General features: G+C 37.8%; 1 protein-coding gene across 1 annotated transcript; it reads right to left on the bottom strand.

Moving 5' to 3' along the window:
• Positions 1-47,543: 47,543 nt before the first annotated feature.
• MS4A13 (membrane spanning 4-domains A13) lies at positions 47,544-65,133 on the bottom strand. Its single transcript, XM_030331055.1, has 6 exons — positions 65,080-65,133; positions 62,243-62,383; positions 58,946-59,002; positions 57,888-58,007; positions 53,360-53,455; positions 47,544-47,603 (listed from the first exon to the last, which is right to left on the bottom strand). The coding sequence occupies exons 1-6, from the start codon at positions 65,131-65,133 to the stop codon at positions 47,544-47,546; spliced, it is 528 nt and encodes a 175-aa protein (XP_030186915.1).
• Between the last annotated feature and the right edge of the window lie 6,956 nt (positions 65,134-72,089).

Here is a 72,089-nt window from a genome sequence, read left to right as displayed (position 1 = left end):
GCCTTTGACTGTTGGAGTGATGATCGTAGAGACCAGATCTTTGTGATGCCAGCCACGAAAAAGAAATGATAATTATGTGATAGGATAGAGGCACCAACCATCGCTCCCATGGCAATCATATTCCAGTATATAAATGTATTAAGCCAACATGTTGTACATCTAAATTTACAAAATGTTGTATGTCAAGTATATTTCTATTAAAAAAAATAAAAAAGGGCACCATCACCCATCACTTGATTTCTCTGGCCAGGTTGCTGAAAGCTGCTTTCAAATTGAAATGACTGGAGAATCCTTTTGATGCAACATGCTAAACATTTTTCAATTCTGTCTTCCTTTGAGACGTTTTCTTTTATATCAGGTTATTTTCATATGAATCGCTCACACCCCAGAAGCCTGGATGGGGTTTGGTAAATGGTGAGAACCTGGGTTTACGCCTTCTGTTCCAACTGCCCATACGCACCTCCGACCTGAGTTTCCCTGAACTTCTCTCATTTCCTCACCTGATTTTGGCTTTTATTTCTATGCCTTCTCTCCTATCAAAGGTTGACACACTTTCAGTTAGTTGTGAATGAGTTTGAATGTCAAAGTATGCTTGGAGTGGAGAAATAAAGAATTGAAGTATTACTGGTTTCTTCCAGGACTGGTGGTATTTTTTTTAAGTTTTTTATGTTTGTTTATTTATTTTTATAATTTAACTTTATTTTTTATTTTTTAAAATTTACATTCAAATTAGTTAGTATATAGTGAAGCAATGATTTCAGGAGTAGATCCCTTAATGCCCCCTACCCATTTAGCCCATCCCCCCTCCCACAACCCCTCCAGCAACCCTCAGTTTGTTCTCCATATTTATGAGTCTCTTTGGTTTTGTCCCCCTCTCTGTTTTCATATTATTTTTGTTTCCCTTCCCTTATGTTCATCTGTTTTGTCTCTTAAAGTCCTCATATGAGTGAAGTCATATGATTTTTCTCTTTCTCTGACTGACTAATTTCACTTAGCATAATACCCTCCAGTTCCATCCACATAGTTGCAAATGGCAAGATTTCATTCTTTTTGATTGCCGAGTAATACTCCATTGTATAGATATACCACATCTTTATCCATTCATCCATAGATGGACATTTGGGCTCTTTCCATACTTTGGCTATTGTTGATAGTGCTGCTATAAACATGGGGGTGCTTGTGTCCCTTCAAAACAGCACACCTGTATCCCTTGGATAAATGCCTAGTAGTGCAATTGCTGGGTTATAGGGCAGTTTTATTTTTAGTTTTTTGAAGCACCTCCATACTGCTTTCCAGAGTGGCTGCACCAGTTTGCATTCCCACCAGCAATGCAAAAGAGATCCTCTTTCTCCACATCCTCGCCAACATCTGTTGTTGTTTGAGTTGTTAATGTTAGCCATTCTGACAGGTGTGAGGTGGTATCTCATTGTGGTTTTGATTTGTATTTCCCTGATGATGAGTGATGTTGAGCATTTTTTCATGTGTCAGTTGGCCATCTGGATGTCTTCTGTGGAGAAGTGTCTATTCGTGTCTTTTGCCCATTTCTTCACAGGATTATTTGTTTTTTGGGTGTTGAGTTTGATAAGTTCTTTGTAGATTTTGGATACTAACCCTTTATCTGATATGTCATTTGCAAATATCTTCTCCCATTCTGTCGGTTGCCTTTTAGTTTTGCTGATTGTTTCCTTCGCTGTGCAGAAGCTTTTTATTTTGATGAGGTCCCAGTAGTTCATTTCTGCTTTTGTTTCTCTTGCCTCTGGAGACATGTTGAGTAAGAAATTGCTGCAGGCAAGATCAAAGAGGTTTTTGCCTGCTTTCTTCTCAAGGATTTTGTTGGCTTCCTGTCTTACATTGAGGTCTTTCATCCACTTTGAGTTTATTTTTGTGTATGGTGTAAGAAAGTGTTCCAGGTTCATTCTTCTGCATGTAGCTGTCCAGTTTTCCCAGCACCACTTGCTGAAGAGACTGTCTTTATTCCATTGGATATTCTTTCCTGCTTTGTCAAATATTAGTTGCCCATATGTTTGTGGGTCCATTTCTGGGTTCTCTATTCTATTCCACTGATCTGAGTGTCTGTTCTTGTGCCAGTACCATACTGTCTTGATGATTACAGGTTTGTAGTATAGCTTGAAGTCTGGGATTGTGATGTCTCCTGCTTTGGTTTTCTTTTTCAAGATTGCTTTGGCTATTTGGGGTCTTTTCTGGTTCCATACAAATTTTAGGATTATTTGTTCTAGCTCTGTGAAGAATGCTGGTGTTACTTTGATAGGGATTGCATTGAATATATAGATTGCTTTGGGTAGTATTGACATTTTAACAATATTTGTTCTTCCTATCCAGGCGCATGGAATCTTTTTCCGTTTTTTTGTGTCTTCTTCAATTTCTTTCATAAGCTTTCAATAGTTTTCAGTATATAGATTTTTCACCTTTTTGGTTATATTTATTCCTATGTATTTTATGGTTTTTGGTGCAACTGTACGTGGGATTGATTCCTTGATTTCTCTTTCTGTCGCTTCATTGTTGGTGTATAGGAATGCAACCTATTTCTGTGTGTTGATTTTATATCCTGCAACTTTGCTGAATTCACAAATCAGTTCTAGCAGTTTTTTGGTGGAATCTTTGGTTTTCCATATAGAGTATCATGTCATCTGTAAAGAGTAAAAGTTTGACCTCCTCCTGGCTGATTTGGATGCCTTTATTTCTTTGTGTTGTCTGATTGCAGAGGTTAAGACTTCCAATACTATGTTGAATAACAGTGGCGAGAGTGGACATCCCTGTCTCATTCCTGACCTTAGGGAGAAAGCTCTCAGTTTTTCCTCATTGAGGATGATATTAGTGTTGGGTCGCTTGTATATGGCTTTTATCAGCTTCAGGTATGCTCCTTCTATCCCTACTTTCTTGAGGGTTTTTTATCAAGAAAGGATGCTGTATTTTGTCAGATGCTTTCTCTGCATCTATTGAGAGGATCACGTGGTTCTTGTCCTTTCTTTTACTGATGTGATGAACCATGTTAATTGCTTTGTGGATATTGAACCAGCCCTGCATCCCAGGTATAAATCCCACTTGGTCATGGTGAATAATTTTTTTAGTGTATTGTTGGATCCAGTTGGCTAATATCTTGTTGAGGATTTTTGCCTCCATGTTCATCAGGGAAATTGGTCTATAGTTCTCCTTTTTAGTGGGGTCTCTGTCTGGTTTTGGAATCAGGGTAATGCTGGCTTCATAGAAAGAGTTTGGAAGTTTTCCTTCCATTTCTATTTTTTGGAACAGTTTCAAGAGAATAGGTGTTAACTCTTCCTTAAATGTTTGGTAGAATTCCCCTGGAAAGCCATCTGGCCCTGGACTCTTGTTTTTGATTGCTAATTCGATTTCCTTACTGGTTGTGGGTCTGTTCAAATTTTCTATTTCTTCCTGTTTCAGTTTTGGTAGTGTATATGTTTCTAGGAATGTGTCCATTTCTTCCAGATTGCCCATTTTATTGGCATATAATTGCTCATAATATTCTCTTATTATTGTTTTTATTTCTATTGTGTTGGTTGGGATTTCTCCTCTTTCATTCTTGATTTTACTTATTTGAGTCCTTTCCTTTTTCTTCTTGATCAAACTGGCTAGTGGTTTGTCAGTTTTGTTAATTCTTTCAAAGAACCAGCTTCTGGTTTCATTGATCTGTTCTACTGTTTTTTTGGTTTTGATAGCATTAATTTCTGCTCTAATCTTTATTATTTCCTGTCTTCTGCTGGTTTTGGGTTTTATTTGCTGTTCTTTCTCCAGCTCCTTAAAGTGTAAGGTTAGGTTGTGTATCTGAGATCTTTCTCCCTTCTTTAGGAAGGCCTGAATTGCTATATACTTTCCTCTTATGACCACCTTTGCTGCATCCCAGGGGTTTTGGGTTGTGGTGCTATCATTTTCATTGACTTCCATATACTTTTTAATTTCTTCTTTAGTTGCCTGGTTAGTCCATTCATTCTTTAGTAGGCTGTTCTTCAGTCTCCAAGTATTTGTTACCTTTCCAAATTATTTCTTGTGGTTGATTTTGAGTTTCATAGCATTGTGGTCTGAGAATATGCACGGTATGATCTTGATCTTTCTGTACTTACTTAGGGCTGATTTGTGTCCCAGTATATGGTCTATTCTGGAGAACATTACATGTGCACTGGAGAAGAATGTATATTCTGCTGCTTTAGGATGAAATGTTCTGAATATATCTGTTAAGTCCATCTGGTCCAATGTGTTATTTAAAGCCATTGTTTCCTTGTTGATTTTTTGATTAGATGATCTGTCCATTGTTGTGAGTGGGATGTTGAAGTCTCCTACTATTACGGTATTGCTATGGATGAGTTTCTTTATGTTTGTGATTAATCGATTTATATATTTGGGTGCTGCCACATTTGGCGCATAAATGTTTACAATTGTTAGGTCTTCTTGGTCTATAGACCCCTTGATTATGATATAATGCCCTTCTGCATCTCTTGATACAGTCTTTATTTTAAAGTCTAGATTGTCTCATATAAGTATGGCTACTCCTGCTTTCTTTTGTTGACCACTAGCATGATAGATGGTTCTCCATCCCCTTATTTTCAATCTGTAGGTGTCTTTAGGATTAAAGTGGGTCTCTTGTAAACAGCATATAGATTGGTCTTGTTTTCTTATCCATTCTGTTACCCTATGTCTTTTGATTGGAGCATTGAGTCCATTGATGTTTAGAGTGAGTACTGAAAGATATGAATTTATTGCCATTATGATGCTTGTAGAGTTGGAGTTTCTGATGGTGTTCTCTGGTCCTTTCTAATCTTTGTTGCTTTTAGTATTTATTTATTTATATGTATATATTTTCATCTTTTCTCCCCTCAGAGAGTCCCCCTTAACATTTCTTGCAGGGCTGGTTTAGTGGTCACAAACTCCTTTAATTTTTGTTTGTCTGGGAAACTTTTTATCTCTCCTTCTATTTTGAATGACAGCCTTGCTGGATAAAGAATTCTTGGCTACATATTTTCCTGATTCAGCACACTGAATATATCCTGCCACTCCTTGCTGGCCTGTCAAGTTTCTGTGGATAGGTCTGCTGCAAACCTGATCTGTCTTCCCTTGTAGGTTAGGGACTTGTTTTCCCTTGCTGCTTTCATGATTCTCTCCTTGCTTGAGTATTTTGTGAATTTGACTATGATATGCCTTGTTGATGGCCGGTTTTTGTTGAATCTAATGGGGGTCCTCTGTGCTTCCTGGATTTTGAGGTCTGTGTCTTTCCCCAGGTTAGGAAAGTTTTCCACTATGATTTGCTCACATAACCCTTCTACCCCCATTTCTCTCTCTTCCTCCTCTGGGACCGCTATGATTCTGATGTTGTTCCTTTTTAATGAGTCACTGATTTCTCTAATTCTTAAATCGTGCTCTTTTGCCTTCATCTCCCTCCTTATGGTATATCCATAAAATGAAGCTTTATTTGACAGTGAAACAGAAGAAATTACTGATTCATTCTATAACATGGACAAGCCTTGATAACATTATACTAAGTGAAAGAAGTCAGTCACAAAAGACATTCTTATGAAATACCCCAAAGAGGCAAACCCATAGAGACAGAAAGTAGATTAGTATTATTCAGAGGCAGGGTGAGTAGTTCAGGAGTTGTTCAAATGACTGCTAATAGGTTTGGGGTTCCTCTTTTGAATGACAAAAATGGTACAATGCTAGGTAGGTGGTAGTATTTGCACAACTTTGTGAATATATTAAAAAACTACTGAAGTTTATACTTTAAATAAGTGAATTTATGATATGTGAGTGATATCTCAGTGGAAAAGAAATGTAAAGCAGGATGTGTGCTTGATTTTGTCTCTTTAGTTACGAAGTTTTGGAATAATGAGTCACCCTCAGTGACTCTTTCTTCTTTTGTGGAGGCCCCCAGGGTGGGCAGGAGTGGCTGTTTAAATTTTTGTATGTTTGATTTGCTGACCAGAGTGTGATCCAGATAGTGCTGCTGTCTTCCTTTCCCTAGTAAGGAAAGAGGATGGGGTCTTGACTCTTGTTTACATCTGTGTTCCCAGAAGCAAGAATTATGTCTGATGCACAGTAGGTAGTCAATAACTAGTGTTGGATAAATGAATGAGTGCCTCCAATAGTTCATCACTTGGAACTAATTCTCTCTGGTTTCCTAATTCTAATATCTTGCTCTGTGATCACAAACAACCATTCTCTAGTTTCCATATATTATGACTCTGCCTAGAGCTGCTCTTCGTGTTATTCTAGACCAGACTGTACAGCAGGGTGCATGTCAATGAGGGCAAAAATTGAGGTTGAAATCCCACCTGGGCTCCAGTTGCAGAGTTGGCTCCCCTTGTGCTGAAGTTGGTCATCCAGGGAAAGGGGACCTCAATTCCTAATTTTACTGTCCAAAGGGGGACCCATCTTCTAATTCAACCCAGAAGGCCTACTGTTGCGCAATCTCTCCTCTTGGACTGGGTGCTTTTTTCTAATTCTCACAAAGGCATCTTACGTGTTGGTAGCCATGTTTTCAAATCATTGGCCCCCTGAACCCTATGTTTCTTCCAAAATTATTGGCCTTTTCCTGGCATCATATCCTTTTTCATTCAGGCTGGATCCCATAGATCCAACTATTTTACCTTCTTATTAGAACTCACAAATGCAAGTTTCCGACATTGTAATTTCACCTTCTCTGTATGGAGTGTTGTAGGGAAACCCTCACAATCACATGGATAAGCAGCACAACAAATACATGGTTTCAAATCTCATTGGCTTTATCTGTGTTTTTCATCTGCCCTTTGACTATGATTTGATCATGTCTGTATCTGATTCATATAACTCTTAACCCAAACAAGTCCTTTACCAACTACTACCTTTCACTCTTAGATGACTGCCTAGCCATTTATTTCAAAGGAAAAATTAAGGCTGTCATGCCCTTCCCTTATGTCTCCCAATATATGTATTTACATGACAATTATTTCCTATTTGTTTACTTGCAGAGAACCGGGTATCCTTCCTCTGTTCCTAAAGTGTATATCTCTATGTCCCTGTGCTCTTAACCTCATTTCCTTTCATGGGCTCATGATCCTTATTCCATCAGTTACCTCTTTGTCTGCAGTATATTCAAATCTTACTCCCTATTCTACATTTCCTCTTAAACTATGTATGTACTCAAATCTCTCTCCCTCTTTTTTTTTTAAGTTTATTTATTTATCTTTGAGAGAGAGAGAGAGAGACAGAGAGCATGAGCTGGAGAGGGATAGAGAGAGAGAGGGAGACACAGAATCCAAAGCAGGCTTCAGGCTCTGTGCTGACAGCTCAGCTGGGGCTCAAACCCACGAACCATGAGATCATGACCTGAGCCAAAGTTGGGTGCTCAACCGACTGAGCTACCCAGGCACCCCTCAAGTCTCTCTTATAGTTGTAGTTTCTAGTTGATGGTTGACTGAACAGATGCTACTTCTTTCTCATGTCAACTCCAATGCCAAGAAATTAAAAAAAAAAAAAACCCTTGCTACACTGGAAAACAGGAAGTGATATTATTGTTGAACCAGAATCTGTGAATTCCTAGGGAACAAAAAGTATACAGACTGTACTGAAGAAAGAGTGCATAACCTAAAGACACTGCAACAGAAGACCATTCTAAATGGTGGAAGTTCCTGCATTTCATGAGCAAATGACATACACATATAGCACACAGGTATTCCACTCCTGAATTCATTTCTTAAAGAAATTATTCAAGGGGCAAAGAACTGTAGGCAACCTAGATGTTTATCTCTAGTAGAGTGAATGTGTAAAATGTTCTGGATGCATGCCGCAGAGTGTTGGGCAGCATTTAAAAATCAATTTGATAGATGTACTGATAGCAGTGTGGATAGATCTTAAAAACGTACCGCTGAGAAAAAAAAAAGTACGTTGTGTATGTATGTTGTGTGTTTGATCTACACGAATTACAAATACATGCCTACCGTACAATGCCATGCATTGTCTGGAAACACTTAAAAATATGCATATTGTATACAATGGAACAGTTGCTCATGGAGGGAGGGAAGTGTGAGTGGGTTATGGGGGATGGGACATGGTGTTTTTTAAAAATAGAGGAGGCTTACAGACATAAAATTTCTAACAAGGTAATGTACCTAAAATGTTTATAAAACTCAAAGTGTGATAAAACATAAAGCAAACTTGGGGGCAAAGAGATGTAACATTTTGGGGGCTGGACTTTCTAGAAAAATGAAAATCCAAGAGACATTCATTCATTTAGTCTCAATAATATAGGGAGATATTAAATTATAATACACTTGACTCTAGGCAAGCAATGCAAATGTTAGCAACATCTAGGAAGAAGGAAATATTAGAATTTGTATTTCAAGCTAATCTATTAAGAGACACTCACAGGTAATGGGATCTTTTATAATTTATACTGACTTTATTTTCCACAATGAGATGATTTCCTTGAGTCAGAATTTAGCACATCATCATATAATATTAGATCTAAATCCCACTCCAGAAACATTATACCCATTTTTAGAATTTCTATTGTATGGAAGAATCTATGACCAGATTCAACTTGAGATAAATTTATGCTCACCTCCCCACAGAAGAAAAACCATATTTATCAATTAAAAATTTTATTAATGAAATGGGGGAAAGGAAATACTACGATGGACTTCATTAAAATGCATTTTCCAAGAAGCCTCTTGAACAAAATGAAGTTCTTCATTCACCACTACGCTTTCCTCCTTGACTCAGGTCATTACGGTTCTTTAATATGTAGGAAAAGGATCCCCTTCTGCCGTGTACCTGAGGTAAGTTGGATGTTAGTAAACTGAACCATTAATACACTCCCAAATAAATAACTGCAGGATTTGGGGTAGAATTTTGGAAAGAATGCTAATTGGAAAGTTCTCATCCTTGAGATTTAAAAATTAAACCATGGGCTTTTGGTGCTTTTAAAAAATTTTCCTTCCTCCTTCTTCCTCCTTTGCTGCCTTTTTCCCTTTTTTCCTTCTCTTTATTTTCTTTCTCCCTTCCTTCCTTTTTGTTTCCTTAGGTTGACAGCCAAAAATGATGTTATAGGAATAGATACATCCCTTAAAAATATTGATCACGTAAGAACATACAGTTTTCTACTCAAACTAAATTGCATTATTTAGTATAGCGTTGAATACCTATCAGTTTAAATTCTAATTGGGTCGAGAGCTATATACATTCTCATAGGTTCAATTCATGATTTTTCTCTTTCAATTTATTCATGGGGAATTATGAAGTTGACGTGTGTGTATGTGTGTTTGGTGCGTGTGATCTAAATATATGTGTCCTCTTTTTCTCCATCTCCCAGTATTAACATTTACGGCAGCCAACACTTACAGCATGAGAGTTTGATATTATAGCACAACATTCATTTCTGTGATAGTTTAGATCCAATCTACTTTCTTGAATCCCATTTCCCACCACTCACCTCCACAAAGACTATACCCCATGCTAATTAATTTATTTACCATTTCATAAATATGCCTTGTTTGGGTTGCCATCTTAATCAGCAGAATTGCTTTTCTTAAATAATCTCTATTTTGAATTAATCTGATAAAACTATTTGGAATAGAGATGGGATTATCAGAAAAATTTTCCCTTTGGATTTTCCACTTTCTCTTGATACTCAGAGGCTACATCTCCATTTCTACTGCAAAAGGCATTTCCTTTTGAAAATACGTGAGATGTCATTCCATAGAAATTGCAAGGGTGTTGAAAGCCTGATATCTGGAACACTGATTGCCTTTTAATACATTTTCTATAAAGTTTCCCTCTCCATTGCTAGTTTCTGAGATCCTAAAAAACATATCATTTGAGGACGTTTTCCCATATTCTGGTGTTCCATAATTTCCATAATCATACATTCCACACATGACACTTCTGATAGGAATGAAACCTAATAGTCTAGGGTATAGCTTTCAAAGCTGAGATTTACCCATATCATTCTTACCTCATCTCATAGCTTAGATGAAAGGTTTCCTTGGGCTCCTTCATTTTTTTCACATTATTTGGCAATTTGCATTTCCATTCTCCTATCAGAGCAATGGTTGATTTGATCTCAGTGATTTGTACTTTAGTATGAATGTTTCAATGCCTATCCTTACTTAGCAGATGCTTGAGGTGGAAGAAAATATTATCTGGGTATCAATGGCTTCATCCAAGTACATATGAAGGCTTAGAACCAGAAATATTTGAAAACAAGATCTGTAAGTATCTCCCTTCCCCTTTTCTCTCAAATCTTTTTTCCTACTTCTGCTCCAAGACCCCTGGGGTTCTAGGCATTCTGATTCTTTTTTTTTTTTTAAGTGTTTATTTATTTTTGAGAGAGGCAGAGCATGAGCAGGGTAGGGACAGAGAGAGAGACAGACAGACAGAATATGAAGCAGGCTCCAGGCTCTGAGCTGCCAGCATAGAGCCTGATGTGGGGCTTGAACTCATGAACCGCAAGATCATGACCTGAGCCGAAATCAGTCGCTTAACCAACTGAGCCACCCAGGCGCCCCTAGGCATTCTCATTCTTAATGATCATTTCCTAAATCTCCCTATGTATCTGGTCTAGAATACATAGATAAACCACTCTTTCCTCCACATTAACGTTGCACTCCTTCTGAGTTGTTCTTATGATTCAGTGATCCTTAAACCTGGGCCTCTGATAGGGGAACTGGGGAGGAAAGGGCAGATGTATCTTCTACCAAAGTTCTCTGATTCTGTGATGTTGAGGTCAGTTGGAGATAAAGTTTGTCTTTAGACATGAAGTAGTAGATGTGGAGGAAGTAGGAAAATGGATTTTGCCATCTTTTCCAACTTCTCAGTTACTGTAAAATCGTGGTTTCTGAAAATGCCAAAGAGTCTACACTTTGCTATTCAACACATTTTCTCAAACTTTGAAAATTAAAGGTATAAGACTTCAGCATTCCCATATCCCTGGACCTGCTTATAACCTCCAAAAAGTTCTTTTTGTTTGTTTCTAGTGAAATATCTATTGACTTAAGCAGACTCAAGCCAGAAAATCATCTATCTTCTATCCTGTTCTCTTACGAGGTGTGAACATAAAAAAATTATGTAATACAAAACATCTTTGTCTAGGGCAAATTATTGTCCCTCAGTTGTGTAGAAACCTGTTCAGTGCACATTAGTACAGTGTGTTTTCAGCTACCTTTAACACATCTTAGAGACGACACTAAAATCTTATTAAAACTTTAGTTCAGTTCTTCAAACAGGTTCATAATGGAAGCCAGTATCTTTTAATTCACCAAGGGAGAAAGGAGATACTTACCACATCTTTATTATCTGAGATGTTTAGCTTTGTATATCCAATGGGCCACTGTGCACGCTGTAAACAACTCCAAGATGGTGAATAAAAACAGATATTCTGAAAGGATTTTACCACTTCTCTGTTTCCAAAAATAAAATGTACATTCCTTACAGATATTTATACATTAACACTTTTAAAATAATCAAAGCATTGTACAATTAATTGCAAGAAGATAAAAAACTAAGAGAATAACTACTCAATATATCCTCAGCCCCCCAAACTGTGGTTATTTATATGTATTTTCTTGATCATGGTGATAACTCATAATTATTGAGGATGAGCATAAGCTGACAGTTTTCTGCCAAATGGATAAAGAGAATCATCGATTATGTTTTCCTGTGTGCGGTTTTGGGTAAGGTCAGCAAATTTTCACTGAAGCCAGTGGACCTCTAGAGAAGATGGACTCGGAACACTCTTGAAGTTCGGTGTTACAGAACTTATTTAATGGAGAGACGTTTAGAATTAGGCCTGTTTTAGGAAAGGGCCCTAAAGAGGAACTTACAGTGGAGGGAAAAAAAAGGTTTGGGTTTATGACTAGACTCAACAGAAGGGCTTTTGTGTCCTATGGGTAGGTGGTTTCCTCCTGGGATTGTGCCTCTGACTATAAACCCCAGTAGACCCATATCCTTGTAGGACACTTGGATAGTTGCAGGCCAGAAGGGCCCAAAGCACTTTGTGACAAGGCCACCATGGGCTATTGAGACCAGTTTTCAATACTGACACCATTTGATAGCAACTGAATCCATGACATGTGAAATTATGGGCATGTTGGTAGATCACTGAGGTAGTCTACTACTACTCAACTAGAGGTTTGGAGTCCATATTGAATCTTTGGCTGTCAATGTTCTTGAATAATTTGAGATGGTCAACGGGGAGGAAGACCTTGGATTTCTTGCTTATATAAGCATTGGTGGTTCGAGAGATAAGTTGGAAAAATGAAAGAATCAAGATTATAATTGCACTCCAACCCAGTAAAACGAGACATTCCTATTGTGTAAATATAATCTGAAGCAATATCTGGAGGCTTATGTTTATTCACGGTTTTACTTTAAGGTATCCTTCAGGGTATGTGTCATAAAATATTAGCATTCCCTGCAGCCAGAAGATGTTTCTCTGATGTGTCATTTAACTGATTTCTGTTAGGGCTCAATTTTGTGTAGTGAAATAACTTGGAATTTAGACCATTTGTTATTAGAATGAATGTTCTGCAAGTAAAGAGCTCTGACCATGAGTAAGTAGATTAACATTTCTTTTCTTTTTTTTTTTTTTTTTTTTTTTTTTTTTTTTTTTTTTAAATTTTTTTTTTTTCAACGTTTATTTATTTTTGGGACAGAGAGAGACAGAGCATGAATGGGGGAGGAGCAGAGAGAGAGGGAGACACAGAATCGGAAACAGGCTCCAGGCTCTGAGCCATCAGCCCAGAGCCTGACGCGGGGCTCGAACTCACGGACCGCGAGATCGTGACCTGGCTGAAGTCGGACGCTTAACCGACTGCGCCACCCAGGCGCCCCTCTTTTTTTTTTTTAATGTTTATTTATTTTCAAGAGAGAGAGAGCATGAGTAGGGTAGAGGCAGAGAGAGAGGGAGACAGAGAATCCCAAGCAGGCTTTGCATTGACACAGGGCTCAAACCTACAAACCATGAGATCATGACCTGAGCCAAAATCAAGAGTCAGTCGCTTAACTGATTGGGCCACCCAGACGCCCCAACATTTCTTAGCTTATTTCTGTAATTGAGTCAGAGACATAAATCATTCCCTGAGGAAGTTTACAATCCCACTTGCTGTAAAATCACTTTCAAAGCTATGTAGAAATAAGAAAAATTCAGCAAAATGCAAACCAATGTATATGCTTTGGAGCTAGCTAATTAACTAAGAGTTTGAGATTTTGAAGTAAAGAGAGCTTGATGTATTAGGCTAAAAATTTAGAAACAGGCAACATCTGGTAGGCTCAAATCAGAAAAGCTGGTTTCTAGGTCTTGGTCAAAAGCCCATCTCTTTTGACCTCTGTCAAGCTCTGGGCAGATAGGATAGAACAGAAAGACAGGAATCCACAGAGAAGGTTTTAGAACTTATGGTTTTAACTCCCACCCAACTTGCTTAGCACTGATTCCTATCTCCTTGCCATCATAGCTTCTTCTCCCCCCCACATGAACAAACATATATGGTTAAATGCACAAATGTCCACAGTCCCACGTGGATAGAAACACAGCTATACACACATAGTGAAACACAAACATGGACACACTTAAAACAGACTCAGACCTGCTGACAGGAAGATTGACAGACACGAAGCAGGAAGTTCAGAAAGATCCATATAGTCGTGTGTATACAGAACTGATTACACATAACATTCCAAATCACATCCATTTATAGTGTTCGACTTTATCCTGTCTGAAGATCACATCCCTGGCGAGCATAAATCCCTGGGTTCCTGGGTGTCACAAGTACATAAGGATGTTATTTCCTTCTTTGAAGATCAAATCTTGCTAGAATACACTTGATCATTTAAGGTCTGGGAAAACTGGCTTCCGAGATGAGGTACCTAGGAAGAACTGAGCTGCCCATTATGAAAATACTAGGTGGGCCTATTGTATACCAGAATTGGTATATAATACCAGTTTTGAATACAATACTAATTCAATACCAGAATTGAATATAATGCCAAACCACTCAAAACACATCTATTAATATTTAGAATACATTCCATTTGCTTACTTGAGGTTTGGGGTGATCCTAGGTTTAGAAAGGTAACCTGTAGTTTGAACCACATTTGTAGCAGAAGGCACACATCAGAGTACATTAATGATAAAGGTCACTGCCATATCCTGCCTAATACTTAACTACTTTGATCGCTCACCAAAGAATTTAAATGTAACTTTAAATCTGTGACGAAATTCTCGTAGAAACCTGGTATTTACCTCGGGCCAAATAGGAGCTTGTGTAGTCAAACTGTATATTATAAACTCAAATGATAGTATAAGCAGACCAATCACGGCAGCGCAGGCACTTACGATGTTCACTGCTATAGTATAGGACATCTGGAATAGAAAGAAGAGAGTCACCAGTCACCGGAAGTTATCCATATACATCACTGCCAGGTACATTCAAGTAGAAGATTTATACAAATCCTGATCTTTCCAGAATAGTAAAGGCCATCAAAAGGACTGTCAGAACTGCAGATTTGTCCCAATAACTGAACAATTTGGGAGAAAATAAAACTTTTGATGTAGCGTGCATATATTTATTTCTTCTCTGACAACTAATTGTTGAATGCCAATTCTGTATCATGCAAACTGTCCTCTGTGTTGTTAGATAAAGAGGCAGAAAAGAAGCGGTCCTGCTCTCAAGGAAGACTGGTGAGGAAGATGAACAAGTGCCTATCAGATGTGAATAAAATGGAAAAAATGTTAACAATAGAGCCAAATTTTCAGTGCCACACAGGGTCAGATGACCAGAGAGCTAATATTCCAGGAGTTCGCCATGGTTCATTTAACAGTGCTAGAAGGGGAGTCATGGGGAATTTTGCTAGAGAGATAGGTGTCATCTAGATAGATAGCATTTTATCTTGAAGATAGTGGGGAATTAATTACATCCCTCAAAGTGCCATTGTTTTCAGGCCACATCTTGTTAGGCTATGTACTCAGGACAATGCGTATGTAAATGTTGCTGCATAATCACACTTTGTCCATAGATGAGGTCAGAGGAGTGATAAGCCCTATGATACTTTTGGAGGATATCCTTGTCTTATGCTTATTTCCTTGTAATTATTTGCATCAGTGGAATTCTTTTTTTTTTTTTAACGTTTATTCATTTTCGAGACAGAGAGAGACAGAGCATGAACGGGGGAGGGGCAGAGAGAGAGGGAGACACAGAATCTGAAACAGGCTCCAGGCTCTGAGCTGTCAGCACACAGCCCGACGCGGGGCTCGAACTCACGGACTGCGAGATCATGACCTGAGCTGAAGTCAGATGCTTAACCGCCTGAGCCACCCAGGAGCCCCAAATCATATGTTTATCTATATGTTGTTCACTGTTGTACACTGATCTTAATTTATTCTTTTGGAATAAATTCCCCTTAGAGATAATTACATTAAAATAAAATGTTCATTAACTCTTAAAATCAAGTATTAGTTTTACACTTTCTTTCTTTTTGATTATTTCCACATAGATTTTGAAATCAACTTATCAACAATGAGAAAAATCCTTTTAGGACTTTGATTGGGATTGTATTGGATCTATAAAATCATTTGAAGGAAAACTGACATCTTAAAAGTGTTTGTTTTTCCATCCATGAACATACCCATTTATTTAGATACTGTTCAGTTTCTCTCTGTGATGTTTTGTAGTGGTCTATGCAAAGGTTTTGGAAATATTTCATTGACACTTAGGGATAAATTCTTGTTTTTTAAGTTTATTTATTTTGGGGGGGGGGATGTGTGTGGGGAAGGGACAGAGAGAGAGGATCCCAAGCAGGCTCCATGCTGTCGGCTCAGAGCCCTATTTGGGACTCACACCCATGAACCATGAGATCATGAACCGAAATCAAGAGTTGGATGCTTAACCGATTGAGCCACTCAGGTGCCCCTAGGGAAAATAATTTCTAAGTGTTTTATTTTTGAGTGCAATTGTAAAGGTGTTTTTACAAATTTCATCTCCAATACACAGAAATACAGTGGACTTCTTAATGTGAATTTGTATTCCTCAATGTTGATAAATTCTAATTAGTTGAATATTTTTTTGTAGACTTCTTAGGATGTATAGGAATGTCTATGAATAAAGCAGGTATTACCATTAACTTTTTAAACTTGATGTTTTTTATTCCTTCTTCCTGACTTAACTGCACTAGACAAGAACTCCTGTACAATATTATATAAATTTGGTGAAACAGTAATTACTTGCAACATTCAGATCCAAGGGAAAAACAGGTTTTTACCATTAAGTATAATACTAGCTATAGAATTTTTTGTAGGTGCCCTTTAGTGGGTTGAGGACATTCACTTCTACTATTTTGATAAGATCCTTGTAAAAAAAAATTTCAAATTTTTTTTCTTCATTTCTTTAATTACCCTAATATATTGAATCACACTGATTGTTTTTCGAATGTTGAACCAAGCTTGCATTCCTGGAATAAATTCTACTGCATTATGATTTTAAAAATATATCACTGAATATGACTTATGATATTTTAAGTGTTTTGACATCAGCATTCATTATGGGCAGTGATCTTCTATTTTTCTTTTTCTTTTAAGGTCCTTGCTAATTTTTGGTGTCAGGATTATGTTGGATTCCAAAAATTCCGTTGGAAAATGTTCCTTCTCCTTTGTTTTCTGAAATATTTTGTGTACCATGTGATATCATTTGTTCATTAAATCTTTGATAGATTTATTACTTAACATGTGTGCCTAGAATTTTCTTCATGGAAAGATCTTTAATGATTAATGCAATTCCTTTAACAAAATACAGGGATATTTAATTTTCTATTTCTTCTTGTCCTTTTGGTAAGTTGTGTTTTTCACAGTTTATTAGTATAATGTCGTTTATAGCATTTCCATGTTATTTCTTCTTTTTTTTTTTTTTCCAACGTTTTTATTTATTTTTGGGACAGAGAGAGACAGAGCATGAACGGGGGAGGGGCAGAGAGAGAGGGAGACACAGAATCGGAAACAGGCTCCAGGCTCCGAGCCATCAGCCCAGAGCCTGACGCGGGGCTCGAACTCACGGACCGCGAGATCGTGACCTGGCTGAAGTCGGACGCTTAACCGACTGCGCCACCCAGGCGCCCCTCCATGTTATTTCTTTACTGTCTCTAGTATCTGTACTGATATTTCATCTTTAATTCTTGATATAGTAATTTGTGTTTTATCTTATTGTTTCTTGATCAATCTTACCAGAGGTTTATCAATTTTATTAATCTTTTCAAAGAACAAATTTTCAGCTTTGCTAGTTTCTTGTTTATCTATTTTCTATTTTATTGGCACCTGCTCTTATCTTTATTGCTTCATGCCCTCCACTTACTTTGTATTAAATATTCTCTTTCTTTTCTAGTTTTTAAGTTGGAAATTCAGATAATTGGACTTTAAACCCTTCATTTCTTCTACTATACACTTTTAAAAGCTGTAAATTTCCTTCAAGCATTGTTTTATCTCAAAAATATTGATATGTAGTGTTTCTGTCATTCATCTCAAAATATTTTCTAGTTTTTTTGTGATTTTTTTATTCATGTGTTATTTATTAACTGTATTGTGTAATTTCCAAATATTTGGATTATTTCTTGGATATACAATGATTAATTTTTAATTTAATTTGCTTTCATTTTAATTTAATTCTATTTCAAGTTATTTCTGTTCCATCAGTAGGTTGCCTATAGTAAGAATAATAAACCTATTCTATAATATTTCATGCAGTCTTGTGAAATTTGTTATTATTTTCTGTTCCAATGTATGCTGTATCTTGGTGAACATTCTATGTGCAGTTTAAAAGAGTATGTATTCTGGAGTCTTTCTCTGTGTAGTGTTTTACAAAGATTAACTAAGTCAAATTTTTCAATTTTCTACTCCTGGTTTTTGTTCACCTGTTCTATCAATTACTTAGAGAGACATGTCAAAATCTATTATGATTGTGGATTTTTCTACTTCTCCTTTTATTTCTTTCGTTTTTGCTTCATTTATCTTAAACTTCTAATATTAGATACCTACACATTTGTGGTAGTTATGTATTCCTGATGAATTAACACTTTATTACACTGAAATGTCTCTATTGGTAGTCACATGGTATGTCTTCATATTTATTGGTTCTTAATGATTGTAACACATGAGCTTCCTTATGCTTACGCATGTCCATCTTTTCATGTATATTTTTTGATATTCTATTACTTCTAGTGGGCATTACTTGTTTGGCTAGTCTGAGGATATTGGACTTTTAACTGGAGTGTTTGTCTATTTACATGTGATATGATTATTGATATATTTGGGTTGTTCTATTTTTTTTTTGTTTTTCTTTCTCTGCTTTGAGTTAAAATATTGTTTTTAAGGTTTTTATTTTACTCATTTGAGAGAGACAGAGATAGTGCGAGTGGGGTAGGGACAGAGAGAGGGAGAGAGTGAATCCCAAGCAGGCTCTATGACGCGAGCGCAGAGCCCAATGCAGGGCTCGAGCTTACGAAACCACAAGACCATGACCTGAGCCGAAATCAAGAGTCAGATGCTTAACCGACTGAGCCACCCAGGCACCCCTGGGTTAAAATATTTTTTTTTTTTAATTTTTTTTCAACGTTTATTTATTTTTTGGGACAGAGAGAGACAGAGCATGAACGGGGGAGGGGCAGAGAGAGAGGGAGACACAGAATCGGAAACATGCTCCAGGCTCTGAGCCATCAGCCCAGAGCCTGACGCGGGGCTTGAACTCACGGACCGTGAGACCGTGACCTGGCTGAAGTCGGACGCTTAACCGACTGCGCCACCCAGGCGCCCCTAAAATATTTTTTAAGCTTTTGTTTCCTTAATGGGAAATTTATTTATTTTCATTAATTTTTTTTAATCTTTATTTATTTTTTTGGGGGGGGAAGCCGGAGTGGGGGAGGGGCAGAGAGAGGGAGACACACAGAATCCAAAGCAGGCTCCAGGCTCTGAGCTGTAGCACAGAGCCTGATGCAGGGCGCCAACCCATGAGCTGTGATCATGATCTGAGCCGAAGTCCGACACTCAACCAACTGAGCCACACAGGTGCCCCTCCTTAATGGGCTTTTTAACTGCATAGTTTTGTATTATTGTATAGTCTAGGTTCTACTATATGTATCCTTAATATATCACATTCTGCTCAGAATTAATATTGTCCCACTCCTTGCAAAACATAACACATTTATGGTATTTTAATTCTATTTACTTTTGTGTTACTTTTGTAAAATATTTTACTCACACATGTTATAAAATTGAAAATATAATGTTAATTTTTAAAGTGAGGTATATAATTGACATGCATGATTATATTGCTTTCAGGTGTACAACATAATGATTTGATATTTGTATATATTACAAATGATCACCACAATAAGTCTAGTTAATATCCATCATCATACATAGTTAAAATTTTTTTCATCCTAGTGATGAGAACTTTTAAGACTTATTCTTTGGGGCACCTGGGTGGTGCAGTCGGTTAAGCATTGGACTTTGGCTCAGGTCATGATCTCATGGTTCGTGAGTTCAAGCCCCACATTGGGCTCTTTGCTGTGTGCACAGAGCCTGCTTCAGATCATCTGTCCCCCTCTCTCTGACCCTCTCCTGCTTGTGTGTGCTCTCTCTCTCCTCTCTCTCTCTCTTTCTTTCTCTCAAAAATAAATAAATAAAAACTTAAAAAAAGATTTATTCTTTTAGCAGCTTTTTAATATGCAATGCAGTATTATTGACTATATCAGTTGCCATGTTGTGTATTACATCCCTATGATTATTTATTTTATAATTGGAAGTAGACACATTTTGACTCCCTTCACTCATTTTGCCCACCCCCACCCTCCACTTCTGGCAACCACCAATCTGTTCTCTAGTTGTATAAAGCTTTTTTTTTTTTTAGATTTTTAGAAATTTTAGACTTTTTGTAGAATATTCATATATATATGTAAATTTAGATTTTTCTAGGCTGAGATTGCACTGTATTTGTCTTTCTCCATATGACTTAGTTCATTTAGCATAATGCCTTCAAAGTCCGTCCATGTTGTTGGAAATGGCAAAAATTCATACTTTTTTATGAGTGAGTCATATTCCATTGTGTATGTGTGTGTGTGTTGTTCTTGTATCTTGGCTATTGTAAATAATGCTGCAATGAACATAGGGATGCATATATATTTTCAAGTTAGTATTTTTGTTTTCTTCAGATAAATCCCTGGAAATGGAATTGGTGGATCACATGGTAGTTCTAGTCTTAACTTTTTCAGAATCCTTCATATTGTTTTCCATAGTGACTGCACCAATTCATTCCCACCAACAGTGCACGAGGGTTCTCTTTTCTCCACATCCTCTCCAAAACTTATTTCCTTTTTTTTTTATTGTAACCATTCTAACAGGTGTGATATTATGGTTTTGATAGGCACTCCCCTGGTGTTTAGTGATGTTGAGCATCTTTTTGTGTACCCGTTGGCCTTCTGTATGTTTTCTTTGAAAACAACAGGTGCTAGTGAGAATGTGGGGAAAGCAGAACCCTTTTGCACTGTTGGTGAGAATGCAAACTGGTACAGCCACTCTGAAAAACAGTATGGAGTTTCCTTAAAAAGTTAAAAATAGAACTACTCTATGATCCAGCAATTGTACTACTAGGTATTTACCCAAAGGATACAAAAATACTAATACAAAGGGATACATGTACCCCTGATGTTTATACCAGCATTATCTATAATAGCCAAATTATGGAAATAGCCCAAGTGTCCAAAGAAGATGTGGTATATATATGCAATGGAATATTACTCAGCCATAAAAAGGAATGAAATCTTGCCATTTGCAAGGGTGTGGATGGAGCTAGAGAGTATTATGCTAAGTGAAAGAAGTAATCAGTAAAAGACAAATACCATATGATTTCACTCATATGTGGAACTTAAGAAACAAAACAAATGAGCAAAGGGGAAAAAAAAAAGACAGAGGCAAACCAAGAGATAGACTCCTAACTATAGAGAACAAACTGATGGTCACCAGAGGGGAGGTGGGTAGGGGGGATGGGTAAAATAGGTGATGAGGATTAAGGAGTATGCTTGCTGTGATGAGCACTGGGTGTTTATGGAAGCATCGAATCACTATATTGTACAATGGAAACTAATATTACACTATATGTTAACTAACTGGAATTTAAATAAAAACTTTTTAAAAATGTCTATTTCAATTCTCTACCCAACTTTAAACTGGTTTGGCTTTTTTGCTATTGCTTTGTGCTTGATCTTTATATATTTTGGATATTAACTCCTTATCTGATATATGATTTGTAACTATTTTCTCCCATTCAGTAGGTTGGCTTTTCACTTTGTTGATGGGTTCCTTTGCTGTGCAGAAGACTACTAATGTGATGTAGTCCCATTTGCTTATTTTTGCTTTTGTTGCCTTTGTCTTTGGTGTCAAGTCCAAAAAAAAATCATTGTCAAGACCAATGTCAAGGAGCTTATGGCCTATGTTTTCTTCTAGGAATTTTGTCTTCAGGTCTTGCATTCAAGTCTTTAATCCATTTGAATTAATTTTTTTGTATGGCGTGAGATAGTGGTCTAGTTCCATTCCTTTGCATTGTGGCTGTCGAGTTTTCTTTAAAAAATTTTTTTAAAGTTTATTTATTTTGTGTGTGTGTGTGTGTGTGTGTGAGAGAGAGAGAGAGCACACAGGAGGGGCAGAGAGAAAGAGGGAGAGAGAGAGAATCCAAAGCAGGCTCCGCACTGTCAGCACACAGCCCGATGTGGGGTTCAAACTAATGAACCGTGGGATCATGACCTGAGCTGAAACCAAAAGTCAATGCTCAACTGATTGAGCCACCCAGGTGCCCCGGCTGTCTAGTTTTCTTCACACCATTTATTGAAGAGACTGCCCTTTCCCATTTTATATTCTTGGCTCCTTTGTCATAAATTAGGCGACCATATATGCATGGGTTTATTTCTGGGATTTCTGTTCTCTTCCATTGACTTATGCGTCTGTTTTTATGCCATTTATCATACTGTTTTGATTACTATAGCTTTGTAATATAGTTTGAAATTAGAGACCATGATGCCTCCAGCTTTGTTCTTCTTTCTCAAGATTGCTTTTGGTTATTTAGGGATAAATTTTTTGTTTTTAGTAGTCAGTAAAGATATTAAGAAATAAAAAACACAATATTTATCTTTACCTATATGTGGTAGGCTAAATAATAGCTCTATAATAGATGTCATAATCCCCAGAAACTGTGACTATGTAAATATGAGGCAAAGGGGAATGTATAGATGTGATTAAGTTAAAGATCTTGAGATAAGGTTATCCTCAAATATCTGGTTTGGCCTAGTGTAGTAACAAGGGTCCTTGTAAGAGGGAGGAAAGAGGACAACAAAGAAAAGACAATGTGTTTATGAGACAGAGGATAAGAGATTAGAATGGTGTGGCTCCAGTCGAGGAATGTGGCAGCCTCTAGAAGCTAAAAAAAGGCAAGGTACAAAATCTTCCCAATAACTACAGAAGAAAAACAGTTCTGTCAACATTCTGATTTTGAGACTTTTGATCTCTAAAACTCTAAGATAATAAATTTATGTTGTTTTAAGTCAATAAGGTTGTGGTAATTTATTACAGCAGCAATAGTGCACTAACATACTATATGTTTATCATTTCTGGTATTCTTTATTTCATCTTGTGTGCCCAAGTTTCCATCTGCCACCACTTCCCTTCAGCCTGAAGAACGTTAATTTCCTTTGGTATTGTAGACCTGATAATAGAAAGATTTCTCAGCTTTTGCTTATATGAAAATGAATTGATTTCACCATTGATACAAAGGGGATATTTTCAGTAGGTATGGAATTCTAGTTGACAGTTTTTTCCCCCAGTGCTTTAAAGATGCCATTACATTGTTTTCTTTTGTCTTTTTTAGAGTAGAAATCTTGCACATATGTTGATATATTTGTTTCTATGAGTCTTAACAATTTTAATATTAATGTAAATGGTATTTTAACATTTGTTTATCCACTGGTTTCTGCAAGCATATAGAAAGATAACTTATTTGGTTTTTATATATTGAAGATATAAAATTCATTTATTTCTTAAAGTTTGTCATCCAGAAATATTTTTTCTTCTTTCCAATATCATATACTTCCTTTTTCTTTGCCTTATAGCAATGGATAGGACACCTTAAATAAAATACTGAAGATATATGATGATAGCCTATATGCTCCTCTTGTTAAAAGATAAAGCATTAGGGGAAGTGTTAAAATTTTCAGTTTTCACTATTAAGCATGATATTATTTCTCCCTCTCTTTTGACAGATACCTTTTGTTTTTTTTCATTCATTGAGTTGATCACTTGATTTTTATGTTTTTAATGTGGTAGATCACATTGATTTATTTTCAAATGTTAATCTAACCTTGCATTTCTGGAATTAGTCATGATGTATGATCCTTTCTATTTGCATTTTTCACTATATTATCCTTTCTATTTGTATTTTTCTATATTCTATATTTTATTTGCTAATATATATTTTTAGGATGGTCATGAGGGATTTTAGTCTGTAATTTTCTTTTCTTATAAGATCCATGTAGAGTTTTAGAATCAATGATATATTGTCTTCATAGTGGGTTGGGAGGTATTTTTCTTCTTTTTCTATTCTCTGGTAGAAAGTTGCATAGCTTCTCCAAATATGATTGTAGATTTCTCTTTCTCTCTTATTTTGTCAAATTTTTTTGCTTATTTTAAAGTTACCTTAATAAGTAAATATTTATGGGGCACCTGGGTGGCTCAGTCAGTTGAGCATCCAACTTCGGCTCAGGTCATGATCTCATGGTTTGTGAGTTCGAGCCCCGCATCAGGCTCTGTGCTGACAGCCTAGGGCCTGGAGCCTGCTTTGGATTCTGTGTCTCCCTCTCTCTCTGCTCCTCCCCTGCTCACACTCTGTCTCTCTCTCAAAAATAAAGATTAAAAATTTTTTTTCTAAAGGTAAATATTTAGGATTATTATACATTATGTTGAACTAAACCTTTTACTATTATGCAGTGTCCCTTTCTAATAAAAATCTGATAACTTTTGCTTTAAAGCCTACTTTGTATAATATTAATACAGCTTTCTTTTGGTTGGTGTTCACAACAAATCTTGTTATTCCAACTTCTACTTAAACCTGTCTATAAATTTCATATATATAAAAAAAAAATAAAAAAAAATAGCAAAAAAACCAAAAACAAAACAAAAAAAAAACCTGTCTATATGTAAAGTATATATTTTTTTAAACTTAAAAAAAATTTTTTTAACGTTTTATTTATTTTTGAGACAGGGAGAGACAGAGCATGAACAGGGGAGGGTCAGAGAGAGGGAGACACAGAATCTGAAACAGGCTCCAGGCTCTGAGCTGTCAGCACAGAGCCCGACGCGGGGCTCGAACTCACGGACCGCGAGATCATGACCTGAGCCGAAGTTGGCTGCTTAACCGACTGAGCCACCCAGGCGCCCCTAAAGTATGTTTTTAAAATAAATAACAGCAATGTAAGATGAGGATCCAATTTTATCATTTTGCATATTGTTTATTTGGTTTTCCAGTACCATTTGTTGAAACGACTATCCTTTCCCCATTGGGTATTCTTGACTTCCTTGTTGAATATTGGTTGACTGTAAACGCTGGGATTTAATTCCAGGCTCTAGATTCTGTTCCGTTGGTCTGTGCTATTTTATGCCAGTGCCATACAGTTTTTATTACTATAGTTTTGTAGCATAGTCTGATATCAGGAGGTGTGATGTCTCCAGCTTTGTTCCTTCTCAAGTGACTCAGAGACAATGCTACCTCCTTACTGACTCTCCTTCTGGCAAATAAAACTGTTATCTCTATAGTTGCTACAAGTATTCTGACTTACCAAGAACGTTGAACGCATCCTCTCTGTTAATACTGCAAAGACTCCTGAGAAGAGAAACTGGAAACAAAAATCACATTTATTAATATACCTAGTCATTATTTTTATATACAAACTTAAAGAGTAAAAGAATTCTGGAATGCTGTAACATGAGGAATATCATCTTAATTCTTTAGTGGGACCGTTGAGAAAATCATTCCAAAAATAATTCAATTTTCTGTATTACAGAAATGGAGAAGGCAAGAAGTCTCTGTTCAGTAAAACAACACATGCATTGGAAATGGAACTATGTGGATCTCAAGTTGACTTCATAGGGCAAAAGGAGTGTCAAATTTTACTTAGATTTTGTCAATCATAATCTAGTGATCCCATAAGGTGAATTACGAGAAAATATATCCCATTAATGAACTTACTACTAGACAATGATATATACTGGTGATTTCACATGGAAGTACTTTTATTACAATGTTAAAAATATTTTAGTAATGGACAATATAATTCAGAAATTATTTAAGTTTCATTTTACATGTTTAAATATAAGAATTATATAATGTCTTCCATGAGTAGCTTGTGCTGAAACCTTCTATCATTTTCTAAAACTTGTTAGAAAGATGACAGGGTGTACCAGAAATTTATTTATTTCACTGGTACAACTTTACGCATGCATGGAAACTTCCCATAGCATTAAAACATTAACTATTCCATTAGTGGTAAAGGGAAGGAATGCTCTTTCCCCAGAAAAATGGGGCCACTAACATGTCAATATAAGTAGCATTTTGGGGTCAGAAGGCTCTGAATTTGAATTCCTTGCACTTTGCTTTCTATGTGACTCAATAGAGTCACATAGACTCTATCATTAGTTTTGCTTTTTTCACTGGTAAAATGGGGATTCATATTTTCTGTCTTTCTGTTTTACTGTGTTGTTGTTGTAATAATTACATAGAGAGCAATTCGCTGAATTATTTATACCTAACTTGGTCCTACTAGCTTCCACCTAAGGCTCAGAACTACATTTTCCAGAATTCCTTTCCTCTGATGGTCTCTGCTTACAAGTGGCCAAAAGAAAATCTGGAGCAGTATTTGGAAGAGAGAAGGGAAGGAGAAAGTATCACTCTCATAAGATCATGGTGATCAGACATGGCAGCCATTGGCCCTATTTTTTTTTTTCTCCTATTCCTCTGTTATGTTTTCATTTTTGTCTTCCACAGGCAGTTTCCAGACTTCTCCATAACCTTCCCTCGGCAACCCCACTCTGGTGGCCAGGAACCCACGGCTTCTTAGATTTAATTACAACTTCAACCTTTCCACTCTTGCTGGTGCCTCAGGCAGAAGCAGTTAGAGACTCTCCTTACGATTCTCCAACTCTCCTTTCCACATCTTCTCATCTCCAGGAACTCCCACATTTGTGAAGGCTCCGATTCTCATACTAGTCTCTGTATTTCCATAAATCTTGTGGTGGTCCTGTTTTCTTAAAAAAAAAAAAAAAAAAAAAAAAAAAAACCCTGCAGTGAAATAAGCACTTTACCAAGTGCTTTACCAAGTACTAAGCACTTGACCAAGAAGACTCTGTTCTTCCTTAGCATCTTGGACTTTCTCCACTTGAGGTTCTCATTCTGGAAAAGCCCCCCAGAAAACCAAAACATAAAACAAAGTCATCAGAAAGAAGACCACCACCAGGATGTTTTCTTTTCTAATGTCAGACAGAATCATGGTCATAAAGAAAATTACTGTAGTCATTTATTGTATATTGCAGGCCTCATCCCAAAGTGCAGAGCCTGAACACACACGTTCATTCACTTTTGCAGCTCCATTTCTGGATGATGATCCGTTAAAAACATCAAAGGAGTATATGAGCAACAGTGAATTCCAAATGATGTATAGTTAGATCATCAACTGTTTCAAAGATGTCAGTTCCCCTGAAGAAGGGCTTAGGACATAGAGACGAGCTAATGGGATGTGGTATGGCAAACAAACAAAACAAAAACAAAAAACCCTTGATTTTATGGGCTATAACTGATTTATAAAATTCCCATTTTCTCTATTCATACATTTATATTTGTCAGACTCAGGCTGGTGGTATATAAGAGAATATTTGGGGGCCACTTTAAATAGGTGAATTGGGCACCTGGGTGGCTCAGTTGGTTAAGCATCTGACTTGAGCTCAGCTCATGATCTCACAGTTCGTGGGTTCGAGCCCCGCATCGGGCTCTGCTGACAGCTCAGAGCTTGGAGCCTGCTTTGGATTCTGTGTCTCCCCCTCTCTCTGCCCATTTTGTAATAATATTGATTTTTTTTTTTTTTTTTTTTTTGGTGTTGAGTTGCGTAAGTTCTTTACGTATTTTGGATAGTAACCTCTATTGGATATATCATTTGCAAATGTCTTCTCCCATTCGGTAGGTTGTCTTTTAGTTTTGTTGATGGTTTCCTTTGCTGTGAAAAAGTTTCTTATTTTGATGTAGTCTCAATAGTTTATCTTTGCTTTTGTTTCCCTTGCCTTGGGAATTATAAAAATGTTGCTACTGCTGATATCAGAGAAATTACTGCCTGTGCTCTCTTCTAGGATTTTTATGGTTTCAGGTCTCCATCCATAGGTCCTAAGACCTATGGTTTTAGGTCTTTCATCCATTTTGAGTTTGTTTTTGTGTCTGGTGTTAAAAGGTGGTCCAGTTTCATTCTTCGCATGTAGCTGTCCAGTTTTTCCAGCCCCATTTGTTGAACAGACTGTCTTTCCCCCATTGCATATTCTTGCCTCCTTTGTCAAAGATTAATTGACTATATAAGCGTGGGTTTATTTCTGGGCTCTCTGTTCTGTTCCATTGATCTATGTGTCTATTTTTGTGCCAGTACCATAGTGTTTTGCAGTATATCTTGAAATCTGGGATTGTGATATATCCAGCTTTGTTTTCTTTCTCAAGATTGCTTTTTCAAGATTTGGGGTCTTTATGGTTTCTGCAAATTTTAGTATTATTTGTTTTTAGTTTTGTAAAAAATGCTATTGGTATTTTGATAGGAATTGAATTGATTCTGTAGATTGCATTGAATCTGTAGACATTTTAACAGTATTAATTTTTCCAAGCCATGAGCACAGTATATCTTCCCACGGATTTGTGTTGTCTTCAATTTCTTTCATCAATTTTTAAAAAAATTTTTTAATGCTTAGTTTTTGGAAAGACAGAGAGAGAGAGACAGAGAGAGAGAGAAAGGAGCAGGGGAGGGGCAGAGAGAAAGGGAGACACAGAATCTGAAGCAGGCTCCAGGCTCTGAATTCTGAGCTGTCAGCGTATGGACCTACGCAGGGCCTGAACCCATGAACTGTGAGATCATGACCTGAGCTGAAGTTAGACGCTTAACCGACTGAGCCTCCCAGGTGCTCCTCTTTCATCAATGTTTTATAGTTTTCAGAGTACAGGTCTTTCACCTCTTTGGTTAAGTTTGTTCCTAATTTTTTTTTTTTTTGGTGTAATTGTAAATGGTGTTGTTTTCTTAATTTCTCATTCTGCTGCTTTGTTATTAGTATATAGAAATGCTATTGATTTCTGGGTATTAATATTGTATCCTGCAAGTATACTGAATTGACTTATTAGTGGAGTCTTTAAAATTTTCTATATATAGTATCATGTCACCTGCAAATAGTGACAGTTTAACTACTTATTTACGCATATGGATATGGATGCCTTTTATTTCTTTCTCTTGTATAATTGCTGTGGCTAGGACTTCTGGTACTATGTTGATTAACATACACAGATTTTCAACTGTACAGGGGTCAGTGTCCCTAACCTCCACATCACTCAAGGGTCAACTGTACTTTTGTTTGTATGCCACTGGGTTTTGTCATGGTTTGTTATATAACAATAGGTTACTAATAGTAACTTTTTTCAATGAGAACTACTTTGACCATTCAATTTAAAACAATAACCTATATCCTTTCACTGCTTTCCCAGAATCTTCATTCCCCCTTACTCTACTTTTTCTTTTTTACTTCCATAGCCCTTGTAACATACTACCCCTGCTAGAATAAAGCTCCCTAAAGTCTGGGATCTGTTTTGTTTGCTGATGCATTTCAGGCACCAAGAACAGGACCTGACATATAGTAGGTACTCTATAAGTACTGGTTGAATGACCAAATTTCAAATTTCTTCTCCTTCTCTCCTTCTTCTTCTTCTTAATATTATTGTTATTATTATCATTATTAAGATTTTCACTCAGGATTTTGTGGGGACAATGTGGCATTATCCACCATACTCGCAGACATAGTGAATTTTTCTTTAGAGATTTCTATTCAATTCCACCAAATTCTTCGCAGGTCAACAGAACAAAAAGACTTCAGTTTTCTTTCCCTATGTAAATTCTGTATGTCCCACTATTTCCTTAGCAATCGTGCTCGCTCATATTGCTTGCTCCACTGGCAAAATAAATGGCCTATGGGTAGTGAAATAGTCACCAACCATTTTCTATTTTACAAAAATGCGCCTTAGGCACCTTACTATTACTATTGTTCCCATTATCCAAAGAGCATGTAAAAAGTATCCTGTTAACAAAGACATACTCTTATTATGAAGGAATATTACTGGTAAGGATCTAGGTTCTTTTCCTATTGATAGATTCCTTTTCAACTAAATATAAGAATGCATTCATTGAGAATAGAGATTATGAATTTTTTTTGTGTTCTATCTCTGACACACTGCTTGGTTCGGAAACAGTCACTAAATGTGATGAATAAATGAATAACAATGAAGGAATAGATTATTCACTTACACACACAGATGACCAATATGCGTATCTTGTTATTACTACAAGAGGAAGATACGCTTTTCCAAATGCAATAACTTGTGTGGTAAACAAATACGTCCAGAGCTGTCCCACGAAGTGAACAAACAGACCAGTCATTATTTGTATGGCCTGGGAGGAAAGAATGCCATTAATTAATTACTACTATTCTAGTTCAATCTTTGGAAGGAACAAACATCAAGAAAATGTCAAGATGGAGAAAAAGGCGACTACCTAACAGAATTTTAGGATTCTCAACATTTAATTTAAATGAGGAGGCTAGGTTATTATTTCAGAGCAGTTTTCAGATACAATGACTATTCACATGCCCAATAAAATTGTACTAGGAGCTTGTTTATCTACTTGGTTAGCTAAGAGATCATATGGCATGATTCTTGGAGCCCTGAAAGAATTGATCTCCCTCCATGTTCATCAGTGCCTATGTGGCCAACAATCTACACCTGCAGATACAGCTCCCAGACTTGGCATTTCTGACCTTACTTGTCCTTCTCTCATCCTCCTAAAATTGAGATTTTCTTTTACCACCCCCATGCCCATCTGGACATAGAGTAGAGTCCTCTGTCCTTTATAAACAGGAGTCAAAAAAAGAGATAGTGAATCCTTGGGATTTTTGGTTTCTTTTTTTTTAATGCTTATTTATTTTAGAGAGAGAGAGGGATAGAGAGAGTACAAGCGAGGGGCAGAGAGAGAGGGAGACACAGAATTTGTTTTTTTTTTTCAATATATGAAGTTTATTGTCAAATTGGTTTCCATACAACACCCAGTGCTCATCCCAAAAGGTGCCCTCCTCAATACCCATCACCCACCCTCCCCTCCCTCAACCCCCCATCAACCCTCAGTTTGTTCTCAGTTTTTAAGAGGAGAGACACAGAATTTGAAGCAGGCTTCAGGCTCTGAGCTGTCACCACAGAGCCCAACGTGGGGCTTGAACTCATGAACCATGAGATCATGGCCTGAGCTGAAGTCGGATGCTCAACCTACTGAGCCCCCAGGTGCCCCAAGGGATTTCTGGTTTCTTATAACTCTTCCTAGGAAACATTATCAGGTGTGGAGATTGAGGAGGATGTCTGCCCACTAAAGCCAGACCAGCTACGATCGTTTCCAAGTCAAAGGAGGAGGAAATTTTTAAGCTTGCTATGTAGAGCCACAACTCGCTGTAGGGACTTTCCATTGGTTTTCAGATAGATGTTTCTCAGGTGTGCCTCCTTCTGCCACAGCTGAATCAACCACCCCTCCTTGCACCTCCCTACCACTGAAACACAGGAGTTAAGCCTGAAAAATCTGAAGGAGATATATCGGAGTTCAGATCCTAGTACCTCTTGCTTTACTTGTGTTTCTACAGTGCCTGGGGACACTGACATCTTTTTTTCCTCACAGATCCTCATAAACAGGATAACTAACTTGAAATTTGCAACAGGCTTCTGTTCTGGTATATGATTATAAGGAGAGCCAAAAAGTGGCTAGTTGGTGGGGATATCTCTCTCATTTGGAGAACACTTTGCCATCCATGCAACACAATACCATGCATTATGTGGCACTTCTGACAGGTTGTGGCAGGGGAAGGAAGCAAGGGGTCTTTGGGGTAGATAGGGCTTTTCCCACATGGCAGTGGTGTAGAGTTTCATAGGATACAATAAATTTGTCTGAAGTCTGAGTTTAGTGAAGGATGTAGGATCTTTAAAAACTTATTTTTGTGCCTTGAGTTTGATACATTTTTTATAGATTTTGGATACTAGCCCTTTATCTGATATGTCATTTGCAAATATCTTCTCCCATTCCGTTGGTTGCCTTTTAGTTTTGTTGATTGTTTCCTTCGCTGTGCAGAAGAGTTTTATCTTGATGAGGTTCTAATAGTTTTTTGCTTTTGTTTCCCTTGCCTCTAGAGACATGTCTACTAAGAAGTTGCCGCTGCCGAGGTAAAAGAGGTTGCTGCCTGTTTTCTCCTCTAGGATTTTGATGGTTTTCTGTCTTTCATCTATTTTGAATTTATTTTTGTGTATGGTTAATAAAGTCATCCTGTTTCATTCTTCTGCATGTCACTGTTCAGTTTTCTCAACAACATTTGCTAAAAAGACTGTCTCTTTTCCACTGGATATTCTTTCCTGCTTTGTCAAAGATAAGTTGGCCATACATCTGTGGCTCCATTTCTGGGCTCTCTATTCTATTCCATTGATCTATGTGTCTGTTTTTGTACCCATACCATGCTGTCTTGATGGCTACAGCTTAGTAATACAACTTAAAGTCTGGAATTGTGATGCCTCCAGCTTTGATTTTCTTTTTCAACATTGCTTTGGCTATTCGGGGTCTTTTCTGGTTCCATACACATTTTAGAATCATTTGTTCTAGTTCTGTGAAAAAATGGTGTTATTTTAATAGGGATTGCATTATGGAGGCTCCTCAAAAAATTAAAATTAGAACTGCCCTATGACCAGGCAATTGCACTACTAGGTATTTATGCAAAAGGATACAAATATGCCTGTTTGAAGGGGCACATGTGCCCCAATTTTATAGCAGCACTATCAATAATAGCCCAATTATGGAAAGAGCCCAAATGACCATCAACTGACGAATGGATAAAGAAGATGTGGTATATAGATACAATGGAATTCTACTCATCGATCAAAAAGAATGAAATCTTGCCATTGCAACAATGTGGATGGAACTAGAGTGTATTATGCTATGTGAAATAAGTCAGTCAGAGAAAGACAAGTGTCACGTGATTTCACTCATATGTGAAATGTAAGAAACACAACAGGTGAACATAAGGGAAGGGAAGAAAAAAATAAGGTAAAAATAGAGAGGGAGGCAGATCGTAAGAGACTCTTAAATACAGAGAACAAACTGAGGGTTGCTAGTGGGGAGATGGGTGGAGGGATGGACTAAATGGGTGATGGGCATCAAGGAGGGCACTTGTTGGGATGAGAACTGAGCATTATATTTAAGTGATGAATCACTGAATTCTACTCCTGAAATCAATACTACACTACATGTTAACTAACTTGAATTTAAATAATAAGAAAAAAAAACCCTTTTTATTTTTAAATGATTATAAATTCACAGTAATTTGCAAAAATAGTACAGGTCCTGTGCACCCTGAACCTGGATTCTCCCAGTGGTTACATCTTATGTAATTTATAGTATAATATCAAAATGAGGAACTAGACCTTGGTATAATATGTGCCTTAGGCCAAAACATGTTTCTTATCCCCCCCAAATCACTGTCAATAGGCTGGGATGATACAACAAAAACTTAGTAGAAAATATAGGAGACAAGCTTCATGACACTGGGTTTGGCAATAATTTTTGGAAAAATAGATTGAATTATGTCAAAATTTAAAACTTCTGTGCACCAAAGAACACAATCAACAGAGTGAAAAGGCAACTCACAAAATGGTAGACAGATTTGTGAATCATATATCTGGGAAAGAGTAAATATCCAGAATATATAAATAACTCCTACCACTCAACAACAGTAACAAAAATAGACAATCCAACTAAGAAATGGGCAAAGGACTTGACCTTTCTCTAAAGATATGGAAATGGCCAATAAGCACATGAAAAGGTGCTCAACAGCCTAACTAACCGTTAGGGAATTGTTAATCAAAACTACAATGCCACACCACTTTATACCTATTAGGATGGCTATCATCAAAAATAATACAAATGTTGAAGACCATGTGGAGAAATTGGACCCTTTGTGTACTGTTGGTGGGATGTAAAATGTTACTGCTGCTAGGGAAAGAGTTTGGCAGTTTCTAAAAGGTTAAGCATAGAACTACTCTATGACCCAGCATTTCCATTCCTACGTATATATATAAAAGAGTTGAGAGCAGGGACTTGAAGAGCTACTTTACAGCTATGTTCTTAGCTGCATTATTCACAATAGTCAAAAGGTAGAAGCAACCCACGTGTCTATTGACGGATGAATGGATAAACAAAGTGTAGTTATGCATACAACGGAGTATTATTCAGCCTTGAAAGCAAAGGAGATTCGACATCAACTACATCACGGATGAACCTGGGACCCATTATGCTGAGTGAAAGAATCTCATCACAAAAGAACACGTGCTACATGATTCCAAGTATCTGAGGTATTACAGCAGTCAAATTTCATAGAGACAGAAAGTAGAATTGTTATTGCTAAGGGCTAGGGGCAGGGAGAGGGAGTGGGGGAATTATTGTTTAATAGGTACAGAGTTTTAATTTTGCAAGATGAAAAGAGTTCTGTAGAGAAACCGTCAGTGGTGATGGTTGCCCAACAGTGTGGATGTACTTAACGTCCCTGCACTGTACATTTAAAAATGGGTTTGATGGTAAATTTTATGCTTCTGTATTTTAGTACAGTTTAAATCTTCTGTTTCAGCAAATCTTCGTGTGTATTGTGTTGGCAAGGACATGGGGGTATGGCCTTGTTACTGCTAGGAGTCTTCTTACATCTGTCAAAAGTTTTAGCTGTAATTAGTGATAGGAATAGGGAGAAGTGTGTCTATTCCATCTTGTCCTGGACGCTGGAAACTGGAACTGGAGGCTAGAATGTTTTATTAAATGAAATGAGACCTGAACTCTTGGGTAATGGTAGATCTCATTAGAAGGGCAGTAATGTAGCCAGCAACCGTCCTATTTATTCTCAGACACACTTTATTCCTTCTCAATATCCTTGCCCAGATAAGTGGGCAAGAAGGTCAGAAATAAAAACCTTTAATATCATATTATTGGGAAAGAGGAGAGGAAATTTTGTGTTCATTGCATGCTTTAACGTAGAGTCCTCGTCCAATTCTGTCAGAAGATGAGGTAGATCTTAAATAAGTGAAGGCAATAATACACTTGAGATGTTGGGAGTATTCCTGGACCAAGCTTTAATCCTGTTGGTTTGATTCCTAATCTGACTCTATCACCCAGCAAAATGGGGAGATCATGCGAAAGGATAGCCTGCTACATTTGCTGGGAGCTGATTGGGAAAACAGTGGCATGTCCTGGGGATGAAGTCAAGAACACATCGCCACTATGATCACTGGCCACAAAGCTTTATGTCAGCAGCGTCTCCTGAATACAGTTTCTACAATCTGACCATCTCATTTGGGGCCGTGTTATCATTAGCTTAACATGAAATAATTTCTAGATGCCCAAAAGGGATTTTCTACCCATAACTCAGAGTATATTTTTCTTGGAGTGTGACTAAGTTGTAATGGTTTGGAATTATTTAAATGTAGTATTTAAAGTTATGTAGCTTTAGCCTGATGTACAGTTTAGATGATCGGCTTGCATGTGGAAAATGCAGGCATGATGTAACAATTAACCCTCTTCCATTTGGAAAGTTCACAATAGAGGTGGTTAAAGTCTCCTCAGTTTTGCATTTAGAAATTGCGACACTACAGTCATTTAGTTGTTCAAGAAGCATTTTGCTCTTACCCCCAACAATCTTGTTTCTTCTCTTATCCACAGACGACGTCTTGGCATTTTTCACTAAGATACAATAGAGAAATGGGAGGATGAAATGTGTTTCTTTTCTGCAGGAAAATTTAAGGACAAATTAATTTTAATTATTTTCTTGGGTTAAAATTAAGAGGAACATCTACCTCTAGAGTTGCCAATTTTTCACCGTTTTGTAGTCCCCCGAGAGAATGTTTGTCCTCAAACCATCAAGATTGCAATCTTGAAAAAAAAAATCCAATAATTGTTTCTCAAATAGTCTTACTCATTTTCCAACCTTAAACTGGACTGTAGCAAATTGTTGTGAGGTGGCTTCCCTGATCCATCGATCCCTCTAGCAATTACCCATATCCCCACCTTCATGATGTCAGGGAGATTGGACTTTTGTTTGCTGAGCTTTGTTCCCTCACTCCACGCTATTTCTCTCCAAATTAGAACCTGGTGCAGGGGTACCCGCAGAATCTATCCATGTGCCTATATTGGCTGCAAGGGAAGTTGAAAAATAAAATGTCATATATTCTACTTTGGAAAGGTGAGCTTCACAAGTTAGGGATCTACAAAAATGCAGGGGAGGTGTTCAATAGATAAGACAATTAAAAATAACAGACAGCTACCATTCAATTGTGGATAACCTTTGAGATTTCTATATAACTCCTATCAGTCCTCCCTAGACTGCATATTTAACACCCATGAGGATTTTTCCTTGATCCTAGCTGATTGGGCCAAAGGTGAGCACCTAACTTGAACTGGGTCCATAGTATAAGTATACTCTTTCCTGGATTGTTCCAGCCTGTTTCCAGGCTGGTCTCCTGATGAGAAGACAGACCTTGGGAGATGTGATTTGTCACGCCCCACCGTAATGGACAAAGTGGGAGAGAAGGTGAGTTTTGGGAGGGAGGTGAATGGAAAGGACACCCAGAGAAATGAAGAGACGGACAAGGAACAGAATTTTCTGAGTTTCTGATGGCTTTCAATCTTCCCCTTCCAGTTTCTTTTGGAAAACTGGTTGACTTCTTGCCCTTACATTATGTAAACATAGCTATTCTTATATTACGATAAATAATATCTTCATTGTGCTAAAACTAGTAAGAGAGTTTCTGTCTCTTGCAGTGAAAGTCTTTTTATTTTTTTAATGGCCTCGTCTTCTAACTTTTCTCACACGGCTTTGAGAATCTGCTCTCCAGAATCTCCAATGGCTGATGGCTCTTCTTCTGTTTTTCCCCAGCCTCTTATCTATAACCATACCTTAAGTCTAAGACGGGTCTTCAGATTCCTCACTTACAAACTTTCCCTTCCATTTACACAAACCAGGAGATCTATGGCTTTGAGTTGCCCCTGACATGGCCTGTCAGCGCTTGCAACTGAGAAAATGTAGAAAGGCATAGTGGAAAGAGTCAAACTGAAGTTCAAATTTTGTCCTTACCAGTTACTACGTGGTCTTGCCCATATCACTTATTCTTTCAAAGGCTGTTTCCTCAGCAGCAACCCGCACCCCCCCCAACAAAAAACAACAAAAACAAAAACAAAAAACAATCCTGTAGGATTGTATTGGGGGAGGGGGAGCAAACAGAAATTGGCACAGAACTGAAACCTGAACAAGAGCCAGCACTGGGAACACCTGCCCTCAGAGTGGTGCGCACGGACCATGGATCCCTGCGGTCACTTGATTGCAGGGCTAGAGGGGCTCGATCTCACAGGTGGTGCCCTTAGTTCGGTGCCGTCCAGCTCCGGGAGTCTTGGGGGCGGCACTTGCCCAGTGGGCGCCACTTCTTCAGCGGCGCCCCTCATTTCCCCTCGCGGGGCCCTAACGCTGCGGTTGGAGCCAAGAGCGTGGCTTGTGGGCGCAGCGCGAGGGGCCCCGCGCGGACCCCTGCACGGCGGGGGCCTCCAAGTTCTGCTGAGCGCAGGCTCCCAGGACACTGTCAGGGCGTGAGATGAGAGCTGACTCAGGCCAAGCTCTTCCTGCCTGGTGCTCTGACCACGGATCTGGGCCTTTCCCTGATTCCCTGGCCGCCTCCACAGAGACCTCCCCATCAAACAGATGTCCTCATCTCCCCTTTTCTGCTAGGTTGGGGTCAGCGAAAGTCTTTCAACCTTTAATCTCGACGCAGTGTAGCGGAAACAGTACTGGTCCGTAAACCTGGGCCTTGGTCCTTAACTCTCCTATTAGATACATGAATGCTTGCGGCAAAATATTTATCTTCCCTGTTCCTTAGATTGTTTTTCTGCACCCTGAAATAATCTATGTTCTGTGTACCTCCCACATGTACGAAATCGTGTAATACAAGCTTCAAATTTGTTGCCATCAGCTCCCAACGGCTAATATATTGGAATCCTAACTTGAGCGCCAACTCCTTGAGGCCAGGTGCCATTTGTAACCTTATTTATTTATTTATTTATTTATTTATTTATTTATTTATTTATTTATTTATTTTACTTATACTTCTATTTTTTGAGGAGATCACACATGCTAGCACAGGAGAGGGCAGAGGGAAGGAGAGTATCCAACAGGCTCCACACTCAGCCTGGAGCCTGATGTGGGGCTCGATCCCAGGACCCTGGGGTCCTGACCTGAGCTGAAATCAAGAGTCCCACGCCCAACCAACTGAGCCACCCAGGCGTCCCAGGAATATTTAATTTTTTAGTCAAAATAATACAAATGTGGCTTGGAAGTACTAGAAATTATGTTTACGTGTTAATTGTAGGGGCTAGAAATACATAATTGTTATTTTAAGCTATTATGGTTAAAACAACTGTATTTTTGTTTGTTTGTACCACTTGTCAATGTCTTTCTTTACTTTCCAACATTTGATTTGCTCCTTGTTCTCTTTGGGCTCCTGTGGACTCCCTTCCATGGCCTTATGTTTTGGTCTTAAATGATATTCTTCCCTAGGGTCCCTTCTATTTTCATTCTCTTCAGAAACTACAATTAGAAAGATCCTTGAACTAAACTTACCAATTTAGCTTACAAACTTTAAGGGGTTTTGTTTGTTTGACTAATTCTGTGATTTGGTTTCTTAATTCTGATTTTAAGGGCCTTTATAGAAGGCTTGGGATCTCTAAGATATCATCTGGCTACTACTTTATAAAGTTTTATACCTGGTTTCTTGTGGACATTTGGATTGCTGGACCTGGGTTTCTCAATGGGACATGACACTTGCACATATAGAGTGGACCACAATCTTGCCTCAAGATCATGAAGATATTCACCTATATTAAAATCTAAAAGCTTATTGTATTATCTTTTTTAAAAATTGTGGTACAATATATGTAACATTTATCATTTAAAGCATTTGTAAGTGTACAATTCAGTGACATTAAATATGTTCCCAATGCTATATACCCATCACCATTACCTGTAGCCAAAACTTTTTCATCATACCCAACATAAATTCCATATCCATTAAAATATAACTTCCCCTCTTCTTTCCTAGTGCCTGGTAACATCTATTCTGCTTTCTGCCTTTATGATTTTGACTATTCTAGGTACCTCTTACAATTGGAATCATACAATATTTACCCCTCTATGTCTAAATACTTAACTATGCACAATGTTCTCAAGGTTTGTTCATGCTGTAGCATGCATCAGAATTTCACTCCTTTGTAAAACTAAATTTTTACTTCATTGGATGTACAGACCACATGTTGTTTACCCATTCATCTGTTGATGAATATTTAGGTTGTTTCCATGTTTTGCCTACTGCGAATCATGTTGCTTTGAACATTGGTTTATATGTATCTGTTTGAGTCCCTGCTTTCAATTTCTTGGGATATACACCTAAAAGTGGTGTTGCTGGAATGTATGGTAATGCTATGTTTAATTTTTTTGTTTAATTCCACTGCTTTCCAGAGATTACATTTTATATTCCCACCAGCATAGCACAAGTGTTCCAACTCTCTACATACTCACCAACATTTGTTATTTTATTTTAAATAATAGCCATTCTAGTGTGTGTGAAGCAGTATATCATTGTAGTTTTGATTTGTATTTTACTAATGGCTGGTGATGTTAAACATATTTGCATATGCTTATTGGCCATCTGTACCTTTTTTGGAGGAGTTTTTTTTTTTTTTTTTCCAACGTTTATTTATTTTTGGGACAGAGAGAGACAGAGCATGAACGGGGGAGGGGCAGAGAGAGAGGGAGACACAGAATCAGAAACAGGCTCCAGGCTCTGAGCCATCAGCCCAGAGCCTGACGCGGGGCTCGAACTCACGGACCGCGAGATCGTGACCTGGCTGAAGTCAGACGCTTAACCGACTGCGCCACCCAGGCGCCCCTTTTTGGAGGAGTTTTTATTAATCCGTTGCCCATTTTTGAATGTTTTGTTGTTGAGTCGTAGGAATTTTTATATATCCTGAATAGTAATCTCTTGTCATATATATGATTAGCAAATATTTTCTCCCATTCTGTAGGTTGTTTTTCTTCCCCACTTTTTGGTAGTGTCCTTTGATGCACAAAAAGATTTTAATTTTGATGTAGTTCAATTTATCTATTTTTTCTTCTGTTGTCTGTGCTTTTGGTGTCATACCCATAAAATTGTTGAAAAATCTGTCATGAAAATTTTCCACAATATTTTTTCCTAAGAATTTTATAGGTTTAGCTCTTAAGCTTAAGTCTTATTCTACCTTGAGTTAATTTTTGTATATAAGGGTTCAACTTCATTCTTTTGCATGTGAATATCCAGTTTTCCCAGTACCATTTGTTAAAGAAATCCTGTCCTTTCCCCATTGGATGGTCTTGGCAACCTTGTCAAAAATCAATTGGCTGAATATGTGAGGATTTATTTCTGTCGGTCTATTCTATTCCATTGGTCTATGTCTATCTTAATGCTGGTACCACACTATTTTAATTCCTAAGCCAAAATGGCATAAATCAAAGAAACAGTTACCACTCACTCATATGGAAAACATTTTGAATGTTCTAGACCCCCAAAATAACCTCTTAGGCTTTTCTGACAACTTAGGATTCATATTGCTAATGGATACACAAAATAAATCAAGATAAAGCACAGATGCTCACAGACACAATTCAAAGTGATGGTGGCTTGATGCTGAGATGCTAAGTATAGTTCTCTGGGGAAGGAACATGGCAGAACTTCTGTTGCTGCTCAGGATGCACAATGTCTCTATAATGGCTCACTGCAAAACAAATGCTAAACATTATTTTCACTTTTTGTCCTTTTTTGTTAAAGTATAAACCAAACTAAAACCTTTGGATTTCTTTCAGTTAGTGAAAACAGGCACTAATGTAGATCTCTTATAAAAGCAAACTGACAAGACATGGACTTTTGAAAAGTAGGGGATACAAGTATAATTTAAATTAACTTATAATCAGGAAGTGTGATGCCTTCACTTTGTTTTTCCTTCTCAAGATGGCTTTAGCTATTTGTGGTCTTTTGTGATTCCATATGAATTTTAGGATAGTTTTTTCTATTTCTTAGAAAAATACCATTGGAATTTTTATGGATTGCATTAAATCTGTAGATCTCTTTAGGTAGTATGGAAAAAAATATATTTTCAGTTTTATTTGAGAGAGAGCATGCACAAACCGGGGAGACGGGCCAAGGGAGAGAGAGAATCTTAAGCAGGCTCCACGCTCAGCACAGAGCTCAAGACAGGGGCTTGATTCCACGACCTTGGGATCATGACCTGAGCTAAAATCAAGAGTCTGACATTCAATGGACTGAGCCACCCAGGCACCCCAATAGTATGGATATTTATAAACACTATTAATTCTTCTCTTCCAAGAACACGGGGTATCTTTTCATTTATTTGTGTCTTCTTCAATATTATTATTTTCAGTGTACAAATCTTTCAGCACCTTGGTTAAATTTATTCCTACGTATTTTGTTTTTAATGCTATTGTGAATGGAATTCTCATTTCTCTTTCAGTTAGTTCATTGTTAATGTAAATATGCAATGATTTTTTTAAATTCCCCTAGAGACTTCTTGTTTGACCTGTGGCTTAGTTGGAAGTGTGATGTTTAATATCCATTCTTTCCTCTGCAAAGTTACTATACTGACTTCCAAAAGGTCTTTTACTTGCTTTGATCTTTAAGCAAATTGAATCCTGAAGTATATAATACTTGGTGCTTGGTATTTTTGTTCAATATTAATCGATTCTATTATTGATGAGTATTTGGATTTGGAATTTTAGATTTTTTTTCAGTTGGGCTTTGGAATTCTGATTCTATGATTATTCTATGAATCTCTTGTCTTTTGTTGAACATATGTACTAATTTTCAGGCTATAAACCTAGGAATGGAGTTTCTAGTATTAGATATTCTTAAACTGTTATCACAAGTGGTTGTAACAATTTATGTGTTTCTAAAAGCTGGGTATATAAGTTACAGGTTCTCTACATGATCCAAAAGAGTTGATTCTATCATTCTTTTTAAATATGTTTTTGCCATCCAGGTGGGTGGATGCTATCATGTTTTATTCAATCCTATACTCTGATTTTTTGTCTGCTTGTTCCATCAATTATTGAGAAAAGTTATGAAAATTTTCCCAGTATAATCATGGATGGTCCATTCATTATTTTAGTTCAACATTTGCTTTATGTATTTTAATGATGTGTCATTATTTACATACAAATGTAGAATCATGTCTTCCTGATGGATTGACACTTTTGATGAAATTTCCTTTTCATCTTAAGAATTTTTTTTGCTTTAATATTTACCCTAATACTATTTTGTCTTCCTTTGTTCTATTTCTTTTCTTTCCTTTCTTGCCTTCTTTTGGATTTCTCACATTTTTATTTGTTTTATAAACTATTAGGTTGCTATACAGTCTTTTATTATTCTTTTTTTTTTAATGTTTTTATTTATTTTTGAGACAGAGAGAGACAGCATGAACAGGGGAGGAGCAGAGAGAGAGAGACACACACAGAATCTGAAGCAGGCTCCAGGCTCTGAGCTGTCAGCACAGAACCTGATGCGGGGCTCGAACTCATGGACTGTGAGATCATGACCTGAGCTGAAGTCGGACACTTAACCGACTGAGCCACCCAGGCATCCCTTATTATTCTTTAAGTGATTACAATATCCACTCTCCCTCAACTTATTAAGGACTGTTATAAATCAGTTCTTTACTGTTTTCCAGACAAGGCAAAGACCCTAGAACATATTAACTCATTCATCACCTGTATTGTGCTATTTACATTCTCTTTTAAATATATTTTAGTATGCCTAGAAATTATTTATATGGTCACATTCATTAATCTTTACTCAGATATTTATGCTATTTCATATTTACTTTTTCCCTTCCTACTTCTTTAAGTTTCCATGTGGGAGTCTTTCCCTTTTGTCTTAAGAACACTTACTGAACTTTCAAATCAATGCTGATGACTTTTGGCATTTGTTAACAAATCGGCTACTATTCTCTTTTGTTGCTGTTCTTTAAAGGTAAAATGTCTTTTAGCCTTGTTTACTTTAAGACTGCTCTCTCTGTGCAGTACAGAAGCTTTTTGTCTTGATGAGGTCCCAATAGTTAATTTTTGCTTTATATTGCCTTGCCTTTGGAGATGTGTCGAGTAAGAAATTGCTGTGGCTGAGGTCAAAGAGGTTTTTTCCTACTTTCTCCTCTAGGGTTTTGATGGTTTCCTGTCTCACCTATTTCAGGTCCTTCATCCATTTTGAGTTTATTTTTGTGTATGGTGTAAGAAAGTGGTCTAGTTTCATTCTTCTGCCGATGGAATGGGAAAAGATATTTGCAAATATCATATCGGATAAAGGGCTTGTATCTAAACTCTATAAAGAACTCACCAAACTCCACACCCAAAGAAACAAATAATCCAGTGAAGAAATGGGCAGAAGACATGAATAGATACTTTTCCAAAGAAGACATCCAGATGGCCAACAGACACATAGAAAGATGCTCAACATCACTCATCATCAGGGAAATACAGATCAAAACCACACTAAGATACCTGCCTGTCAGAGTGGCTAAAATGAACAAATCAGGAGACTATAGACGCTGGTGAGGATGTGGAGAAATGGGAACCCTCTTGCACTGTTGGTGGGAATGCAAACTGGTGCAGCTGCTCTGGAAAACAGTGTGGATGTTCCTCAAAAAAATTAAAAATAGATCCACCCTATGACCCAGCAATAGCATTGCTAGGAATCTACCCAAGGGATACAGGAGTGCTGATGCATAAGGGCACATATATCCCAATGTTTAACAGTGCTCTCAACAATAGCCAAATTATGGAAAGAGCCTAAATGTCCATCAACTGACGAATGGATAAAGAAGATGTGGTTTATATATACAATGGAATACTACTTGGCAATGAGAAAGAATGAAGTATGGCCATTTGCTGCAACGTGGATGGAACTGGAGGGTATTTTGCTAAGTGAAATAAGTCAGGCAGAGAAAGACAGATACCATATGTTTTCACTCATATGTGGATCTTGAAAAACTTAACAGAAGACCATGGAGGAGGGGAAGGGGAAAAAATAGTTACAGAGAGGGAGGGATGCAAACCATAAGAGACCTTATCTTAAGGACTGAGAACAAACTAAGCATTGATGGGGTATGGGGCAGAGGGGAAAGTGGGTGATGGGCATGGAGGAAGGCACTTGTGATGAGCACTGGGTGTTGTATGGAAACTAGTTTGACAATAAATTATGTTAAAAAAAAAGACTGTTCTCTCTGTGGCTGTTTTTATGCAGTTTTACTATGATGTGTCCTTAGATGTACGTTTCTTTGTATTTACTAAGTTTAGGATTATAACCCTTCTTGAATCTATGATTTGATATTTTTTTACATTATTAATTTTTTAATGTTTATTTTTCAGAGAGAGAGAGAGAGAGAGAGAGAGAGAGATGGAGTGTGAGTGGGGGATTGGCAAAGAGAGAGGGAGACACAGAATCTGAAGCAGGCTCCAGGCTCTGAGCTGTCAGCACAGAGCCCGATGTGAGGCTTGAACCCACGGACCATGACTTATTTGCTTTTATCTCTACTCTCCTGAAATTCTAAATACATGGTATTAGAATTTTTCATCAGTGCCATAGATCTCTTACTCTTCCCACTCCCCACATTGCATTTTCGATCATTTTATCAATGCTTTAGTCTGATTTTTCCTTCTACTTTTTCTTTTATCTCACTGATTTCCTTATCAGCTATGTTTTTAAAAAAATTTTTTTAATGTTTATTTATTTTTGAGAGAGAGAGAGATTGCTAGCTGGGGGGGGGGGGGGAAGGGGGGGAGACAGAGAGGGAGACACAGAATCCGAAGCAGCCTCCAGGCTCTGTCAGCACAGAGCCTGACGTGGGGCTCGGACTCACGAACTGCAAGATCATGACCTGAGCTGAAGTCGGACGCTTAACCGACTTCCAGGTGCTCCTCCTTATCAGTTATGTTTAATAGCTGTTACATTCATATATTTAGATCTTAATTTGTTATGTCATTTCTCATTTCTATTTCATTTTTATAATTTTCATTTCTCTGCTGAAATCTTACTTAAGATTTTATAATTCTGTTATTTGGATCTATTGTGGGCCTGTGGTTTCTCTTGGATTTCAGTTAATTTTTTAAATTGTTTTTTTAAAAAAATTTAATGTTTATTTATTTTTGAGAGAGAGAGAGAGAGAGAGAGAGAGAGAGAGAGAGAGAGCATGAGCAGGGGAGGGGCAGAGAGTGAGGGAGACACAGAATCTGAAGCAGACTCCAGGCTGTGAGCTGTCAGCACAGAGCCCGACATGGGGCTCGAACTCATGGACTGTGAGATCATGACCTGAGCTGAAGTCGGACGCTGAACCAACTGAGCCACCCAGGTGCCCCTTTAAATTCTGGCTTTGATTGAACCCCCATTGTGTATGCAAAACCTTAGTGATAACTTGATGCTCAGGATAATGCTATTTTCCTCTTGAAATTTTTGCTTTGGTAGAGTGTTAGATTTAGAGAAGCTCGCTTTAGTACAATCTGTAACTGAGCTGGTTGGGTCTCAGCATCGGTCTGTGAGAGGGATGGCCCGCCTTTGCTCACTTTCACTGTTAGGATATAGCCCTTGTAGGGAACATGACAGAGAATTCTGGATGTTTATGAGTTTCTCACTTTTCAGTGAGCCTGAGCTCCAAGTACTTGTCTCCACAACCCAAAAGAACACTGGAAACTCCTCTCAGCTTCTTAACCTCTCATCTGCTGTTTGTGATTCAGAAAATGCATCTGGCGGAAAAGCTATGCCAAAAGCTTGTATTGTGCCTTGTTTTCAACTCTGGAATCTTAGCTCCTTAAATCCAATCTCCCTAAATCCTAGATCTCAGGTTATCTTCGAACAGATGGTGTTTAAAAATTGTGGCTTGCCTTTGTTGCGTTCTTTGTAGGATGTTTGGGCTGCAAGAACCTAGTCCTTAATTGCTGAAAATGGAAACTCTCATTTTCATATTTTTAGCTACTACCAAAATCAATCTCTATAGTGAGCTTTCATTCAACTCCTAGATATGTATTTTCAACTGCCTAATAGATCTCTCTACTTTAATGTCTCATAGTTATCTTAAATTCAATTTATCCAAAAATAGAATTTATCATATTATTGAAGCCTGGTGTGTCTTTTACATTTTGTATCACTCAATCCAGAAACTGGCGGTGGGGGGGGGGTTGTTTTAGATTCTTTTTTTCCTTCATCACCTATGTTTAATCAGTCATTATGGCTAAAACTTACCCTCTTTTTCATTACTTTTCTGAATCATTGCAATAGTTATCCATTACTCCCTCCCACACTCTAGCCGTTCTTATCAAATTTAACCTTTCGAATGCATTTCTCCCTATCCAATACTTTTTCCTCAAAAATAAATCCAAGCGGGGCGCCTGGGTGGCTCAGTCAGTTGAGCGTCTGACTTCGCTCAGGTCACGATCTCACGGTCCGTGAGTTCGAGCCCCACATCAGGCTCTGTGCTGACAGCTCAGAGTCTGGAGCCTGCTTCAGATTCTGTGTCTCCCTCTCTCTCTGGCCCTCCCCCCGTTCATGCTCTGTCTCTCTCTGTCTCAAAAATAAATAAATGTTAAAAAAAAAATTTTAAAAATAAATCCAAGCCTGTCATTCCCTACTTAAAAACTCTTCAATGGCTTCCCACTATCTTCAAGATACAGTTCAATACAATATAGTCATCAATCTTTGATGATTTGACTTAGTATCTGGCCTTTTCTTCCCTCTCCAACTTTCACTTGAACTGCTCCTTCTTGTCATTGTGTTTTAATTATATTTTAGTTATTAGAATATACTATGATCGTTTTCACATTTTGGTTTTTGCACTAGCTACTCTCATTTGAAATGTCTTCCCACCTTCCAATCTGCTTCATCAACTACAATTAACCCCCCTGCTCAGAGGCCATATCCTTCATAAAGCTTTATTTCCTCTTATATCCCAACAGAAGGATCATTATCTCTTCTGTGCCACTTCATTTGTTTCATACTTCTGTTTATATATATATATACCACACTGCATAGTCTTGATTTGTTACCTGTTTGTTTCTTCCCCTAAAACAAAAAAACAAAAAACTCTTCGTGGTGAGGTCCCTTATTAGTCTTTGATACTCCTGAGTTTAATATAATCATTAGCACACAGAAGACACTCAATGTGTGTTGAACTGAAATTCTTAGACCCATGAAATCTTTTTATAGCAACTGATGAAACCTTTTGAGAGACAAGGCCGAAAACCAATAAAAAACGGCAGCACATTTAAAAGAGAGCTACATGAACTCACTGGCATGATTGATTCTGCTGAGCAAGGCTTTCTGAAGTGCTGTTCCCTATTAGAAGAGAGGGGGAATCTGAATTCAGAACAGATTCTTGGGAGATTCTCCTGATTATGAAAAAGCAGCCTGTTCACTTTGAAAAGCAATTGAACAGATGATCAAAGCAATGATGAGAAATAAGAAGCAAGGGAAATAAATGAAAGGGAAGAAAGACAGCAGAGACTTTCAGGGCAGGGAGGAACTTTAATGAGGAGAGAAACAGTCAAAGAGGAACAATGAAGGGACTATGAGTCAGATGACTTTGGATTCATCCTTTGTTCAAGTAGAAGCTAGTTCTGGTAGAAGAAGTCATACTGAAATGTACTCTTGTATTTTAAAGTTTTCCTGAGAATTACATAGTATCACTCACCAAGTCTTTATAGCCTGCCCTCTAGAGACAATCACAGATCTTTTTTATGGTCTCTTACAAAAGCTCTCTTAGGGAGAGGTGACAGCTTCAGAGTTAAGACAGAGTTGACAGGTTCAGAGTACTAGAAGATAATTTTTCCCTCATAATAACGTATTTAAATAGGGAAAAGCTTTCTACTTGGAGCCTACAAAAATATGTGCAGAGAAATTTCTTGAATACCGAGAAGAAAAAATCCAACTTGTTTTGTATTTTCTTTTGCACAACACCTGTGGGCTTTGTAGCAGCTTTGTTATACAGAGATATCATTAGGGCCCACAGCAGGTATGAGCACCAGGAAAAATCTCACATTTTTAAGGTTCTTAAAAAGTACTCTCAAATTCCTCTGGGACAGCTGTGAGACTATCTTCATTATGACGACTCTGAAAAAAAAATTAACCTCATGTAAATCATATCATGCTTCCTAATATCATACATCTAATAAAGACTTAGTTTTAAAAAAATATAAGCAGTACTGATGTTTATAGAGTAAAATGTCAAAGTTCCATTTGTCCTCTTTCTGTCCCATCTACTTCAACCCACTCTCTTAATTCCTACTAGACACTGGTAGATTTGGCAGACTTCCAGACTTTAACAACAACAAAATATTCTTCTTGAACATGAACAGATGCCAGCACCCCACAAGTTACCTTGTCACGATATTTCCCAATTTCTACCCATTTCTTCCTTCCCAAAGTCACTGTCATTTTGACTTTTAGGTAATTAATCATTTCTTCCTAGTTTTACTAGCTTGCATCCCTCCATAAACATTACAGTTCAGGTTTAGTTTTGCCTGGTTTCAAACATCATACAAATGGAATCATAAAGCATGCATTCTTTGAGTCTGACTTTCCATACTTAACATTGTATAAATGAGAGTCATCATGTTGTTAAGGGTAGGTACAGTTCATTTTAATTACTATGTCGAATTTTGTTAGAGTAACATTCTTCAATATATTCACCACTCACCCATTTGCACTGTTTCCACCTTGGGACTATTATGAATTAATATTGGTATTTCCCTGAGAGTATACCTTAGTACATTGCCACACACATTTCTGTTGGGTACATACTAAGAACTAAAATTACTGATAGGGTATGTACACCTTAACTTTCCATAATAATGCCCCAAAAGTTTTCAAAGTCGTTGTAATATTTTATATTCTAAGTAGGAGTGAAAGATTTCTTTTACCCATAGTCATTATCATTAGTTAGAATTGTATTTTGAAATGTAATCATTCTGTTAGGAAATTAATATCTCAGTGCAGTTTTAGTTTAATCTTATTATTGAAACGGTTGGATTTATGTCTAATACCTTGCTATTTCTTTTCTATAGGTCTTGTGTCTTTTATGTTCCTCCCTTACCTATTAATACTTTCTATATATTATCTTAATTTTTTGTTGATATTATTTTCTTATAATTTTTCAGTGTTCTTACTCATTAGTCTAGGACTTCCAATGTGCATCTTAATTTACCACAGTGTTTCAGATGAATGCTAATTTAATTCCAGTAAAATACAGAAACTTTGTTCTCATATAGCTCTATTCCTTCCACCTTCCTTTGTGTTATTATTGTCATATTACACCTACATGTCATATAGTCAACAATACAGTGTTATAATTATTGATTTTGTAAACTTATTTCTTAAAATTTCAGAAAAAAAGGAGAAAATATGTATCTATAGAACAGGGATTGGCAAATTATGGCATATGGACCAAATTTGGCCCACTGCCTGTTTTGGAAAGTTTTACTGGAATAAAGCCATATCCATTCATTCATATATTGCCTATGGCTGCTTTAATGCTACAAGTTAGAGCTGAGTCATTGTGACAGATGGAATTAAGGTTGATAATCACATGACTTGAAAAAAAGATTATTTTCGATTGTCTGGGTGAGTTCAATGCAATTTACGCAACTGTCTTTTAAATCAGTTAAGAGAAGCACAAAAGATATATTTATATTGTTTTTATAGTCATCTGTGTAATTACCTTTACCTGATGCTCTTTATTTCTTCAGGTGTTGAGTTCCATCTGATATTACCTTCTTTTAGACCAAAGAATTTCCTATAGTGTCTAAGGCAGTTCTCCTAGCCACACATTCTCTTTGTTCATCTGTGTATGTCTTTATTTCACCTTCATTTCTGAATGGATAGTTAAAGGATATAGAGTTCATGCTTGACTGTTTTTTCCTCCAACACTTTAATATGCCATCTCACTACCTTCAGGCCTCCATTGTTTCTATTTTTTTTAAAATTTTTTAATGTTTATTTTTGAGAGAGAGAGAGAGAGAGAGAGAGAGAGATGGAGTGTGAGTGGGGGAGGGGCAGAGAGAGGAGACACAGAATCAGAAGCAGGCTCCAGGCTCTGAGCTGTCAGCACAGAGCCCCATGTGGGGCTCGAACTCACAAACCGTGAAATCATGACCTGAGCTGAAAAGTCAGAAGCTTAACCGACTGAGCCACCCCAGCGCCCCAGGCCTCCATTGTTTCTGATGAGAAGTCAGCTGTTAACCTTATAGTGGTTCTATTGTATATGAAATCAATTTTTCTCTTGCTGCTTTTAAGATTTTCTCTCCTTTTAAAATAAGTTTGGTTCTCAGGTGTCTAGCAGTGAATCTCTTTGTGATTATTCTAAGTGGATATTATTAAGCTTCTTACATATATAGAATAATACTTTTCATCAAATTTAGGAAAATTTTGGCCATTATTTCTTCAAGATTTTTTCCTGTTCCTCCACTTTCTGGGATTCTCATTATGCATATGTTGGTGTACTAGATGGTGTCCCATAGATCTCTGGGGCTCTATTAAATTTTCTTATTATTTCCTGTTCTTCAGATTGGATGATCTATATTGTTCTATCATGTTTGCTGATTTTGTCTTCTGTCAGAGATCTGCTCTTCAGTCCTTCTAGTGAGTTTTTCATTTCAGTAACTGTATTTCTAAACTCCAGAATTTCCATTTGGTTCTTTTTAAAAATTAGTATCTCTTTCATTTATATCATTGTTTATTAAAAATTAATAGCTTTATATAAAGAACTGTACATACTTGATGCAATTATATGAATTTAGGTGCAATTAGATGAATTTAGACATACACAAACACCATGATACCATATGACCACAATTAAGGTAATAGACATTAAGACTCTTATTTGATGAGTCATCATTTTTAATATTAATATGTTAATTAACATATTAGTCAACCTGTTTTTCTTTAGTTCTTTAAAGTATTTCTTTGTGAAGCCCATCATTTGTCATTCTCCTCCTCCCTAAGACTGTATCTATTGACTGCTTTTTTTTAAGAGTGTCACTATTTCCTGTTTTTTGCATGTCATATTTTTTTTTCTTTTTGTTGAAAAGTGAATATTTTACATAATATATTGTAGCTACTCTGGATTCTGATTCCCCAAGAGTGGTTGTTATTGCTGCCCTTTGTGACTTGCCTGTATCAATTTTGTGGAGTCTGTGTCCCTTGCAGTATATGACCTCTGATATATCAATCTACTTACTTTTTTCATTTATGTTTTTAATCTTAAGACTGGTTTAATGGGGTTCTTCCTTGGTCAGCATACGTGGTCAGCCAATCAGTGGTCAGAGGTGTGCTTAAACACCTTGTGATGTGCTGTACTGTGTCTCCCTAAAGTTTATATATTAAAGTCCTAACTCCTAGTGCCCCAGAATGTGACTGTATTTGAAGACAGAGTCTTTAAAGTAGTAATAAAGTTATAATAAAGTCATTAAGGTGGGCTTTACTCCAAATGACTGATGTCCTTTTAAGAGGAGGGAAGACCATGTGAAGACCTAGGGAGAAGACAGACATTTAAAGCCAAAGAGAGAGGCCTCCGAAGAAACAAAACCCTGCCAACACCTCGATTTTGGAATTCCAGCTTCCAGAAATGTGAGAAATGAAATTCTAGTTGTTTTAGTCATCTAGTCTGTAATAGTTTGTTATGGTAGCCCTAGCGAAGTAATACATATTTTGAGCCAGTAACGTTTCCAGCCTTTGTCAATGAATCAATGTAGCTTAGGGGATGTATTCAAAGTTTAGGCTGTTTGTAAATCTGCCCCAGCTTTTAATTTGTGTTTGCAAGGTGTCTTATTCAGCCAGGGGTGAGCAGTTTACTAGGACCCTGTCCAGTGTCCTAATGCATGCATAGCCTAGCCCATGCACATTTATTATGTTCCAGGAAACAAGGATAAGTAGGATATTATCAAGGCCCACTTTGGCTCTCTTGCTCTCAGGATCTCCCCGTTAAGTTTCTGGCTGGTTGCCAGTCAATTCCTACCCGAACAAACATCATGAGCTCAGTGAGGTTGAGTGTTATATTGGCTTTCCTAGATTTTTGGCCACTGAGATGACTACTGTTTTAATAACACCCCTGGTCATTAAACTTTCTGTACTCTAACAGAGTAAAACCAAATAAAAACCAATCCTCACAGTCTGACCGACCCATGTAAACTTCTGCAAAAGGGAACCTGGGAGTGGAGGCTGGGAAGAATTGGAGCAGCCCCAAACTAAAGTGTTTAAACTATTCTTAGTGAGATTTAGTGAATTTTCTTCAGTAAATGCTTCTCAATACTTTGTATGCTTTGGTAAATTTCCAGAATCTTTAAAAGATTGTTTATTGACAGTTTGTCCAGTTTTAGCATTTATTTTCAGGGAGCATTACTATATCCTCACTCAACCATTCTGGAAGCCCCACCCATCCCCTATGTTTAGAAAACTCTTTTTTCCATGTAGTTTCAGTTACTTCTGCACTTCAGTTAGTCCCTGCATGGAGGCCTTTTCTTACTATCCTATGTAAAAATAATCTTTGCTTTGTCTTTTTACTCCATTTCCTTTTACTCCATAAGTTTTCCACTTCCTTAAATTATTTATTTATATATATATATATATATGTATACATACATATATGTAGTATATATATAAACACTCAAAAATATACACTCAAAAATATAGTACTATAATATATATTATATATAAAATACATAATATATAAAAGTATAGTATTAATCTAACATATAAATATATAGTACTATAAATTAATATAATATAAATATAATATGTATATAAAGATATGTATATGTGTGTATATATATACATATATGTACATATGTTTGTGGGTGTATATATGTGTGTGTGTGTATGTTATTTGTTAATTGTCTTTCTCTTCCACTGAAATGGAAAGCTTTCTGATGGTAGGGATGTTGTCTTGTTAATCACTGCATTCTTTTTTTTAATGTTCATTTATTTTTTGAGAGAGAGAGAGAGACAGAGTGTGAGTGGGGGAGGGGCAGAGAGAGAGAGAGAGGGAGACACAGAATCCGAAGCAGGCTCCAGGCTTCAAGCTGTCAGCATAGAGCCCCACGTGGGGCTCAAACTCACAAGCCACTTGAGCCAAAGTCAGCTTAACTGACTGAGCCACCCAAGTGCCCCTTAATGATTGCATTCTTAGTGCCTATTACAATGCCTAGTAAAGAGTAAGCCCTCCGTAAATATGAAAGAATGAATGAATGTAGGTACTTAGCTTTTTTAAGCTTGTGACAAAATAGTCATTCTCATAAACTTCTGTAGTACTGTGGATTCTGACAGCATTTTGGGATGTTATCAAACTTGTCACTACACTTCTAGAAATCAGCTACCTACAGAAATACTAGTCTTATATGCAAAGATCATTGTTTATAATTTTTAAAAAACTGGAAAAAAGATAAATATGCAGCCAAAAAAATGTTGAAATAGATACTAAGGAAAAGTATGATGCTACTAAAAGGCACTGTTTTGTTTTATCATGGAAAGATGTTTATGATAGTTGAGAAAAAAATGCATGTGAGAAGCAATATGAATAGGATCACACAGTTAGTAAAAAAGAAAACTGTATGTGTGGGTCTGCGTGTGTGTTTGCGTCTTTTTTGTGTGGATTTGGATGTGTGGGTATGATGAGGACAACAACAATTTCCTCTAATTTTACTTGATAGTTTCAGGTATTACTTTGGTAACTTTATAAACAATAAGGAAAAACGTTAAAGGAAATAGTCACATATTCAATTTTCATGAGTTCTAACACATCGTATTATCTCTTTATAGAATGTGTGCTAGAAATCAACATCTCTTGACTTGCCGGAGACTACACGTACACTTACCAAACCAATACAGCCAAAGATTGCGTATGTTAACGCAACAGAAATCTCAAAGGAGTAAGAGAGCAGTAAAATACGTGAAACTTCCCTTCCAAGTTTCTGAAACCAGAAAATAGGGAGAAATCTTGCATTATTATCTTTAGTAAGTGCAAGTACATTCACAGAAAGAGCTCCTACCATGACAAAGAAAACAGGAAAAATAAGTAAGCTGCTTTCACCATCTGACTTCCCTAGTCATTTTCTACTCCTTTGCCTTTGGCTCCACTTTTCCTAGCCTTAATTCCCCCAGTTCACCATCTACAGCTTCCGTTTTTGATCTTCATCACTCAGCCTTCTAGTCTTGCTTCTTAGAACTCTTCATTCTTGTTATTCTCTTCATGACAAGGGGCTCTATCCAAACACTTCAGTCAATAAGATTTGATTCTTCTGTCTCCAATGGTAAGATGCCTACTAAAAGATTTTATCAAGCAATCTTCATGTATTAAAACAACTATTGTTAATTACAGACCTACTTAAATGTATCTGTGTGGTGATAAAAATCTCACATAGAAATTGCTGGAACATGATGTGGAAGGATGGGTAAACACTCAAACACCACCATCTCACTTGCAAGTATAAGGTGATTATGATTTTGCTGGGATAACAGAGCAGATCCCTTCTGTTGCTGTCAGAAAGATATTTTCTTTTTTTTTTTAAATATGAAATTTATTGGGGCGCCTGGGTGGCTCAGTCGGTTGAGCGTCCGACTTCAGCTCAGGTCACGATCTCACGGTCCGTGAGTTCGAGCCCCACGTCGGGCTCTGGGCTGATGGCCCAGAGCCTGGAGCCTCCTTCCGATTCTGTGTCTCCCTCTCTCTCTGCTCCTCCCCCGTTCATGCTCTCTCTCTGTCTCAAAAATAAATAAACGTTAAAAAAAATTAAAAAAATAAATAAATATGAAATTTATTGTCAAATTGGTTTCCATACAACACCCAGTGCTCATCCCAACAGGTGCCCTCCTCAATACTCATCACCCGCCCTCCCCTCCCTCCCACTTCCCATCAACCGTCACTTTATTCTCAGTTTTTAAGAGTCTCTTATGGTTTGCCTCCTTCCCTCTCTGTAAAGAAAGATATTTTCAACTACATATCAGGATGAATGATACTGGTCTTAATCCTGAAAATAAATGTAGTTTTTCTGCTGACTGTAGAAAGACAAGAATGATATGCAGACGTGGAAAGAGTAACATTACAATTTTCTCTCCTTCAGTTCTATCTCTTCCTCCTTCTCCATTTTCATTCAGTTTATTTGATATCTTTTATGCAAGAAACTATTAGGTGGTAGGGATTAGACGGTAAGAATGAAATGACCAAAAATTCTAGCTTTCTTAAGGTTTATATTCAAGTAGAAAAGACAGATAATGTAAGGTAACATATGATAAGGTTAAATATATCAAAAGGGATAAAAAACTTGCTCGGTAATTTTAGGGGACCAGAGGTTTACCCTAAGCCATTCATACCTAGGAAGGCTTCATAAAGAGGTAAGACATTGGAAATAAGAGTAGGACTGAGAAAAATGAAGGAGGGATGCAACATTCTAGGCAGCTTTAAATTTTCATTTACTAGTTTCAGTGTAACCTATCTTGTTCTGGAAAAAATGTAATAGCACACATTACAAGTGTGACAAAATAATTAAGAAATGGAGACATAAAATAGTAACGATAACAAAGCCAAAATACATATCACACGACCTATAGTTTGATAATGTGAACAAAAAATTGAATGCAAGAATGACCGTGTTTTGGGGCGCCTGGGTGGCTCAGTCAGTTAAGCATCCAACTTTGGCTCAGGTCATGATCTCACGGTTTGTGAGTTCAAGCCTTGCATCGGGCTATGTGCTGACAGCTCAGAGCCTGGAGCCTGCTTTGGATTCTGTCTCCTTCTCTCTCTGCCCCTCCCAACTTGTGCTCTGTCTCTCTATGTCTCTCAAAAAGTAAATAAAGGTAAAAAAAAAAAAAAAGTAAAAAAAAAAGAGTGACTTGTGTTTTAAGAAAACGATAAAGGGAATTTAACTCGGGTGTAGGGAGTGCATGATGTTAACAGGAGGATAAAGAAAAGACTATAGAGGGTTTGAAATGGCAAGTTACCTTATCAGAATTCTGATCTAATTCTGTTGGCAGAAACACAATTGTAGCATCTTAGCTCGGAAGTTCTGGTGAGCTCTTAGCTGCCAAGATTGTAAAAAGTCATTTTGTCCACGCTCCTTAATTTATACATGTGAAGTGTTACTCTCAGACAAATTCTCCCCGCTTTTTGCCAGAAAAGTTCAAACAGGCAAACAGCAGAGAGTGACTGAGTTCTTGACACGTGATTTAAGCCTTTGAATCCCACATAAATCAGTGAGTGCCCTTTTCTTGCTTAAGTCAATTTGCATTGTATTTCCTGGCACTTACAACCAAGAGAGCCCTAATTAATAAAAATTAGAGTAAATAATAAATAGTACTTGATAATTGGGAAGACAGTGGAGAGACAAGGGTACAGGATTACATCAAGGTTTTGAGCTCTGGAGGCTGAAATAAGGGAGTCTTGCAGTGCAGTACTTTTGAGGAGGCAAATATTTTCCATTTTATATCTGTTGAAATTCTGTTTGACACCAGAAGCATATCCATATGAGATATACAGGCATATTTGGAATTACAGGCCTGGAGTCTGGGAGACAAAGCAGTTTAACTAACAGGTATATGTTATCATTTGCTCCATTGACACATAAAAAAACTAAGGAACAGGGAAGTTAGGAAACTTGTCCGTAGGGTCACATACAACGAGTATTAAAGACAGTGTTTGAATAAAGTCAGTCTGGTTCTGGATTTATACTAGCAACCATTTTCCTATCTGAGAAGTATGTTTCAGGGGCATGCACTTTTTGGGATAGCTGAACCTACCTGGAAACACTGGTAACTTGATGAATTTGTGGGGTTAGCCAAGCAACTTGCTTATGTTAGAAAAGCTGGCATATGGAAAATATTGTAAAATGTTGGCTGCCTTAGTAAATGCAGGAGTAGAATTCTATAAAGCCTCCAGGAAAAGATTGTGGGTCTAATATATAAGTTCATTTCATGTAATTAATCACAGCAAACAAAACTGAAACGTGTGCATTTGGGAGACTGAAATTGATCATTAATACTGAGTTCAGGTCAGCACTGATGGTCCCTTTATAATACAGTGCAGGTAGAGAGCGCGATGGGGGGAGTAGGAAGTTCATCCCTCATCTACAATGACTCTTCTCATTAGAATTATTTTTGAACTAAAACTTTCAAATTGTTATTTTTTGTTCTGTTGTTCAAAAATAAAGAGGAGGGGCATCTGGGTGGCTCAGTCAGTTAAGCATCTGACTTTGGCTCAGGTTAAGATTTCACGGTCCTTGAGTTGGAGCTCTGTGTTGGGCTCTGTGCTGACAGCTCAGAGCCTGGAGCCTGCTTCAGGTTGTGTATCTCCCTCTCTCTCTGCCCCTCCTCTGCTTGTGCTCGGTCTCTCTCTTTCAAAAAATAAACAAACATTGAAAACAAAATTGAAGAAAAAGAAAGTAAGGAGGAGCCCCACTCTAGTATGTTCTCATTTGAAATGGAAGATTTTTATTTATAAGTATTGCTGAAGTCTTTTGCAGCACTAATATTCTGGGATTCTGAATTTAAAGCCAACACAATTGAAACAGATTGTGATATCAGTGAAGATACTCATATTTAATGGAAGATGTTACTATCTTACAAAGAAATGCAGTTATTTCTCTAGTACAAGGTATACGATTGGTTATTCGATTAAATGGAAGCAAGACAGATTCATGTACATTTAGCATTTGAGGACACAAGGCAAATTGATGAGAGACACAAAAATAGGCTGCACATGAAAAGCTCTGTGTTAAACCACAAATTACTAGGTGTCAACAATTCCAACTATAAGCATTGGTAAGCAGAATTCTTTTGTTGATTTTGGGAATCGTTTTAAGGTCTAGGATTATACTTTTCATTCATTAAGAGAATCATCAGTGACCCTACGCCTAATGCATATACACTTATCACTGAAGCCTTCACATTATTTACTTGCTTTGTTTTAATTGGGCATGTCAGGAATTCAAACATTCTAGTAATATTTACCAAAAAATCATGTCAGAATTATTTTTGAATTAAAATTTTCAATCAAGGGGCGCCCGGTGGCTCGGTCAGTTAAGCACCCGATTCTTGATTTTGCCTCAGGTCATGATCTCATGGTACATGAGACTGAGCCCTGCGTTGGGCTCTGCGCTGACAGTGTGGAACCTGCTTGATATTGTCCCCCCTGCCATTCCGTCCCTCCCTTGCTCATGCGGGTGCACATTTACTCTCTCTCTAAGTAAATAAACATAAAAAAACCCAAAATAACTTTCAATCGAGACCTTATTACTTAAATAAAAGAATTTCCTGAAGACTAGTAAAAGCTTTGTTTTACCTCCAAAGGCTTTAAAACCTTGGAAGAGAACTGTTTTAAATTAAGATGTTCCTAAGGAATTGGCCACTTACCGCTTGTCCATAATTCCTATATGACACCGAATTAAAAGAAGACAACTCAGTTATTGTTAGAACTGATGCAATAACTGAAGTAATTATGCATGAGATGTTCATGATCAAAGCAAATGTAATCTGTAAAGAAGATACATGGAAAGTTTGTTATATTCAAAATAAACACTTTGGTTGTTTGTACTGCTGAAAAAAATCATCTAGTCAAAATGCTGATCTAGTTTCTGAAGTTTCAGAGGTGTTAGTATGCTTGCCATTAGAGTAAAGTATTTTTCTGGTTTACATGATACCCAGTTAATCTGGAGGGAACAGTGAAATATCACACCAATAAGCATCAGTCTTCCATTTGGGCTTAAAAATGTTGTATTTTACAATATTCTGGGTCATATGAAAGAAAGATTAAGATAGGGTTTGAACAAAAGGAGTTCCACTGCAAAGAGGGAAAAGAAAAAAAAAGATGGAAAATGACTGCTTGTAGAAATAAGTCAAATAAGAGTCAATGATTTTTAACCCAGGATTTTCATTCTCTAGGGAGATCCATCAGTATCTTTGGATGTAAGATTTTATCTGTAAAACTGTGAGATCAGACTCATTGATTTCTAAGGTATCTTTGAGCTCTAAGATTCTGAGAGTTTTTTTTCTTTCCACTATCTTACCTGTACCATAGGTGGATCCTCTGGATAGATCCTCTATCTTATTACAAGATCCAATACTATCCCCAAACTAGATAGACAGTTTGGAAAATAAAGTTTTACAGTAGTAGTATGTCTATACATAAAGGCATTATTAGGTCCTATTAAATTTTTTCTACTAGTAAAGTTCATACAACGTTAAAATAAGATAGACTACTAAACCAAAAACGCCCTATCTTTAAATTTAGAAACCTTTGCATAATGATACTGACCACTATAGAATGTCTACATTAAATTATGTGTTCCTAGATTTTCACTTGATTCTTTATTTTACAAGCATGGTAGATTCCTTCATTGTTTAGATACTCACTAAAACCTTGTAGTTTTGTGACAAGTGATTTCTAGGATACCCTAAGCATCTCCACTTACCACGCCTGGAGTTGGATGCTTTGCTACTCTTATTATGGAGACTCCTGCAATGATAAACTGGATATAAAAACATATTTATAAATACTCATTGATGATGCTCATCAACTTAAAACATATTTTTAACAACTCCTCTTCTAAGTCAATTATTTTTAGACTACCAAGAATTATAAAATATAAAGAGGTTTCAGTAGAAGGGATCAGGACAAGTTTCCATCATAGAGTCATGAACTGAAACGTTATAGCAGGGTCACTGATCACAGAAACTTATGGGGAACAGTGGGCAGAATTCAGGTTGTGGGTTATGCCAAAGATGATTTCAAGAGTCCTGAGTCAGGGACCAAGTTTGCTTATATCTGCACAGACTTTCTGAACTCACTTGATTATTATTTCGAATGCTATCCTTCCTAATAAATTGAAGCCACTGATTGTAATTACTGTGCATATATCCAGATGTGGAAAAAGTGGTTCATGAGTCTATTCCAAATTGTTTGTACAAAACATACCTCTTGAGACTGTAATCATTATTAAGGTAACAACTACATTTCATGTTTTTGCCTTTTTTTTTTTTTTAAGAGTTTCCATTATTTCATACCAGGTTACTTTGTCTATTTCCCAGAAGTGCAAAGCTATGCCATATTGTTTGAAGGTGAGCTGTACAATTCCCTTGATATATTCCTTTTGTCTTATCTGTTTTAGGCATTTTCACAAAGATCTAAGTCAAAGAATAATTTGTGGGAACACAGCATTCATGCTATCCCGTTTACAGGAAGGCCAAACCTTGAAGCTTACTAACTCCTAATTATCTTTAAGGATAACTTAAATCTGCACACTCAGCACTTCATTCTGTAACATTCTGTAAGCTGAGATTTCTAAGAAGTACACAGTGGAAGGAAGAACTAATATAAAGTTGAATTTTAAACTAGAGTGCTCTCTAGCTAATTACCAAACCATGTGCTTCACAAAATACCTTTCAAAGTTTATGACCTCAGTGAGAAGTTTTGCGTTTAATTAAATTTGATTGAAGTTTTAGATAATTTATTCTAGGAGCTACACATGCTATTTTTGTAACATGTATGATTAAACGCTGAAGGCCATGAATCATTTATCTGGATTTTGACTGCAAATTCACTATTCTACTGTTCTGTAAAGCAATGCATTGACACTTGTGAACCAACATATAAAGGCAGGGGATCTCCTAGAGGCCACAACTTTCTCTATAGCCCTCTCAAGTGGTGGTCATTTTCTCTTACAGCCCTGATACCATTGGTTCTAGGCATAAGATAAGTGGTCTCCTTGCTCCTCATTATTACTTTCAACTCTCTCTCTCGTCAAATATTGTCAGATTCTACCACCCACTATCTGTCCTGGTTGAAGTCATCTATTGATGACTTGGTCACTCCTCTTGGTGATTTTAATTCTTGTCTCACTCTCTCACACCTCTCACATCTTGGTAATTATCCTTCTAACACCCTGGGCTTGTGGTTCTTTGACTTTCTCTTCAGTCCAGACCTCCGACCCCATCCTATCTCAGTCACTCACTCCCATATACATTCTCTTGTGCTTGTTTCTACCAATAAGTGTAACATCTTTCAAATCTCAATTTAAAGTATCCCACTAGGACCACCAGCTTCTATCTCTATACCTCATGCCTGTAGTATCACAACTCTAACAGTCCTTTGGATTGGATTTATAATCGAGACCCTCACCTCTCTGTTATATTCTCTCCTTTGCCAGTTTAAACTCCATGGTCAACACTACATTCACTTACATACACTTTCAACTCCTTTTCACAGTTCTTGTTTGATCACAGATCATGGTTAAATCCAAATCCTGATTAAATGCAGTTCTCCTTCCTACTGAATGCCTGCACCCATGTGGCCAAACATGATCTAAGACACACAACCATCTTGACCCATCTCACTACACACAAATCATGTTCCTAAAGCTTAAGTGAGCTCTTAATGCTTAGCGAAAGGCAAACTACTTTTCCACAATGCATGCACTCTCTTTTTCTGGATGACTATTTCATATCCTTTCTTCAAACAACCAGTCCATTATCCCATTCTCATTCTCAGCTCATGATCTGACTTCCTAATTCACTGAGATATCTGAAGCCATTGGACGAAAAGTTCCATAAGCTCCCAATGTCCCATCTACTTGCAAATCAAAATGTGTTCTTCCTGTTCCTCTACCTTTCCATCCCATTACCCACCTTGGCTCTGTTTACATTATAGATGGACAGTTCTTTGTTGTGGGAGCCATCCTATATGTTTGTGAGGTATTTAGTCATATCCTTGTCTTCTGCCTGCTAGAAGCTCACCCCAGGTGTGAAAACCAAAAATGTCTCCAGACATCACCAAATATTCTCTGAGGGGCAAAACCAGCTCTCATTGAGAACCACTGCTAGAGATGAACTGCCCATGGACCTAGCTATTTTATGTATTAAAATTCATCATCTCTTGCCTACACCAGTACATGATTCTAATAATCCCAACCTGCTTCCATTTATTTCATATCCATTTTCTCTCTTCTGGTTCAGTCCCCTTGATAAAAGACATGATACTTCCAACTTACTGAAGCAAATAAGCAAACCCTCTCTTGACCCAAAGTTCCCCGGCTACTACCTCATTTCTCTACATACACTACATTACACCGAACTCCTTAAAGGAGTTGTATCTGCTGTCTCTAGTTCTCCTCCCATTATTTCTTAAACCAACTCCAGTCAGGTTTTTGCCCCACCATTCAACTGAACCTACATGTCAAGTTTATTGCTGGCTTCCATATTGCTAAATCCAGTGGTCAATTCTCAGCCCTATTTGGCAAAATAACAGATTTCAATATAGTTTATCTTTCCTTAATTGTTTACTTGGCTTTGAGGATGCTGTACTCTCCAAATTTTTTATTACTTTATGGCTGTCTAGAAACCACAGAGTACACACATTAGAAAATGTGAGTGTAGACTCATTGTGTGAAGAAGGACCCTAAATATGAAAACTAACCAGGCTAATGGCTATTATAATTCAGATTCTTTGTCTTCCACATACCTAAGGACAATCCAACCTGTGGTTGTCACAGTCTATTCCCTCCTGTATCCACATCTCTTATAATAGCACTGGTAAATTAAAGGGTCTCAAAAAATATCTGGTGAAAAAAGGAATTTGATTTTGAATAAGTTGCCAACATGGGATTTACTTACATAATTCTGAAAACTCTGTTTAGAAATTGTTCCCTATCTTCCACTAGTGGCACGAATAGTATTTACGGCATGATGAAATCATATAAATATATTCTACTCACGATGACTCCCCATAAAGGACATCCTGCTTTGTAAGTTATAGGTTCGTATGTCCCAAAGACTCCTCTAATTTGTCCCATATACAAAATCAGTAGGAAGTACCACATGAAAACATGAAATATGCCAATCATAATCTGGACAGCCTGTGAGAAGAGAATGGTATTAGTACTGAAACCATGCAATTTACAACATAATTCCAGTAAGTGTTAGCTAGAAGACATGTTCAAGGTTTTTATGAAAGATAAAAGTAAAATAGCCATGCATTCACCATGTATTTTCTGGGTTGGTTAGCTTCAAAAGAGAGCCCTAACTAGAAAGTACTGAGGTTTACCAAATAGGAGTAAGCCATACTTGGAGCAGCAGAATGTTCAATGATAATTCTGGTCAATTCTCTCATAAAAAAGTTGACAGTCTGACTCTACTACTGGCTGTCTTCCCTACCTATCAAATAATGGCAGGAGAGGAGAAAACTAAAGGTATTTGAGGAAAACTGTGGTTCTAATTGATTTGCATGCAGGAAGCCATGTGGCCAATATTTGCTTGTACATTAGTAATTTATTAAGGTTGAGTCACTTTTTGCATCTTTTATTTATCTTTTCCTTCGAGGCATACTTGTTGTGTATCTTGTTCACAAGCATGCTGGGGTGAGGCATGGTCCAACACAGAAATACAAAGAGGGGCACCTGGGTAGCCCAGTCGGTTGAGTGTCTGACTCTTGATTTCGGCTCAGGTCATGATCCCAGGGTCGTGGGATGGAGCCCTGTGTCAGGCTCTATGCTAAGTGTGGTGCCTGCTTAAGATTCTCTCTCTCTCCCTCTGCCCCCTCCCCTCCCCATGCTCTCTCCCTCTCTCTAAAACTAGGGATAAAAGAAAAAGAAAACAAGAAATACAAAGAATTTCCAATGTAGACTTGCTTGTACGAGGTCTTCCTATTGGATAGGGGAGGGGTTGTGTAGGGGAGAATTATTACTCAACTTTAATTTGTAAGAAGATAATTATAATCCAAGTAAATAGGTGCCAGTAAATTTATTTCTCAATTTATATGTGGACTGGTATTTCATATATTGGATCACATTTTTAACTACTCTTCAAAAATTTCAGAGGGTACATTATTTTCACTTTAATAGGACACTGCTTAGTGTTTTAATAGTTCCAGCTCTTGGTAAAGCAAGTAGTCTAAAAACACATAAATGCAATTGGCTAATATTAGAGATACACTTTGGAGAATTTTCTTTTATAGAAAGACCACTTTTGGGTAACAACCTTATGCATTTTTTACAGATTTAGAATTTAGGATTTCCTCTGCATCAAATTTGGAAGAATGGCATTATCTTCAGAGATTCTTTGGATTTGATTGGGAGAAAATTACAAAATCCTTGAGGGTCTGGACTTCAGTAATCTCCCCGTTGTCACCAGCCTCTAATATGGTGCCCGGCATAGAGCAGGCATCCAGTAAATACCTCTTGTAGAAGCACATCAGTATGAAGAACATTAATTCCACATGGCTTTCCAACTGTTAAGTGAGTGGGCTTGAAAAAGTGTCTCCTTGGCAGTTTTCCTGTATAATACTATGAAACATCCAAGTAGCCAAAGCTTGAAAAGGACTCTACAAGAAAGCAAGGTTGCTAGTGTGTGAAGGACAAGATGGGTTTTCTTATTTAAAAATGGTTCTTAACCTAGAGTCAACAGATGGGATTCTAGGAGGTCACAGTCCTCTTCCCCCAACACAAAAATATGAGGGCCAAAGATTATTATATACACATGAATCTGGGGAGAAGATTCAGAACCTTCTTCCTATGTACAAAGGGGTCTATGACTACAAAGAGATTAATAACCTCTGCTGAACAGTCAGGTGGGAGACTTAGACAATTGATCTACACAGCAGCCAAGTTCAAAGGAAAAGTTCACATCCAGTGGAGAAGTTCTTTCTCCTTCAGATATGAAAGGGCATGATCTTCCTAATTCCTTGGTGTTTATTAAGAGCTAGCTAAGCTCTCTGTTTATAACTTAAGAGAAGAATTAGTAACCATCCTAGTGCATAGACATCAATACAGTAATTGAAAGAGATCAGCAATGGATCTCTCTCTTAGTTAAAAAAAATACCATGTCTTTGATTTCTTTTTGGGATTTATTTATTATCCTGTGTATACTGGTTTAGTCAGTATGCTTATATCTAAGCACGTATTTCTTTATGAAGAGACAGAAGATAAGTCAAACTTTGTAGAAGGCAATTAGCATTAAAAAACATTTTTTGGGTGAAGGGGAGTGGGAGATACAGGCTTCCAGTTTTGGAATGAATAAGTCACAGGAATAAAAGGAACAGCACAAGGAATATAGTCTATATTGTAATAGCATTGTATGGTGACAGATGGTAGCTATACTTGTGTTGAACATAGCATAACATAGAGTCATGTTGAGTCACTACATTTTATACCTGAAACTGATGTAACATTGTGTGTCAACTAAAAAAAAAAAACCCAAAAATCTTAAAAGCCCATTTTTTACTTTTTTATCTTTTTTTTTTCAACGTTTTTTATTTATTTTTGGGACAGAGAGAGACAGAGCATGAACGGGGGAGGGGCAGAGAGAGAGGGAGACACAGAATCGGAAACAGGCTCCAGGCTCTGAGCCATCAGCCCAGAGCCTGACGCGGGGCTCAAACTCACGGACCGCGAGATCGTGACCTGGCTGAAGTCAGACGCTTAACCGACTGCGCCACCCAGGCGCCCCTACTTTTTTATCTTAACCAAATATGCCCCTCTTCAGATGGAAGAACCATCCTCGCTCAACTGAAATAGTGCATGTTCCTGAATTTAATCAAGAGCGAAGTCTTACTTACCCCTAAAACAAGACCGTCTGCTGTAGAGAGTTTTGAACATACACATACAGCCATACTACCAGCATTTCCTCTGGATGATTATGCTTCGAATCTTTGGTGATATCTTTATTAGCAAACTTCTACAAAACGACACAAAACACATATACACGCTTTGCTTAAAAGAAAGTTTGATTCTTTCCCTACTGTTTCACAACCACCTCCCCAAACTCTGAAGCAACTGCTTTCTTCTTTCCCTGCCTTACTTTGTAAAGGTATCAGTTTGCATCTGCCTGTTCTGAATAACAGCCTCCGTAAGTGAAAGGTCTCTCTCTATGACTAAAAAGTATAGGTATATTACAGTTTTTTTTCCTGAGTGGGCAACAGTGGCTCTGGATGATAAGGTATAAAGAACACCCAGGGAACAGAGCTAGAGAATTTTCAGTAAAGCTTTTACAATTCATTTGCAATGTGTAATCGATTCAATGCAATTAATTCATAATGCCATGTTTGCATTTCAAACCCAAGTTCTTGTACTTAAATTCATCATGGGCTCATGATTTTTTTCTTTTTTTTCCTACACACATTTGCTATCTAGTTCTTCTTTCTGTGTGAAAGAACTTTTTCTGCCATCAGACAACTTACCAGAGTTGCTTCTACAATCCTAAAGGCTTCTCCTGTTCTTTTGTTATTGTTTTGTTTTTTCCTGTTATTCCTGCATTTCTCCCTGGTGTTCAGAAAACCTGGCTAATAATTGTATCCTTTATGGATCTGATGTTACATCGTCCTACATCTTCTAACATGTCATACTTAGGTCAATCACATGAATCATGCTACTTAGCCCGGTGATCATCTAAGGTATGATCTTAAACCTTGAGTCTTGGTCCTTTCAGAAAGGAGGGTTTGAGTAAATGATCTCTCATTCCCTATACCCTTAAAATCTCATGATTTGATTATTTTAATGAGTCGTTAGTTTCAAATATCGGTTTTCTGAGTGTCTCTTAAATCTCTTAAAGTATAGAGACAGAAAAAAGCTAGGCAAGAATTTAAGAGCTACTGACAGCAGAGAAAACAATGTTAATAACCTAAGTATAAATAGTAAGTTTTGTATATTAAAATGCCACCTCTGAGAAATACCAAAGGGTATAGGCCTAGACAGCAACCAAGATTGATCATTTTGTCATGCTTAAATAAAAGACATAGAATTTCAGAATTCATATATAAAGTAATGAGGAAGTCATATCTAGATTGCTAGGAAAATAATAAAAAATAATTAGCCCTTTGGCGTACACAGAAAAAATTCTTTTCACAAAGCTGATAGTGGAAGCACCACGAGTGACTTGGGGAGAATATTTAGCACCTTTAGCGTCTCCATCAGGCCCCCACCAAAACCACCAAAACTTTAATGAAGTACTCATTAAAGTACCAAGAAAAAACAGGTTGTGTGTGTATGCTTAAAATTCTTTAGCTTAACTGCTGGAAGGAAGAAACTAAGAAATTCGACAACATATTGCTGGAATAAAGGATAGTTAGCACTTTTTCAAATGACATTCTATCTACATTCAGTTACCCTACAACCCAGCTAAGCATCTCATTTTTGTAAAATTAGATGAATAAAAAATAAAAAATAAATAATTTATTTGTATTTATTTTCTGGTGGTCCCATCCCTAATCCCAAAAGCCAGCTGCAGAACAAGCCCCTATCCCTTATTCCCAGCCCTATCTTCATCCCCTACACTTGCCTTATTACATAGTAATTCTGGAACAGTCACAGAGAGCTCATGTCTAGAAACCGCTTGTCAATCTTTAGCACGCAACGCCTCACTGTCTTCAGAATAAAGTTCAAACTCTTTGGCAGGGCAGATAAAGCCCTTCATCAAATGTTCTCTGCCCACCTTCTCAGCCTCATCCCTGTCACTCCCTGGGGTTCAGCCCCAACAGCTCCAAAACAACCTTCCTTGGGAAGCCTCTGCCCCACCAGTCCGTTAATACTCCTCTCCTTGCTCCCCTAAACTACATCACGGTGTCACCTCACTTTGGATGATCAGGACTGGCTCCCGAGGCAGGGTGAGCTCCCGGAAGTGGAGGGGTTCATTTCTGCACTTCCAGGGCCAGACCTGGGCTGTGACCCTGGGACTCACACTTGATGAAACGGACTGGCTGAGGCCATCTGCACAAAGATGGGCGGGGCAGAATATGGGAGGTGGGGGACACCCAATCCTGTCTCCATGCCCCCTGAGGGCTTTTAACACCGAAGAAATCGTGGAAGCAAAGCGACATCATTACCCCTCATTTTACTTGGTCAAGGTCCTAAGGATCGAGTTTTGCCCTCTCAGGTCCAAGCCGAGGCTAAGAGGGGGATCCCCGCAGGGGCTGGTCTCCCTGCCCAGCAGCGCTCCTCCAGCACCCCGTCCGGGTCGTCCTGCCAGTACCCAGGCCTAGCTCAAGGGGCAGATTTCAGCTGGCGGCGCCCTCAGGGCCAGGCCCCCAGACTCCACCGGGCGAGCATCACTGAGCTTGCCAGGAGCCCAGGACCCAGCAGGCCCGCAGGCTCTTCAGGCCACGCGGGCCTCCAACGGCAGCAGCAGCAGCTGCTGCACCTTCCTCTTGTGCCTGCGCCTGCGCCTGCGCCTGCGCAGGGACTCCTGGTACCAGACGGCAAAGAGGGTGGGGACGGTGGGGAGAGGGGCCGTGTGCGCAGACTCACTAGGGCTCTGCGGGCCACGTGGTCGGACCCGCTTGGTGTCTGGAGAAATGGCCCTTCCAAACTTCGCCTTCTGTTACTGACCCTTCCGGTGCATGTTCTATATAATGAGTGGCCAGGATCACTGATGAAAAGTCAGTCCCTCACTTTCTCTGTCCTCAAAGGAAAATTGTAGCACAAGTGGCGCAAATGCATTTTAGGAGATGTACCTGTTGAAAACGGCAGGTAGTTGGGTCGATGACTACCCTCCACCGGTTTTTTGTGTTTGTTTTTGTTTTTTGTGTTAAACGGAAGAAGCCAAGGAAGGAAATTAATGAAGAGACTATTTAGCGAGACACCGGCATGACTTTTTGATCCTCTTGCTGAGGTGAGTTTACCTTTCAGGTTACACCGGTATCAGTTTTCTGTTTGATGTGGAGAGTCGTGAAAACAATCTTTAGGAAAAGATGTGTAGAGAAGTAGAGGTAGCAGCCGGAGGATATAGAAGAGTCTGGTGTGGGAAGGTAGATGAGGAAGTCAGAGGTTGGGGGGAACCTTAAGCAAAAAATGTGATCTTAAATTAACTGACAAGTGCAGGTACTCCTATTATGCAATTAGCATGACTTACTGAGGCAGTAAAGTCACGGCAGAGCGGACATTCCTGCAGCCACAGAATGGCTTAATGTCATAAAGTCTCTTTTGTTCTAGGAAAATTTACATTGGTACTTGGGAAAATTAAAATTCAAGCTTGGGATGTAAATATCTAGTGAGTGATAATGAGCAAAGCATTCAGAAACAGATTTTTCTTTTATAAGGAAATTACCTAAAGGCCGCTAAAAAACCCCTTTTTGCCAAAGGCAAATTACCAGTATATGTTAAAGCCACCAAGATCTTTTAGGATCATGCATAGCCTGAAAATCAGTTATAAAATCAGTAACTTTATTGTTAGCCCCACAGGTAGGTTCCTTGCATTCTGACTCTACAGTCCCCTCAACTGAAAGAAAAGAAAATATGTCCAGGCTGTTCTAATGCCTTTACGTCTTGTATTGGTCAGTGTATCACCGAGGGTGTTTGTTTTAGTGCTGTAATAAAACACTTAAGTTTCTAACATTAGGATTGTTGTTTTGTGCTTTACCTGTCTGAGCAGAGAGCGATCGGACAATATTAAGCATTCTATGTGCTATAGAAAGAGGAACTCGCTTGAATGTGTTATCGATATCAGGATTATGGATTTTGTAGAAATGAGAGTCAGTTTTGATGAGATGGTTCCCTATTGGAATTGGCTGCTATGATTGACTGATTGTAAGAGAAGTGATATATCTTTTCTTTTCATTTAAGAAAGGAAGTTACCTTGGATTTGAGGATTTTCTTGGACGGGGGGCCAAATATGTACTCGTCTTTATTCAGCAAATACAATACATATTCATATGTATTCGGTGTGAACATAGGCAAGAATAGACGAGTAGGTCAAACTGTGGGATGGGCAAAGTTCCTTGGTACTTCTTAATTCCTCTGATAATATCACAGATCAGTAGACCAAGTTTGCTTTTCTCAGTCCCCATAAACTGGGTTTAGAAATTGAGAATTAATTTCGTTCTCGTTTTTGTCACTTGGTTCTCAAAATGCTGCATCCTTCAACAATAAAGAGGCAGTCAGTCATGGTATGACATCCAATATGACTTACTTTTTTTTTTTTTGACTTTTTAATTTTTGTCGTTTAAACTATTTTTCCATGCCGGTTATATTGTTAGTTTCTCTTGAACTGGTTCCAGGGATAACAAAGACATTATGAAGGTAACAAAAACATTATGAGGAAATGTGATGATACCAGTACGCTTCTTGATATAACGTTGTTAAGATCATTGTTGGGTCTTATTACAAGAACTCCACTGGCTATAAACCTTGATAGAATATTTTGTCGAAGTTGCTGTGAGCAATTTAATTTCACTTATGTATAGGAGAAAACAGATAACTTCCTCTGGGTAAACATTAGGTTAGTCTAGTAAGAAAAATGGAAATAAATCTGTATAACACTGGGGAAACTAAACAATTGAGTTTATTGTAGATATGCAATAAATATATATGTATATTTATATAAAATATAGTATTTATGTATATGGATACATATACTTGCACACATATATACTTATGTAGTAGATTTTAATTTCCATATAATTAGCATTATTACTTACATTCAGTTCTTTAATGAGATGCTAATTAATAGCATAAAAATTATTTTGCCTTTTTTTCCTGGATTTTCTTTGTCCAGACAGTATGTTATGTGCTTTACGTGTGTTTAAAGGTAAACTGAGATACATTAAAAGTTTGAGGAGTTGAAGCAAACATTAATTTGAATTGGGCAACACAAACCGAAAAAAGGAGCACTCTGTTAGCAGGAGCTAGGGGAAAGGTTTTTGTGTAGATGTGGATGCAAAGCAAGGAAGTTATGTGATTGGCTGTAGTTTAGACAGCTGCCTTCTTTGGAAGAGCCTCGTTGGCTGTTTGTGGTTAGTTGCTCTTAAGTTTAATTTTCTGAGATTGGAGTGCATTGATTCTGGTGTTGGTTTCAGTTTGCTTATGTAGGCTGTCCAGGCATTCGAGCCACTCTGGTCTAATGGCCTCCTTGTTTAACAAGGTTGATCACATTGGCTTATCTACTTAAACTTCACCATTGTTATTATTTTAACTGGTGAGATTACTGAGGCTTAGAGAAGTTGAGGGTCTTGTTCATAGTCACATAGCTTATAAAATGTGCAAGTTTGCCGTCCTAACTCTAGCAGTCTAGTTCCAGAATCTGTGCCCCTTCGCGTTCTCAGGCCTGCTTCTGGAAGAGCTCTGCCTGAGGCCTGTCACGGAATTGTGCAAGGAACACTGTTGGTGGAATCACAAGGTCTAGGGATGGTTCTCAGCTCTGGTTCTGACAGCGTGCACTCCCTTGTACTGGTCTTTGACTTTGTTTTCTCCCCTGTAAAATTAGGGTCTCATGTCTTAACGTCCCTGACATTAAGCTTTTGATTGCTAGTGCATCCATTTCAAGGATATTCCTCTCAAAGAAACAATTGCCAGCTGCATGACACAGCTACTAGCGAAACAACTGGAGACGAAACAGGCTGCTTTACTTATGATTTCCTTTGAGAAAGCTCTGGTTAACATGGATTACTAACTGCTTGAATGACCCCACTTTTCCCTTCCTGTGCCCTCATTCCTGATCTTACGTTTTTTTTAATGTTTATTTATTTTTGTAATTTTTTAAAATGTTTATTTATTTTAGAGAGAGAGACAGAACGTGAGCAAGGGAGGGACAGAAAGAGAGGGAGGCACAGAATCTGAAACAGGCTCCAGGCTCTGAGCTGTCAGCACAGAGCCTGATGCGGGGCTCGAACTCACGAACCATGAGGTCATGACCTGAGCTGAAGTCGGCCACTTAAACTACTGAGCCACCCAGGTACCCCTTAACGTTTATTTTTGAGAGAGAAAAAGAGTGCATGTGCATGTGGGCGAGAGGGGGAGGGGCAGAGAGAGAGGGGGCAGAGGATTCAAAGTGGGCTCTGTGCTGATAGCATCGGAGCCTGATGTGGGGCTCGAACCTACAAACCTTGAGATCCTGACCTGAGCTGAAGTTGGAGGCTCAATGGACTGAGCCACCTAGGTGCCCTATCCTGCTCTTATGTTTAAATTCACCTGTAAAGGGGCTCCTGGATGGCTCAGTTGGTTGAGCCTTTGACTCTTCATTTTGGCTGAGGTCATGATCTCATGGTTCGAGGGTTTGAGCCCCACATTGGGCTCTGTGCTGAGAGCGTGGAGCCTGCTTGGGATTCTCTGTCTCTCTCTGCCTCTCCCCTGCTCGCACTCTCTCTGTCTTTCTCAATAAATGAATAAATGAATAAATAAATGCACCCATAAAGAGCGAACCCCAGAAACTGTAGATATTCCACCCTCAACCCTAATAAAGGCAGAACCCCACGTTTGTGCTTTCTTTCTCCTTTTCTCCCTCCCTCCCTGTGAACTTGCTACCTGGCCCTTAGGGCATGCTATGTACCCTCCAGGACTTGTGAGTAGTAAATCTTGTTCTTTGGAGTTTCCTGATGGTTGCTGCCGAGGTGCAACTTGCATTTACGGTAAGGACCACAAGGACTGTGCCAGTCCAGCCACAGCATTGGCTTCAGGAGGGGACATGTCTGTGGGGACTGCCACGAGCGGTAGGGCCCAGGGGAGGGCCGCAGACATTCAGGTCGATAGCATCACTATCAGTAGGCTGCGACCAACAGAACTAGACATTGCAGCTGGCATTCAATGACTACATGAAGTGGCCTTTGGCCTAAAAGTCTGTACCAGATTATGAGTGTTGCTA

Source organism: Lynx canadensis, chromosome D1 (assembly GCF_007474595.2).
Source record: "Lynx canadensis isolate LIC74 chromosome D1, mLynCan4.pri.v2, whole genome shotgun sequence".
Classification (NCBI taxonomy): Eukaryota; Metazoa; Chordata; class Mammalia; order Carnivora; family Felidae; genus Lynx; species Lynx canadensis.
The sequence above is the reverse complement of the archived record's forward strand: the minus strand, read 5'-3'. Positions and strand labels throughout refer to the sequence as shown.

Bases quoted from the DNA above. Each gene is read 5' to 3' on its own strand.
- MS4A13 (XM_030331055.1), bottom strand. From the start codon at position 65,133: ATGGCTGTATGTGTATGTTCAAAACTCTCTACAGCAGACGGTCTTGTT. The intron at 58,008-58,945 runs GTAAGTGGAGAT...TCTTCTTTACAG, and splicing joins AGCATCCAACTCCAGGCGTG to ATTACATTTGCTTTGATCAT. The intron at 47,604-53,359 runs GTAAGTGTACGT...TTTTTTTTTCAG, and splicing joins TCTTTGGCTGTATTGGTTTG to AGTCGTCATAATGAAGATAG.